At 37.5% G+C, this 52,838-nt stretch overlaps 2 protein-coding genes, 1 long non-coding RNA gene and 1 pseudogene across 3 annotated transcripts; all 4 read left to right on the top strand.

Moving 5' to 3' along the window:
* The first annotated feature begins 21,436 nt into the window (after nt 1-21,436).
* Nucleotides 21,437-25,560, top strand: LOC122137588 (ribosome biogenesis protein wdr12-like). Its single transcript, XM_042725221.1, has 7 exons — nt 21,437-21,489; nt 21,580-21,695; nt 21,829-21,983; nt 22,099-22,144; nt 22,287-22,369; nt 22,461-22,601; nt 25,414-25,560. The coding sequence occupies exons 1-7, from the start codon at nt 21,446-21,448 to the stop codon at nt 25,558-25,560; spliced, it is 732 nt and encodes a 243-aa protein (XP_042581155.1). The 5' UTR covers nt 21,437-21,445.
* A 17-nt stretch (nt 25,561-25,577) lies between these two features.
* Nucleotides 25,578-27,151, top strand: LOC122137638. The gene is made up of 3 exons (XR_006154985.1): nt 25,578-25,729; nt 25,815-25,887; nt 26,927-27,151. It is a non-coding gene; the product is annotated as an uncharacterized LOC122137638 (long non-coding RNA).
* Nucleotides 27,152-27,757: 606 nt separating this feature from the next.
* Nucleotides 27,758-39,449, top strand: LOC109045193 (excision repair cross-complementation group 3). Its single transcript, XM_042725489.1, is given in 17 exon segments — nt 27,758-27,956; nt 28,982-29,076; nt 29,078-29,212; nt 29,265-29,282; nt 29,284-29,502; nt 29,739-29,788; nt 29,894-30,029; nt 30,129-30,296; nt 30,452-30,656; nt 30,925-31,239; nt 32,537-32,721; nt 33,817-34,019; nt 35,127-35,223; nt 36,720-36,837; nt 36,969-37,087; nt 37,214-37,363; nt 38,084-39,449. Coding segments are annotated over 17 exon segments (2,379 nt in total). The 5' UTR covers nt 27,758-27,928; the 3' UTR covers nt 38,222-39,449.
* Nucleotides 39,450-42,451: 3,002 nt separating this feature from the next.
* LOC109089691 lies at nt 42,452-49,750 on the top strand (annotated as a pseudogene).
* The last annotated feature ends 3,088 nt before the right edge of the window (nt 49,751-52,838 follow it).

Raw genomic sequence — 52,838 nt, 5'->3', positions numbered from 1 at the left:
ATAATTTTTCTTTTGAAAGATTTTTATAAATGATTTAAATGCTCTTTACACGTTTCTACATACAATTATTTAAAAGTAATCCTAAAGCGCCATCTAGTGGTGGCCATGATTGGGTATTACACACTGCACGTTTGGTGTTGCTCTCTGAACCGGTCAGAATGAAGCGCGGCTAAATGGAGCGTGAGAACAGAATACACTGGGCATATGTCTACGTAACTCCAGGTTCACACACTCTGTCTGTAATGCGTATTTTTTTCCGAGCCAATGTTAAATGGATCAGAAGCGTTCAACACTGTCACACGCGTAAAAGATCGTGAACAGAAACAGAGTTAGCAATAGAAAGGTGCCGAAAAGAAATGAGTATCTAGTGCATGAGCTATAGAGAGTTGTGAGTGCACAGGACACCGTTTGCGCCGAGGAAACTTCTTTTAAGTGCGCGCACTGATCGGAAATCACCATGTATCTGAACACGCGTGTCTGGTTTTAAGCGTGCCCAACGCGGATATTCCGCGCATCGCTGCATTATTTAATGTGCATTTCGCATTAAAAATACTCGTCTCTCGCTGCTGCTTCTCTGACCGCATACACATACTGTATACCCCTGTGCAGACGGAGTTAGTGTGCACCTGTATAAGTAGTTCATAACAAATATATTTCAACCACCTGAGGCACCGCTACAATAGATCTCTATGTCCAATGCATTGCCAATCAACACATGCCTAAATAATTTCAGCACTCCTGACTAGAAGGAGTTTGTTCACTTCCAGCCTTCAAGGCCAATTATCAGAAGCACGCCTAAATTATAATGTAGACAGAAACAATGTATAGTATTTATTCAGAGTTGATTGTTGCTTGGAAATTGGTCACAAATGTGCTTGGAAAAAAAATCACCAGAATATCATTGTGACTATAATTTATTTTGCACTCGGTGACAAAGGATTTTTAATGATTTATTGAATATTAAGCATTTGTAAAATTATTTTTTGACTGCAGTACAGCTTAGTCTTCCATACGGTGAGCTGAACTGTTTTTACTGTTACCATCCATGAGATTGTGTAAATTCATATAATGTCATGTCACAGATGTCTGTCATAGGTCAGTATCAAATGAGTTTAAATTATTATTTGCAGCATAAAAAAAATCCATGTGTATAAATCCATTTTTTTTGTCCCTAAAACCTTGGCAGAAAAAAGATAATTCCTAAGAGATTTCTTAAGCTGTTAATGATGAAAAGAAAAAACAACAACGACACACAATTACTGATTTTCTTTTTTGTCTGATGATAAAGAGATGTTAACTCTCTCTCGGTCTCTCTCTGTCCTCTCTCTCGTCTCTGTCAGCGCAACCCCCCCCTCCCCCTCCCCTCCCCCATTCCCTTCACTCACACAGAGAGTAGTGGGCCTCAGAGTGAGATCAGATTTCTGACAGTTTTTTAATTTTATGTTATCCATACAGTGTTGTTAAGTCATGAAACTATGCATTTTTCTCCTCAGACTGATACGTTTCTCTGTATGAAAAATGGTTTTGAAGTGTTTGGAAGCTGCCACTTTAAGAAATATAAGACAATTATTTGTTTACTTTTTACGGTTATTGTCAATAATCACGACGGCAAAACCGTTCAAGCTATCCAAAATCCATTCGCACATTTAAGTTCCTCAATAGGTTTTTGGCATCATGTAGGACAAAGTTTGGTGTGTATACTGTAATTATCCTCTGAGCAGTATGCATTAATTCACAGCTATATTTTTCCAAAAATCCATATTCAAATCAATAAAACGGACTTCCCCTGTTCATCGTAGCGGATGACGGTGAATTAGAAAGTTGTCCGTCTGATAAGAATAATTTATGTACCGAGTTTGGTGGCTGTAGCGTAAAACCAACCCCCTCACTTTTGACACAAAGGTGCGCGCTATAGAGGCCTCCTCCAACGCCCTTTATCATGTGCTTTTTCCATTGTCTAGCTAGCATTAATACTGATATGTGTTTTAGTTTCATGTAATTCTGAGCATGTTATCTGCCTCAAATCCCCAGAAAGAATATTCAAGTTTGACACGTTGCCCTGGCAAACACTATATTACTGTCATTTCCATCAAATATGCCCCACAACACAGATTTACAATGGCCCGTGTTTTGTGTCATTATTTCTGATGCAGGGTTGAAGCAAACGTCTGAGTAAAAATAAGATGCTGAATGTCAAAGCATTTTGAAAATGACAACACTTGCATGCTGCCAGTTGGTGGCGCTATAACTTTGACTCCGAATAGTCACATCTATGTGACGTCGTTCATCATACAACGAACAAACCATGAATTTTGATCAACAATCAAGGAATGTATGTGGATGTTATTAGACATTTCCTGTTTCTCAATTTCTCGCCATAATTTCAAACGCCTCGCCAGCGGAACAAACCGTTCGAGTCATATCAAAAATATCTTCGCAATTTAGCAGACCCCAATGTCTTGAGATCAGGTTCACCGAGTTTTGTGGCAAACGGGTGGAGTTCCTCAGAGGAGTATATCAATTCCAGCAGCATGTGTTTTTCACAAAACGCTAAATAGCCAACTTCCTGTTTGGGCGGAGCTTATGACACTGCATTGCGAAAGTTGTTTGGTTTGATGAGATCTACATGTGTACTGAGTTTCATATGTATACCTCGCAAGTATGGATGGACTATATGGCCCTCGCACACATTCCAGGGGGCGCTGTATGAGCTTCCCTGTGCCACGCCCGTGTATCGTCTCTGCCCGACCCTAATGGCCGCAGATTCCAAGGTGTGTGCCAATTTTCAACGACTTTTTTAAGCATGTTAAGGGCCTCCAAAAAGCCCGCCGAACCCGCCGGAGGCATCCGTCGGCGCCCCTACCCTTGGAAAAAAATTAGAGGAATAAAAGAAAGAAAAAAAAAAAAAAATCCTAAGGAAACAATATGGCCCTCTTCGCCCTCCAGGCTTGTGAGCCCTAACAAAGTTAAATATGCATAATTGCATACAGCATACGTTTTTTAATATTTTAAAATTCAAATTATGTTTACAAAATAATCTTGTCACAAACACAATCCTTCAGTAAAATTGTACTTTTCAAAATAGCAGCATGACATGCTATTAAAGTAGAATAATGTTGTGCTATACTATACATTTGATAAAAACCATACATTACCATCATGATGCACTCTTTTCAAAGTCCCCCCCGACCCATAAAGTATTCATCCATATTGCACTATATTACACCATATGCAGTATAGTAGTACAGGCCTCTCACATGTTCTTCACGTGCACTTATATTCTCACATTTAGATTGAGAGATTTTATCTTAAGATTTATAAACAAAAAAAATCTGAGCAAATGCAGGCGAGCGAGACTTCACACCTGTTCGCTGAGCTGTAGGATTCCTTCAGCTTCTTTAAATGTGTAGTCAGTCTTCACGTTGAAGTGTAATTACACGAGTTGTACTCAAGGAATTAAATCTCACCTTTTTTGCCAGAATGAACCAAATTGTGATCGCGGTAACCCGGAATTTCACGGTGAACTATGAAAACAACCTCCATTAATACCTGTAGAACGAAAAAAAAAAAACCCCCCCCCGTGAAAAATGCCAACTTTTCAGTGTTAATATATTCTCCATCGTTCTACTCGGCCTCCATCACTTGAGTGCTTTGGTCGTCCCTCTTAAAACACAACGAGAAGCATTAGAATCTTTATTGAACTCTTGTTTCTTGTTTGCCCAATGCATTGCAAGGTAATGAACTGTCCGACTTATTTCTAGAAGTGGCTTACAATAGGAGAACTTCTTCTGGATATCTGTTATATTAGTAAATAGATGCTGCATGTGTACTTTTTTGTATTTTAAAGCCTGAGGCAGTTTGTTTTGTCTCAGTATTTTTCGTGACATCTGTGCAGGTCTATGGTGAAAGAACTGTAATGAGTCAGTGTTTTGGTCTTTTTGACTATACACATATCAACTGCCCCTACGACAGTAAAGACTTAAAGGTCTGTATAGATAGCGACACACAAGCACCAACTAATTCAATTCACCTATTACATGATCTAAAATGAATGCCGTAATAGGGGCCTCAAAGATGTGCATCGACTCAAGCCAATAGTGAACTTTGCTTGCAGCGCCCAGAACTGCTCTAACTAGGCATCTTTAGGCTAAGTGCAAGTATTTGAAAAAAGAGTAATTCGCATCATTTTTCAAGTAAAGAAACACAGTAAACCGGACTAGTGTAGAAAACTCCGGAACGCAACGGACGAACTATGGGCGGTTTAAAACACTGCAGCAACGACGTTCCCATCCACAAACAGTTAGCCTGCAAACACAGACAGGCTAAAAAAAAGATGGCCTTCTTATTTTCATGTTGTCCCACAAGTCCGCTTTTCTCCGTTTCCTCCTCATCACAAACAAGTTCGATTCTGTGAAACAGTTTAACCTCACCGTGTGGCTACATGATATTCCGCATGTAGCACCCTTCTTAATATCTACGATTCGCGTGATTTTTTAAATGTAACGAACTGTAATGTGCATATGGAGGTTTTGCTAGCCCAGCAGACTCACAACACGGCGCCGTTGGCGTCATTGGAAAAGGTGGCGTGGACTTCCGGAGTGACGCTGAGAAATACACATGTGACTCAAACGGTGTTGTTTTTCTTTTCCCCTCACGACGCTCTTTCTGATTGGTTCCATTCGCCTTCCTTCGATGATGATATTGGTGGATACTTCAGGTGAAACGTGGTGGAGAGATGTACTGTGCCAAGATAGAGAATGTGAATCTGTTTACGATATTTTTACGAACGATTCACTACGGATTCCAAATGTAGTACCTAAACAGTGTTAGAACAACCAACCATTTTTAAGTGGACTGAAAAGATGAATATTATTGCAACTTTAAACCAAAATATTAATATACATTATAAAACAAGCACAGAGCGGAAAATCTATTACATTAACAGGTCAGGAGCTGGGTTATTTAAGTGACAAGTTCTGTGAAACGCGGGTCCATTGAAAACACAGCATAAGATTCTCTAGTGTAGAAGAGATATTTCACTTGCGCACATTTCTTTGGTAGTACTGCGCACCACGCGCACACACTGGTCCGCCGGGTGCATCTCCGTGGAAGCGTACGTCCTTGCAGCGGGAAGGATTTCACTGCGGGGAGCGACGTGCAGTGAACAACTTTATTTAGAGCAAGAACAAAAACATCCAAATGTTGGGGGCTCTTGGAAACTGCCGCTGGCTATTGACGATTTTTTAAGGTAAGCATATTTGTTGATTATTGTTAAGGAGCGTGTGGGTTGTTGCAGTAAGTATTCGTAGCTTTGGGTTTACCTATTTTAAGTAGCCAAGGATAGTTAGCAGTGCTATCAGGACGAATACTCTTTTATCAGAACAGAAAGTGCGCGAGTTAACTTAAGTATTGTTGTGTATAGACGTGCTGAGTTTTTGTTGTAAAAAACTATGGGTAAACGTTACTAACTTAACGAAATTTTTAAGTGAGGTCAGTGAGTGTGGGCCAGCGTGGGGTCATGTGGCCTGCAGCCGCAGCACAGCCACGTTGTGTCTTTGGGGTGGCTTATGAGAGCTTTCACTGTTGTTCTTCGCCGTTAAGACGATTTTGTAACTTTATCAGTCGTAGACAAAGTCATTTTATTTCTTGACACAAAAATTTACCAGAGCGAGAATGCTGCAAGCGATTAAAGAAGAGCTCTTTACATGTCATTACGTTGCAAGGTCCACAGGGTCGGCTCATGTCGAGCACTGTATGATTTTAGGCGTCTCAAAATGGCCCAGATTGAGGGATTGTGTCACTACATTTTAATCATCAGCTTTTGTTGTTTGTGCAGGTCTTGATGAAAACAGAAACTCCAGCAGGTGGACAGCCTGTGGAAGGAGTGTTGAACACGCCAGAAAAGCCAACAAAAGTGTGAGTTGTACTTTTGTGAATGTAATTTTGTGCCCGTTTTCGTCTAAGTAATGTCCCTGATAAAAACCATTTTGTTTATGGTGGGGAAAACACACTTCACCTTTTACACTTTCATGGGGGAAATTGGAAATATCAGAAACTTAAAAAGCTCTTTTACATGACCAGATTGTTAAATCAATTTCTTAGTGAATTTTTTTTTTTTTTTTTTATTATTTTCTTGGACACAAATGTTTTTTAAATTTTTTTGAGTCAAAAACAACTCACCCTTTACCCTTTTGAAATGTGTGGAATCTAAATTTTTTTTTAAAAAAAAATTGGGAATCCTCCCGTGTCTACCAAATATTTCATTTCTTTTTTTCTATTTGTGCATTACTAACACCCCCATGTATGTTTTTTTTTTTTCAGTGTAAAACTGAAGCACTTTGGAATTTCAGGGAAAAACAGAAGCTCTTGCGGAAATAGCTGAATTGAAACTCAACACCTTTAGTGCTTTTTTTTTGGACCAAAGCCGTTTGACTGTCCTTCAGCTGTGTGTCTATGATGTATCTGTATTCTACTCATGCATGAGGCCCAAAAATTCGTCACTACCACTGGACCACGTTTTTTAATTATGTTTTTTAAATAAAAAATGTAAGATAAAATTTTAAAATAAAAAGCCCCTGATTTAAATTTTTTCTTTTGCCTTGTTCAGCGGGCCCGGATGGTGGAGGGGGGGAAAAGTCTGAAAAAGTTCTCAAAAAAGTTGTGGCCCAAAAGGGCTCTGAGCAGCTGGCCATTCGTCAAAAATGGAGGAGTATTAAAAGGGAAATGGTGGGGGAAAAAATAAGCACAGACCCGTCGGGTTGCTATATTTCATTCCCTATGGGGTCATTTAAAGATTTTGCTCTTTTAAAAAAACTACAAGCTGTGATGATATGACCTTTCGTCATGTTGCTGAAAAATTTATGGGCTTTTGTGCCTCATCGGCTTTTGTTTACTCGAAAGTCATTTGGTTGTGGAGAGTTATGGTTAAACAGGGGGTGGTAATTTTCAAAACTTTTGCTATCACCATAGTTTCTGCTGTTTTTCACTGGAGGAGTCCTTTTCTGAAAATCTTTTCGCCCCCCCGCAGGGGGAAACTGAACCTGAGCTGTGTGCACAGCCCTGCTGTGGCTGAGCCTGGGGGATCAGAAAGTGGAGGGGGTTATCACGGGGGTTTCCGCTCGAGATCAGTGCCATGTCTCTCGGTTTTTGGGCCCCAGTTGGTTTTTAGTCAAAAAAAAAAAAAAATTTTTTTTTTTTTTTTTTATAAACTCATGATTTTTCTTGCGGGCCCGTTTCTTTGAGGTACTAATCAGCATTCGTCCACCACTGAGACTTTTGAGCAATTTTCCTTACTTCAACACAGGTTTTACACATAAATTGAAAAAATTTTCTTTTCTATTTCCTTCATCTTTCCGGTCAAGCTAAAGTTCAGCCCAGAAAAGGTGGACCCGTCGTTCAAGCCATTTGTAAAAATGTTTTTTTGTATACTTGGATAGGGGCAGGAGTGTTTTAAAACACTGTTCACTCTCTCCTCTTCGCTCACCTGCAGCTCTGCTGGATGATCTTGGGTGGGGCCAATAAAATACATCATGGGTGCAGGGAATGGTGGGGTGGCACTTCCCAGGCTTGGCAAGATCATCAAGATAACCTGGGTACTGCAAAAGTGTCCCAAAAATTGGTTATACATGCTTGTAAGCATTTTATGAGGATGTCTAAATCAATCTGTTTGTTGGAAAAAAAAACAATTTTTACAAACAGCGGGGTTTTTAAAATCTCGGTTTAAAAAAACAAAAGAAATATGGCCCCCAAAATCAAAATTTCTTCACCTTCAATCATCCGGTGGAGATGATTTGCTTTAAAAACAGATTTGGGAAATTTTGCTCAACCTTGCTCACTAATGGATCTCTGCAGTAATGGGGGCCCTCAGAATGAAGTCAAACAGCTGATAAAAAAAATCACAATAATCCCATACTCTTCTAAAAGTCTTGTGAGAAAATATTTTTTTTTTTTTTTTTTATTTACTGGGTAACTTGACCAGAGTAAGTTTTCAGCAAAATTTTGGCTGAAACATTCCCATAAATTAAACGATAAATAATAATAAACAGAACAACGTGTAGGTTTTTTTTTTAAATACTTTTAATTTTGTAGGCCTCTTTGGAAGATTCAAAAACATGTAAATATTTAATGGAAGATTTCAAATGGAAATGTTGAACTTATTTTTCGTGTTTTAAAGTCTAGGCGACTCGCACAAATGGGCTCAATGGATTGTCTGATTCTTCTGCCAGAAGAGATTGAGGCAGAGGTTAAACTAGCTGCAGAAATCTCCATGGGAACAGGAGGTGTCCGAGGAGGACATTGCTTAACATTCATGCACCTGTGTGACCAGGTGTGTTGGAATCATAAAGAAATTAAAGTTTTAGTTCATATATTTCAGCTTTTTGGTGTACACACAGTCAGTTCCATTTTTAATTGGAAAGGCAGTTCATATCATTTAAGGAAACATATCACCTCTAGTGTATTTATGTATTTTTCCCCCCCCCCCCATTCATGTCTAGAGGTGATTGGAAATAACAGGAGTATCGCTCACAGCTGTATGATTATCTGAAGAATCGTATGATATGGCGATTGCACCCAATAACCCAGTCATGGTGCGGGAGATGGTAGGCCAAATCTCATTTTCACATGCAGGTTGATTGGAAATATTAGTCTGCTTGATTAAACGCCTCTATCATTGTCTAATGTTTCTTGTTATAAACTTGTCTTGTTTGTCTCATCAGGATCTCTGCTGAACTTGGCCAAGCACCCTGATCCACCGTTCAGATTCTCGGGCAGAGAAAGCTCTGTTCCGTGCTCTGAAAACCCGTCGGGATACACCCAAATACGGTCTCATCTATCAGCCTCTCTGGTGGGGCAAACCACAGCCAAGAACAAGGGTACATCTCCAGAATGCTGGCTGCTAAAACACCCTTGCCATCCTTTGTACGATGCCTGGTAGAAGATACAATTTGCAGAGAGGGGCGTGAAAACAGATAGTCCAAGCTGGAATTACGATTGCTCTACCTGGAGGAGAAGGGGTAAGTTGATATAGTATTCAATTTATTTTTGATAGTCACAAGCTTGATGATGACACTTCTGTCACATTCCTTAAAATACAGTTGGGGGTCATTAATCCACTATCTCTTCTGATCTTGTTTTGTTTGCTGTTTTATGCAGTTGTGTGTATTCAGCACTGCTTTTCTTAGGAAAGGTACAAAGCAAAGCAACACTGTGAGTGTCTGTATTTGCAGTCAGAATCGATACAGTCTTGATAATTAGTTTTGTGTCTATTTTCTGTCTTAGATCAGACTTTATTAGTGGTTCAGGCAAAGCTCGGCAGCGGCTGATAAATATCAACACACATAGGTGAGTGTATCTTTCGTCAATCCACATTGATGTTAGATCATACTGTCGCACAACACGTTTTGATATTTTATTTTGGACTAAAATGATGCTATTTGTTGACGTTCTGCCTGTAAGATCGGAACTGATACAGGAAGACTCGCATTGCAATTATTCCAATACCATCACAGCCAAACTTGAATTTTGGTCAGTCCTTAGATTTACATCGGTCCTTTGAACTTCCTTGCCATTGATGTTAATCGTATACGGACCCATCTGGTGACGTCCACACATTCCCCACCGTCTCAAAGAAGAGGACGAATCGAAGAGGTATAGGAGGGTGAAGGAGGAAGAGAAGCCGTTGGAGGCTAAAGCGAGAGAAGCTAAAGGGGAACCCCCCACAGAAGTAACCATCCCTACAGCAAAAAACGTGACCTAAATGCGTGTTTGCAGCAGCGCATGTTAAATGCAGCTAAACATTGCAATAAAATAGTAATTACAGGAGAAGCAGAGAAACAGAGGACACCAAAGAAGAAGAAAAAAAAGAGAAAAGAAACGCGGAGGAGGAATCACCAAGCCAGAAGATGAGGAGGAGACCGCAGTTCATCCCAGTAGAGGAGGTGAAGAGGGGTGGAAAGAGCAGTTCATCTCTGGTAGATGGTGCATGTAACAATATGCTGCTGTGGATAGCATTGCTTTAAGGCTGATCATCTGCCGTAGGGAACCAGGATTACATTGGAAGCACGCATTGATGTGTGATAAGTACATCTTGAAGCTTTAACATGTTCAATTTAGCTTTATAGACGCCAAAAAAAGAAAAAGAAGGCAAAGGAAACGAGCGGCTGAGGAGAGCCAGAGGAAATAGAAGCGGTGGTCAGTCCGTGCAGAGGCAGAGAGGGAGGACTCCTGAATTCCAAACGACGTATCATACGTTTTTTTATGTTATAAAACCGAAAACACATCTGTTTTCTTTTATACAGACAACAGAAAAAGAAGAAGAAAAAAGAAGAAAAAGGTTAAAGAGGAGGACGCACTAGATGGAAATGGACTCTTTTTCCAGGAAACTTTTGCGGTAGATAAACTGAAATTTTATAGTTGTTGGACATCGTATGATGGTTAACATCCCCTTTGGTGTGGCCCTGCCGCCAGCTCACCAATGAACAGTTTCAAGTGGACTTGCTGTTTATGCGCCTTTAAAACAATTCGAATTATAGGACCATTTTCCTCTCCATTATTGCTTAAATTGCAAAAGAGAAAGTCCATATTGATTTATATAATTTGATTGCTACATCCTGTGTGTTGAGTGTACTGGATCCTCCAGTTCAGGTAGGTCATTTATAAGTGAAGTTTTTAGAGTTGAAAGTGAGGATGGGATCACAGTATAAAATAAATATCTGTGAGGAGTATGGTTTGTGATGTAAAACTGGTTCATTTGTGTATCAGGATTATGAAATACTGTTATGTTTCTAGTATGTTGGCTCATTGAATGTCCTTTATGTGTGTTCTGACATGGTTAAATGCATGATACAAAGTGGAACATTGATTTGTGATGTTAGAAACAAGAGTGGTGCTTGAACGTCCAGTCAACGGTGCTGCTTTGCCCAAACCTGCAGCACTTGACCTGTTAATGGAAGTTAAAAGCTGTTAGATTTCAAATCCAAAGCTCTTGGTTCCAGATGATCTCAATCCCAAAAGAGGGAAATTAAATGCGTATTTACAAATGGAGCAGAGATGCAACTTTGGACCATGAGGAAATTGAGCCAATACTTAAGAGAGGAGTTACTTTCTTTTGTGTGTGTGTCTGTGTTTTACCATTACTCTATGGGTCCTCCTCTATCCTGTGCCAGTAGGGAATCAGGCCAAGTCAGAAAATGGCCTAAAATACAGCATAAATTTAGCCGACCCACGCAAATCCAATGTACTAGGGTTCTAATGAGCAGGAGACTAGAGCAGCTATTTTGAGTTATCTCTCTAACATGCGAGGAAGTGACGGAATCTGGATATCACTCCGCTCCATGAGCCAAGATAACAGTAAATCACAGGTCTTAAGGAGAAAGCAGTGTCGTTTTGTAATATGTGGAGAAAAGAAGGAATAACCTTTATTATCCGGTTTGCACTCAAGCAGAAATGCAAAAATGGTACACCACATTCGGTTTGTTTTTTTTTCACAAGCGAAACAATATCGAAATTTCTATTGGAAAATTTAAACTGGGGCATTTCGCTTCTGGTGGTATCCAGAGATCTACACGCGTTTAAATATATATTGGTTCCAGCAAAGAAATCCAAGATCAGTTGTTCTCAATATTTTTTTATCTCCCCAAAATTGCCCCTTATGGCCCACAAACAATAGTTAAACTTTTTTTTTTTATTTTGTTAGCTCATAAAACCTACAAAATGTTTTAAGAAACCTGGCAGAACAAGAAGTACAAACGAACTATTATTTTGGCTTAGAAATTGTACATTTGTTTATAAAAATGGACAGCGGACCCTGGATGAGAATACTGATGTATATAGTTTCTTGGAGTGAAGTTTAGTAGTTTTCTTTAGAAGTTCTTGATGTTATCAATGATAAATCATTAGGAAATGGGAGACTAAGGACATAGATGATTTGATTGTAGCAACTTAAATAGGTGCTACTATGTTGTCCAGACTGACACTTGGAGCCTTTATTTTGTTTAACTACGACAGATTTATCTACATCGATCCCAGAACTTCCTCAAGTAAATAAAACAGTATTCAGCATAATCATTTAAAAACAGATTCCATTCATCTTCAAGCTCACCGTTACTGGTGAGAGCAGCTCCTTAACCTGGTGAGACGGAGTTGCGGTGGTGGTAGAGTTCTAACGCAGCCAAACCTCTGCACTCGTTCTCTGGGCTCCGTAACCCCCTTGCCTGAGTAACGCCAGGTTCTCTCTGGTCCATTTTGGCTATTAACATGAGAAAAAAAGTTTTAGCAGGAACAGAGACAGAGTGATGTGAGTTAGCGTTGACTATTTAATTATGGATGGGAAGCCCATGTTTTGCCCAAAGCTCTGCTATTGAATAACTCGAGCTCAGGATGGTCGTTGCTTGCTCACGACACAACACGGTTTTTGGGGTTTGGAAACCCCCCCCATTTTTTTTTTGTGTTTGAGACGCTGTCGTTTCTAGAAAAGGCAGTAGGCTATTTGGGAAAATACCCTGCCTATGCAAGCAAAATATAAGACAAGGTTACAATACAAAACTTTAATTTCTCGAGTGCTGAGAAAATAAGTCCGTTGATAAATTCCACGCTCATTATATCTATGTGATTGTGTAGGTCAGGCTTCTTGGCCTTTGTCTACATGATTGCAATAGAATGAGACCTTTGGACCTGTAGCAATGACTCCTATCATGTAATAGATGGTTTATTTGCACCAACGATCAGTTCAACATGACTGAGGAAAGTGGTAAAGTCCCTCGAGCTCATATATCTTCTAACCGCAATAAGGTCTCTCAAAACATGATCTTGAATAAAATAATCCTTTTATTCTTAGTACTAAACCACAAAGTGTTGCTCGTTTGGATCAAACTATTCATGCATGTGGTTTCAACAGTATTAAAAGCAGGCCCTAAATGAATTCATAGCATTAGACCCAAAGGTTTTTTAAAATAACGTGAAAAATTAATTCAGGCAGCAAGTGTGGCGAACTTCATGTGTCATTGCAAAGAACAAGACCATTCCACGTCATGTTTAATGCGCAGCAGAAAAAAAATAAGATACAGAAATGCATATTGAAATGCTAATATTGCCACCATACACAGCAGAGTCCATCCTCATTCGTAAAAGGAAAAGTTTTGTGTTTCAAGGGCAAATGAATCTTGTATTAGTTTGTAGTGCCTCTAATAATTTTGAATGATTTTGGGGATTTGTGCAGGCAATAAATAAGAAACAGCTGTGTTTTTAGTGTGGCGCTGCTAAGCTACCCATGATTTGAGAGGGGATTCTTCCAACTCATGGGTGGTTTCCAATGTGTTCCCTCTAACAATCCTTCCCTTACCCACGAATCCAGACATTCATTTTATTACTATCCTAGTATGCAAAACATGCATATTAAACCCAAACACTCCAGAGACAGACAGCATCAGAGCTAAAGTGACCTGTTAAAGTTTAGTTATCCTCATAAAAGATTGGAAGGGAAATATTCTAGATTAAAAGTTAGTTCTACTTAACGATAGTTCTAGACAAAAGTCCACAATATACCATGACCAGCAAGTATTTGAAGGAATTTACCTTAAAAGTTTAAATAATATTTAAATGTCAAAATATTTGTTTTTTTTTGTTTAGAATGAGTTTTACAATGGTTTTTTACATGGCATATTTCCTCTGCAAATGTAACTGTTTTGTGCTTATTAGAAATTTCTAATAGTATTTTTAAATTAACCCTTTTACTAATAAAAGCAAAACAAAATTGTGAAAACAATTATTTTACTTCAATGGTAATGAATGCCAAAGAAGAGACCACTTAATGTGTGGGTGTGTGTGTGTGTGTTGTGTGTATGTATATATATTACGTATAGATATATATATATATCCACCCACACACAACATATCTTATATATTAGGGCTGTCAGTCGGATTAAAATCTTTAATCTAATTAATTTACAGGAGTGCTTGCATTTAATTAATCTAATTAATCACAAATACATTTCTTCGGTGAAAAATACCCCCCCAAATAATGATAAGCTTATATTGTGTTAAAATTATTGTAGGCTACACCGTTCTTACATAAAGGATGCAACATAAAAGAATATCATTTGAGAAACTATTTTTTGTTCATGCTAATGAACCGTTACGGGGTAACCAAAACAGCTTAGTTACCAACATTTTCAAAACTACCTTATTTTTGTATTTTTGGTTGTGCAAAAAGAAAGTCATTCCGGTTTGAAACAACATGATGAGTGAGTAGACTAAATGATGAACAGAATTAATTTCTTTATTTATTGATGGTTGTATTATATTTATTTTTTATTTGTTAAATAAATGAAGCAGGTCGGTGGTAACTCTCTTTAATGAGTCGTTGCGGTCAACCCTGCTGTGATTAATTCATGAATGAAGTAATACGGCTACTGTTTGAATAATTGATGCCCACGATTAGTTTAAAATGGATTCACTTCAGAAACTAAACACCACGGTATTTGCCCGAGGGGGCGCACAACAATTCTGCTGGGACTGATATAAGTACTATTGTCAATTGGAACCATTGAACAAAAAACGCACAATTATTACACGTCTTATTTCCTGAACTAGTTGTTTTAAAAAATCAATCTGCACATTGGCATTGCTGTTACCAAAGACAATATTTTCGTCCTCACAAACGACTACTTGTATAAAGGTGGTAATAATATAGAAACGACCACTATATACTATTGGTGAATATCAACGAAAAGTTAGGAAGAACTATCTAGTAGTGTTGTGGTCAATGACAACTAAAAAAAAATGAATTTATTAATACAGAAAAAGTACCCCGATGCATTGTTTTCTAACAAAACTGGTGAGTGATCTCAATATCTTCTCAGTCCTTTAGTATGACTTTCCAGCTGGGCACAATGCCGTCCTGATTGGATCTGAGCTCCTGTCAGTTCTCTCTACTCTATGTACCCACAGGACCAGAAGGAGAACGTCATGGGGACATTGCTGTTAAAGAAGAACACAAGCCGCTCTCACTTTGAGCTTTCACCATGTAGGATACTCAAGATTTGAACATCCTTAAAGGGATAGTTCACCCCAAAAATTGAAATTCCTGTATTACATTACGTGACACTCATGTAGTGACCAAACCCGCCAAGACCTCCGTTTCACAATCTTCCAGACCACAAATAAAGATATTTTTGATTGATCTGACAGCTTGTCCGACACCGCCAATAGACCACCAAGGGTCCTTGCATGAACAAGGTCCAGAAACGTACAAGGAGATCGGGTGAAATAATCCATGTGACATCAGAGGTTTCAACTTAAATTTTACAAAGCTACAAGATACTTTTTTGTGCACAAAACAAAACTAAAGACCTTTATTTCATTTTAATTTATCACAATGTTGGAGACATTGTGGGCCAGTTGGGGGTATGCTGTTCTGTGTCCTCTGCACCATGCAGCTACGTTTTTCTCCAATTGTTGGTGCTTTGATTTAAAATTGAATAACAAAGTATCTGTGCGTGGCGCGTCTGCCCCACAGAAGCAACATTCGCGGTTTGCATTCAGACACTTGTCCTGGTGGATGGAGGCTTTACGGGGTTTGAGAACGATATGAGGGTAATAAATGAAGACTCGAATTTTCAGTTTGGGAGGGGAACTATCCCTTTAAACAACTCATAGAATGTGAATTGTTTTGCAATTATGTAAAACGTTAAATAGATTAAATAAGGCACTATATATTTAACATTTTTAATTTCTGACAGTGTTCTCTTATTATTTATTGGCCTAATATTAATCAACTTTCCACCTTCAACAGGATGCAGGGACTACCTACTGCTCTCTGCAGGATGGTTTGGTCCACGCATCCCGCGCACCCCCAATCCATCCCCGTCCTGGTCCAGGGTTTCGGTCAGGTGGGCGATGTAAGTTTAGGTGGCCAGGACCAGACGTCCCAGTTTGGGAGAGTTTTGTGTCTTGGAGGGTACGGAGGTTGTAAGCAGCCGGCTGCAGGCTGTGGAAGGCTTGTCTTAATGGTTCCGAACACGACTTTCTATTTCTCTCTCGCTGCATTTCTCAGGGAGAGTTTTGGGGTCTTACATGCCCTGGATGGCGTTATCCGGTCCAGATCCTGACCTGAAAGCACACTAAAAAAGGAATGAAGGGAAAAATTCGTACTATGTGTTGTGAGCCTTTAGAGTTGGGGTCCCACGTATTATGAGGCCAAAACTGCAAATTATAAAAAAGGGTTACACTTTATTTTACAGTACATGTACTTACATCCCACCAGTATTACAGTGTAATTAATTACCCAATGAAAAAATACTGATAAAGTAACTAACATGAGTTAAGGTTAGGTTTTAGGGGTAGGTTCAGGTTAGTGACTAGTTATTGTAAGTGCTATCCAAAAAAAAGATCACATTTTAGGGACAATGTATTGTGTTCATGTGGGATTGTAAAACACTTTTGCTGCCTACTGTGGTGGAATATGGGTAGGGTAGGGGACAGGTTTAGTGGTATGGTTAAGTCAACAGTGTAATTACCAGATGTGTTTAACTTGAATTTATACAGCTTAATTATTGTGCATGCATTTTTAAAATAAAGTATTTAAGTATTTTAAGTGATTGTACACCCCCCCCCCCCCCCCACAAAGGATTAATGGAGTGTGTTTTACAAGAAAATGGCTATTTCAGTTTTTCTACTTAAAAAATTAATGTTTAATTCAATGTGTTTTTCTGTTTTATTTGTAATGTGTAATTGGTAATTGAAATTTACTAGCAATTTCTGAGTTGAAAAATAGTTTCCACACTGCTTTTTTAGTGTATAAAATTTTTATACATTTAAATGTACATACATATGGTCTTTAAATATACTTACTATAAAGTGGTTTGGAAAATCTTTTAAATGAGGTTTAAAAAGCGACACTAAATGAAAAAGCTGTCTATTCTGCCTTTTTGTCATTGTAATAGCTAAACTTTTTCTTATTATAAATTCTATTTAACAGGCAAAAAAATACTCAAAAGCGAAAAGTTAAAAATTGTAAATATTAATAGCTGTACACATGATTTTTTTTTAAAATGATTTTATTAGCATTAGATTTAGATTTATTATTTGTACATTTTTTTAGAAAACTTCTTCCTTCACTTACCCACTTCTTTGGCTCTCGTTGTGTTGCCGGTTTCGTGCATGGTTGTGTCCATCTGTGCATCCGCACACTCGATCCTCCCATCTCCCTCCTCTCCTGTGCCGCATCCTCTCCACGCGCTCGCTCTGCCCTTATGAGAACCACCAGCGAGACCACCCGAATACCAGAGTGTAAAATGACAGCATGGAGCGTTTCCTTCTAAATGCATGAAGGGGTTCGGCCCTCTCCTCCACCAAAAAGTGACCAATGTCCACCGCCCGCATCGGCTCCATCCCCTCCCTCCGCATTATCTGGTGAGGTACTGTGGGGGTCTTCAAGCGGCTACCTTATCTCTGCGCCCTGCTCCCACGGCGTGCTCACTGCCAAGGGAGCGGAACTCAGGAGAGTTTGCATGGCGTCCCCAGGCATGTCGGCAATAGCGGTGAGGGTCTTGGTGAAATGTAAGAGAGGCTCTCGCAGCTTGTGGACCCGACACGCAGACACAACCTTGACCCCTCGGCCTGCTGGGACGACAGTGACCTAAACATACAAGGTACTATGTCGGCTGTCAGCTTTGAATGGGTGTTGATCAGCAGACTGCTTGGGACATGTTCGTCAAGGATTATGGATGAACGAGATGTGATGTTTTTGTGTTTGAAAACATGAAATATTACCTGTTTCGTTGGGGAATCACTCTGATGTATACTACGGAAAAACAACAACACGGATCTCAGAAGGGACTTAGGGCTATATAAAAAAATATTTGATAAACACATATCTGCTCTTTAAAAAAATGCTACTGGCTGACTGAAAACATCACATAGTTAAAGAAAGGAAAACAGGAACAATAGATCAAAGTTCCTCTGTACTTGCACAATTTATTGAACTATGCATTCAGAATTTTATGTCTAGTGGACAGAAGTTTAAAAAAATTCTGTCTAGTCTAATATTCAAAATAACAGCTACTTCTAAAAAGGAATTTTTTTTCTTTTTTTTCCAATGTTCCAGAGGTTGCTCTCTTATTCGCTCAAGATATATATCCCACATTATTCTCACATATATACCCACACCACATTATATATATATATTATATATTGGTTGATGTTATTTTCTTCCTTAGAGAAACTTATAACAGAATTAAATATGAAAAATTTGGTTACAATGTATTAGAAACATGAGGGCATATCACAAAAACCCTGGCAGAGCATGACCGGGTCACCATTTCATCCCAAAACTTCAAACAAAATTAGGATTGTTCTATTTTGTGTGTAAAATTTTAGGACCATATATAAAACATATATACATCCTGGGCAAAAAAAAAAAAACAAAAAAAAGTTAAAAAGTTAGCAAGAATTAAGCAAATGCTCTTCCGTACTAATCCTCTTCCGTAAAATGCACTCTTAAATAGTCATTGTTGTCTGGAAAAACAAAAATGACGATTAAAACATGAGCTGCATGAATGCATCTCTCTACCAAACAGTGAAGCATGGAGGAAGATGTGTCATGATGGGGGGAGCCTTTTCCAACCTGCTGGGTACTGGAGGCAGCTGCTTTATTGTGAGACGTCAGTTAATGTTTGGAGTATAAGGGTATATTGCAAAATGGCTTGCTTCCCACGACTTTCCCTGAAAAATTGTTATCTAAAGAAGAATGATCAGACTTTTTTTTCACTGCAAAGACCAAACCGAGAATGACTAGTAATTAGTGGTTAAAATTGTAAACGGACAAAAATATTGTTAAGCAAAATATTTAGCTATTGTTTGGCTTGGCCCATTTTTCAAAAATATTTGTAATTACATTTATAATTAATTTATACTATGCAGTAATGTGTTTGTACCTGGTATTCCCTCATTATGGGGTCGCAAACATCTCCACAAGGTGATAGAAATCCTTTTTTTTTTTTTGGGTCCCTATGAGGCAATATGATTACAAAATCATACAGAAAGAAAATTTTTTGAAAAAAAAAAAAAAATGCTGAAAGTTTTCCTGTGTTGGGTAGGTTTAGAGTTAGGGGGATATTAAATAGTTTGTTCCGTAATAAAAACCATTATGTCTATGGATGTCCCCATAAAATTATGGAAACCAGTGCGGATGTGTGACAGGAAATTGTGACTTTATTTTCACAAATATATAACACTTTATTAGGCTACATATTTTATTAATTACATATTATTATATGAATACTGAGAAAGTAATAAAACTTAAAAAAAACTGTTTTTGGGACAGGATTGTATCTTACTTACTGTTTCATTGGAAAATATCTTAATGACCTTATAAGTCTGTTTTTATTTTCTTTGTAAAATGTAGCTTCTGCTTTGTTTCTTTATTTTGAGGTTAAAATGTGGATTTGGTAAATCGAGTCAGTACTATGTGAGACTGTCTCACGCAGACATTGTGATCTCTTTTCTAACTCTTAGGCAATTCTGACTATTACATGTGTTTTTTTTTTTCTTTTCGGGGAAAACGTTTTTTCTGAGCAGCAGGGGAGAGCAGCAAACTCAACTCAGACATAAACAGTTGCAAGCGCATTTGTCGGCCATCGATTGCTCTGTGATCGACTGTCATGTCCCCTTCATCCACACGCATTGGGAAACACATGGTGGCGAAGTGGCTCCATACAGAGTGCAGTTCGCCAGTAATCAGATGTGTTTTCCTTAATAGTTTACAGTCTAAACAATATAAAATGTCGCAGGTTACAGGCCCCGGTTCTTCACCGAAAATACAAAGTGAGTATAATGGTGTGCCTAATACAAACAACAGCTGAAACGTTTAGCTTAGCTAAATATGAGATATCCAGCTGATTTTGCTTAGTAGTATTCATAGTGTTTTTTCTATTGCAAATCGTTTCTTTATAAGCTGTGTGGCGTCCAAAATGATGTGGGTATTTACCCAGTTACTTAAGATATTGCAGATGTAGACTGTGTTTGTAGGAGATGTAAGATGTTCTCCTCATGCTCTTCTCTGTAGGTATCTGATAGATGATGTTTCCATTCTCCATCCCTGCTGCCTCGGAGGTGGTGGACCTCAGTGGTGTCATCAACAAAATGCTGGAAGCTAAGAATGGTCAGCTTGTTAACCATTCATTCTTTTTGGATCACTTGTTTTTCACCTTGTTATGTTGCAGCATATACTTGCCTACCATAACACTTACTAAAAAATCATTTTCAAAAACATTGTGCAACTTAGAATCTAATAATAAGATTCTCGCAATTGATTTAAGGATACAGAAACGTCTTAATTCTTGACTTTCTCATTTCCTCAATGAAGTGACCATTGTCACTAAACGTATAGGATGGGTTGGGGTTTTATTGAAGTTAGGATGTTTCTGTAATACAGCCCCAGATTCTGACTTTTGGCGCAGCAGTGCTTGATTATATTTTCCTTCTGTTTGTCATTTAATTAATTCACATCACTCATGTCTCTTTTACAGATGGACACAAACATGTTGAGTGTGATTTCCTGGTCGAGGTCAGTTTCTCCGCACCTCACTGGCCAATCACATGGAGACAGAGAACATCTCAACGGTAAGGCAAATGCTTTTAATGTAGTTCTCGCCAGCAACACATCATATGGACTGACTACAGACTCTGTTATGCATATTATGCACACAACAATTACACGCTTCAATCAAATTGCTTGACAGTAACATATTGTTTCAGTCAGACTATTTAAGACTGAATTTAAAGAATTAGTTAAACCAGAAAATTAAAATGCTGTCATCATTTACTCACCCCCCCTTGTTGTTCAAATCTGTAAGACTTCTGTTTATCTTTGGAACTCAAATTAAAATTTAGATTTAATATTGTCTCTAAACATTTTTACTAAATATTTATATTTCCGCAAATGACAAAATGTTTCTTTCAACTGTCTCTCTCATCAAAAATCCTAAAATAATAAAATAATAAGCAGGACTTCTGTTTTCCAGTGTTGTTAATAAGAAAATAAATATTTATTTAAAAAATCAAATAAGCCATAATAGAATGATATCTGTCTGATAATGTGACACTGAAGACTTAAGTAATCGCTGCCATAACAGGAATAAATTACATTTGAAAATGTATTACAGCTAAAAAAAAAAAAAAAAAAAAAAAGAATAAGATTTCGTAGATTCAAATGGGAAAAAAAAAGACTCTGTAAAAGTTAATCCATATGAAGTGGTGTAATTGTTTAACTCTTTTCAAGCTGTGTTTAATGGTTATACTGCTTAATCTGTTCAACATGCAAAATATATTTGCAGTTTGGTGTAAATGCTGATGTGTTTTGTGTGTGTGTGTTTACAGGAAAGAAGTGGTGGAAATAGAGGTTATGTAGTAGAGAAGTTTCACAGCCCCGCAGCCAGAGGAGTGTATCATGCATGATGACTGGATCAGATCCGTGGAGGCAGATTCTGAATGGTGCGATTCAATGCAAAGTCAACATTAATTTGCTTGGACTGTTTTATGGCTGATATATAAAATCTCTGCTTTCCTCTGCCCGAATCCCAGGATCCTCACAGGCTCTTTTGATAAGACTGCACGGATTTGGTCTATGGAAGGGAAGGCAGTGATGACTGTGGCTGGACACACTGATGTTGTGAAGGATGTAGCCTGGGTGAAGAGAGGTAGAATCTTTTCAGTATGAGAGGCCTAATGAAATGTGTATGAATCTGATGAGTGTAATCTGAGAGCTAATGATGCATGAGGTTTCTGATTTTGTCAGTTCTTTTTTCTGTTTGATGGTTCTGTGGCTTCTAGATGGTCTGAGCTCTCTGCTCCTGACCGCATCTCTGGATCAAACAATCATGTTGTGGGAGTGGAATTCCGAACGGAACAAAGTGAAGGCTCGACACTGTTGCCGTGGACACGCAGGAAGTGTAGACACAGTTGCTGTCGACCCCACCAGGACAAAGGTTTGTGTGTTTGCTACTCTTTCTGTCTGTCTTTTCTAATGTTAACCAAAACACCATCATACATTTAGTGTGCTAGACATACTGGATGTATGTCTCATTTTTGTTTTCTTTTCAGTTTTGCAGTGGCTCATGGGACAAAATGCTTAAGATATGGTCAGCAGGTATGTTTTCTTTAGAACATTCAACGAGATGTTTAATTCAGAAAGACAAGATGAACATTCACCTTCAACAAAGAAAGCAATTAAATGATGTCAAGTAATTCTTTAAGAAAAAAAGCTGACTTGTAATTATTGTTGTCATCAGTGCCAACAGAGGAAGAGGATGAGATCGAGGAACCCAACAGGCCACGCAAAAAACAGAAAACAGAGCAGATGGGGCTCACGCGGGTTGGTATCTATGCATGTTCTTGACACAAGGACTCTTTTTATTAATTGACACTCTGCAGTTTTATAAATTCTTGTTGTTATTCTGCTCTAGACTCCCCTCATGACTTTCTCTGGTCATAATGAGGCAGTGTCCTCTGTGCTCTGGATGGACGCTGAGGAGCTGTGCAGTGCATCATGGGATCACACCATCCGTCTATGGGATGCAGAGACTGGTGGACAGAAGAATACAATAGTGAGTGACACCAGTTCATCATAGAGCTTAGATTCTCTGCTTAGATATTTCCCGCCACCGTCCTCGGGCCGGGTCGGGTCGGGCCCTTGATAAAACACATCACGTGTCATGCACAGCGTCTCGTCCACTCGCATTCGCAGTCTCGCACGCGTGACGCATCACATCTGCTGTGCGTGCATTACTATTCAGTAGCTTAAGTGCAACATGGAGCTTGAAGAAGCAAAGAAAAAAATTAAAACAGGAGAATTAACTTTGAGCAAGTTTGGAGGAAACATTTTAAACTAGTCGTGGGGAGTGACAACATATGTGTTGGCTTTGTCTCGTGCATTAAATGCGGCACGCTGCTCGCCTATGACAGCAAAAAAAAAAAAAAAAAAAAACGGTCTCAGGCCCATCATTTTCTGTGTGTCATCATTGTTCACGGTTTTATTTTTTTTTATTTTTTATTTTTTACGTTTCTTCATTCGGAATTTCAGAACCATTTACGATCCATTCAGTTATTTCTGAATAAACAAACAACGCAGTTTACATGCTTCTTCCTTGTTGTATTATTCATTAAGATAAAAATTAATAAATGCACGCACAATTATGAACTTGATAAATGTTACAGATATGTTTTACTATGCACAAACAAATGCCTTTCAACTTACATGTGCAAAATTCAGAATTAAATGAATGTGCTGCAATTTGTACAAAAAGAGTCTGTAGTAGCCTGCGTATTTTAGCCATTAAATAAGCACATTTAGTTTCAAGTTTTGTTATGAAGAAAGATTTTCTTTAAAGTGAATTGCGTTTAGTATAATTTGTATCTTAATTTTAATAATTTTTTTCATCAACCAATTGCCTGGATTTAATACATAAAAAGCAAATATAGCAGACAATATAATAATGACATGGAGGCGCCAGCGCGCTGCGGTCACACTTACACCATTTGAAACTCACCGAATTTACAAATGCACATCTTGCTTGTTGCTCACACACATATTATGTTGAAATAACAATATGTTGAAGTAACATTATTAATAATAATTAATCTTTAAGAATATTGATTGAGTGCTGAATGTTTGTGCTTGTTCAATTTAATAAAATTAAAACTTTAATTATGATAATTAAAATAATTGAATATTTAATATTGAGTGTGGCCAATTTTTGCTCATTTATTAATAGTATTTATATAATATATGTATATATAACTGCGCAGCTCCCCCCTGTAGCCTAAATGATCTAGCACAGCAGCACCTGCATTAAAAAAAACATCTGGTGCCGCCCCTGGTTTTAACGGCCCACATATTAAAAATGGTCGGCTTTATATCGGGCTCGGGCTCATAATTACAGTGAACGTGTCGGGCCGGACCGGGCTCTGACACAACGTGCTCGGGCTCGGGTAGGGTCGGGCTTGATTTGTTGGGCCCGATCTAAGCCCTAGTAAATCACAGAAATATAGTAATAGATCTATTATATAAATTTTTTATGTTATTTATTTATTTATTTATTTATTTCAAGAACATATTATAACATTTTTCATGTCTCTAGTGTCTGCATTGTGTCACAGATGTGGACAGGAAAGCATAATAAAATGTTATCTATTAACTATTTATAAATAATATTAATAATAACAATAATTTATTTGTTTTTGTTTCTAAATAGTTTATAAATAACATATTAAAGGTTACATGTGTTTTTTAAATTATTTATAAATATTCTTATTTACTTTTTACTTATAACGTAGTCTTTTTTACTTTTATTTATAAATAATAATTTGATTAATAATAATAATACAACTAATTATTATAAGAATTTTTGTAATAAAATTGTGATGGGTGGGGGTATGGACAAGTGAAGTGTGTAGTTTTTGCACCACTAGTGTCACCAAGCATAAAATAATGACTGTTTTCAGACTTGTTTCTGAAATTTGACAGACAAATGGAAAGTTCCTTAAAGGGATACTCCACCCCAAAATGAATAGTTTGTCATTATTCACTTACAAACAAAAATTACAAAACCATTAAAAAATCAATTCGTCAACAGTCACAAGCATGCACTGTTTTCTTTCAAATCAAGGGAGGCCTGTGACTGCCAAGTAAATACTTGTCAATCTCCATAAAAAGTATTAAAATCTCAAACAAAATACAAAAACACCCATAAAAAGCGCAATCTGTGTTATATGAAGCGTGTGTGTGTATGCTCTTCTATATCACTCTACGCCACAAGGATGCGCTGTTTTATTTCAAATCAAAGCTAAATACACGTAGAAACAGTGCATCCTTGTGGCGCGGATGACACAGAAGAGCATACGGTGATATGGAGAGACACAGAGGAGACTGTTGACAAAGGATTTTTGAATAAAGTTGTTATTTTTGTTTTCTTCGCTTACGCTTAAAAAAAAGTGTTCCCGTCGCTTCATATAACCCCGATTGCACATCTGATGGCAGATGGAGAATTCCGATGACGACTTTCATACCTTTTATGAACCTTGACACTGTTATTTACTTGGCAGTCTATGGGACAGTCTCAAGCCTCCAGATTTTCATCCAAAATATCTTAAATTGTGTTCCTAAAGACAAATGGAGCTTTTACGGGTTTGGAACGACATGGGGGTAAGTGATTAATGACAAACTTTAATAGTTAACCTAAATTGTACACCATTGGTTTAGCCACTGTTGATCTGTTGGGCTGATCACAGTGTTTTCTGCTTACTATAAGTCTCTGCATATTAAGTTGGGTCAGGAGAATGTACTTTAAGAAATGAAAAATATACACACATTACCTTTAAGGACTGTTGGGTTTACAGACTGATGTTCTTGCATTGCAGACGGGGAGTAAGGTTTTCAGCTGTATCTCATACTCTCCACTGTGTCGCCGTCTGGCCTCGGGCAGCACTGACAGACATGTTCTTCTGTACCACACAACAAAAAAAGACTACCATAAAACACACAAAATAATGACCTTTCCATACTAAGCTATTGTCATTGCTCATATCTTTCGTTTTGTCCAGACGGCTATCTAGTTCTCCTGTCTCTAACGTCCCATAATGGTTGGGTGACGGCAGTCAGGTGGTCTCCATCTCACGAGCATCAGCTGGTGTCAGGATCTCTAGATAATGTGGTCAAACTGTGGGACACAAGGAGGTGTGCGACTTACAGATACATTACAACCCAACACCATCCCGTTCCCACATGTCTGTCCCTAACAGTCCTGGTTTCTTCTTTACAGCTGTAAAGCTCCACTGTATGATCTTGCTGCCCATGAAGACAAAGTAATGTGCGTTGACTGGACAGAGAATGGGGTATGACAAACCATTAAAATATTTGTCTGTTTTACTAGCACTGTTAAATACGCCGAGAAATCAAATGGGTTGTTCACATCAAAATGAATATTCTGTGCGACAGACATTTTAATTGTAGACAAACTTTGATGTTGGCTTGGAAGTTTGAAATACTTCCAAAAAATTTAATAACACACTGATTCAACACACTGCTAGCATGTTTTAAGTTGTAAGTAGCATGTTGTATAGCATGATTTAGCAGGCTGCTATAATGTTTCTAGCATGATTTTACACTGCTAACATGTTTTAGCACATTGCTAGTATGGCATTTTCTAGCATGATTTAATATACTGATACATGTTTTAACATGAGTTAACATTTTAAACAAATTTATTTTTGAATGAAAGGCTGGTAATGCTTCTATTTAGACTGACACAACCATTCACATTTTCTTCAGTGTGATGTATTTTTTTATTTTATTTTTATAGAGACATCACACTACGATAAAATGTGCTCTAGAATGCCAATGTCTCGTCTCCTTAAGATATTAATAACGCTGGCAATTTCTATAGCCACAATAAAATTATTTGTTGGTTTGCACACCTAAAAATTGTTTATGGTAAAATGCCCAGAATATGTTATTTTGAAAATGTTTAATTAGCCATAGTACAAGGCAGTGGTTCTCAACCAGGGTCCTCAACAAATTCCCAGAAAATTGTTTACGATTTATTTTTTAACATGATCTTAATTAAATTTTAATAACACTAAATATTGAAGTGACATCATATTTTTGAGTTTATTTGTTTTTATTACAACCAGAGGTACTTGTAAGCTTTTAAATGTTGTCTTGGATAAAGAGGATAAAAAAGGTTGAGAACCACTAGTGTCTCTAAGGATTTGTCCTGTACCTACTTCCTGTTTCAATAGAAAATCCATCAACAACACGGTAAAGAAAACTGTATGTTGAACCATTTCATGGAGTCTTTAACAATGAGTAAACTTGAAGGATATTTCTGTGGATTTATCACGATTTCTTTTCTTTGTCTGCTTTCGCCTCTAGCTGATTTTGAGTGGAGGAGCAGATAACAAACTCTACACATACAGATACTCGGCATGTGTCTCGGATGCAGGAGCGTAGAACAGTCTTCTCTGGTGCCTGTTGTCATTTTACTTTGGAAACGTCGTGGGAACATAAGCAACATCAACTTTTACTTTATAGACCAGCTACAAACATACAACAAAGCCTTACGAGAGACAAACACATAGTTCATGAACAAATTTCTGTGCAAAATCACGTGTAAAGCTATTCTTATGTGCATTGTCACATTCAGTTCATTGGAGTGCTTTACATATGAATGAAGGGTTTCAAGGATCATTTGCTCTAATTTGATGAGCTTCTGTTCAGTGAATTAAACCTAATTGTCTCATCCAACCTCATTCGATGTGACCGTTTACATAACGTGTTTAAGTAATCAGTAAGTTCTGCTCATGTTTTATGAGTAAGGCACATAGTCATCGTATGTTTTTGTTCACAGTGATATTACAGCGTCCTGAAAAACCAGTCATGTGTCAGTTTTACTCTGTTGCCTTTTCATAACAAAATCTTAAAAGTTAAAATTGTTAAATTGTTGGTTAGTTGTGTGATTAATTGTGAAGTGTTCTTTAGTTTTAATAATTTTGAATTCGAAAGGATGTATTTTGATTGTTCTTTCACACGTAACATCCTGTCTTTAATTATTATACTGTTCCAGATAATGTTGATCTCGGGACTGTATTGAAGTGAAATAAATTCTAAATTACAGTTCAAATGGAGAAAGTGTTTTTAGCTAATTACGCCAGGTCGAAATTTCATCTGTTAGTGTGCAGTCAGTGATCGTCCAGCCGGCAGGTGGCGGTAGAGTTCTGAGTGGGTTTACGGTTCTCAACCGGTTTAATCCGTTGAAGAAGAGCGTGCTGGACATGGCCGCTGCAGCAGTACTAATCAATGCTGTATTTTTATATTAAGATGTGTTAAACCACCACTGAATTCATAAAAAGAGAGTGTTTTTTTAAGGCTGACACCATGGGGAAGAAAGATAAGAGTGATCGAGGTAAGATGGATGCCATGCTTTAGAAATAAACACGATTTAATCAAAGTTTGATGTTCCATGATGTTATCCAAGTTAGCATGTTTAACTAATGCAGCAGAAACCATTACAAAGGCACGATGGATTAAAGATAACCATGAGCTTATTTCTGTTCAAAAGTAATATCATATAAACACTGTGGTATACAATCTAAACAGACTCCTAAATCAGGAGTAGCTCAGCTTGTGAAAATGAAATATCATTACTTACAGTATATTGCACTTGTAATATATTAAAAGGAGTATTGTGTGTATATATACACAAATAAAGAACATACTTGCAGATAATCTAGTTGTAATGAAATAAAATGGCGCTTAGGGGTGCTTAAAGAAAGTACACCTTCAAGAATGTTGTTTTAAGTACACTTTGCATAAATATATTTTGATAATCTTTTGTCATGCTTTGAAGAAGTACACTTATTTTGACGTGTTTAGTACAACATACTAAAACACATGTGAAGTACTCGATTACAACGTTTTTGATATTACATTTAAAGTTATTTTAAATGTACTAAATTGTACTATAATTGCAAATGTGTAATTAAAATTGAATTCAAATTTATGACATACAAAGTTTAACCAGAAATAGCATTTTAGTTTACTATAAATGCTTGTCAGTAAACACACCATAAAATTTTAATAATATTTCAATGACAGTACTGGTAATTATGAAATTACATAGAAATACTTGAGTGGATCAAAAAATCATTAATAAGTTCAGTTAACCTCACTTAATAAATTAATTGTCAAAAAACATTACATTCACAGCCACACTTAAGACTATTCTTAAGTATATTATTTACATTATAGACACTTAGTGTAAAAACTATGTTAAAGTGTAGATCCAAATATTGTTTCTAAATGCTGTTAAATGAAACTATTGCGAAAAACACCTGAGCAGCAAGGTCTTTAGATTCTTTCTTTGGAACTATAACCAGATCTTCTAAAATCGCTTAAGTGTTTTTTTTTTATTTTCTTTTTTTACTTTAGATAAAAAGTCCAAGAAACGTTATTATGAGCAGGAAGAGGATGATGAAGAGGTGATGGGCGGTGAGTCTCAGGAGGCAGTTCCAGCAGCTGCTGGAAAAGCAGGTGGATGAATCCAGCACTAAACTGGATGAGTACGGAGCCAAAGACTACAGACTACAGATGCTTCTCAAGAATGACCACACTTCCCGGCCCCTGTGGTGGTAAGGCTAAAGATCCTTGATTTATTCGGCAGTTACAACAGAAGCTACGACTATCCCATTATGTATGTGTTTGACTGTTATAGGCTCCTGATGGTCACATCTTTCCTAGAGGCTTTCTCTCCAGTGTATAAATACGCTCAGGACTTCCTGGTGGCCATATCAGAGCCGGTGTGCAGACCTACCCATGTGCACGAGTACAAGCTGACGGCTTATTCTCTATACGCCGCCGTGAGCGTCGGCCTGCAGACCTCTGACATCATAGAGTACCTGCAGAAACTCAGCAAGACCTCTGTGCCAGACGGCATAGTGCAGTTTATTAAGGTGTGTGTGTGCTGGAAGTGAAGTCTGTGTGAACCATGATTGTGGGAACCACTCCATACTCTTAAACCAATGCACTTGCACATACACACTCACACTGTGTGTATTACAACTCTTTGTTGAATTGCATGTTTCTCATTTGCAAGTCGCCTTATTTTTGTTGTTTGTTTTTTTGTTTGTTTTTTTTTTTACATTTATTATATATAAAAGCCACTCTTTTACTCTCTGTTCTCTTGCAGTTGTGCACAGTGAGCTACGGTAAAGTCAAACTGGTCCTGAAACACAACAGGTCAGTTCGTTCTACATAGATTCCTCTTTCTTTACTTCTTACTAAAGAAAGGTTAAATAATTAGTTATGTATGAGCATTTGTGTGTTTGTGTGTGTTGAGAACAGGTACTTTGTGGAGAGTGCGTTCCCTGATGTCATTCAGAGGCTCTTACAGGACCCTGTGATTCGGGACTGTCGTCTTCGCTCTGCTGAGGGTGAGGAGACCGAGCTCATCACTGAGACCATCTCTAGCAAATCTGCAGTAAGTGTGAGCACAAAACATGTTGTCTAGGTGGAAACATTAAGACACTTACAGTGGAGCTAAACTAAGGCTCATTTCTGGTACCATCGTCCTGTCCAGATCTCAAAGACTCAGCAGGACAATGGTGGTCCATCCACCTCCCAGCCAGAAGACGGGCAGCGCACAGGAAATCAGGTGCCAGAGGACATCTTCAGTTACTACGAGCAGATGGACCAAGAGGAGGAGGAGGAGGAAGAGACACAAACAGTGTCTTTTGAGATCCGTCAGGTATGTGAATGAGAATGTTACTTCATTGTGAGTTTCAGGTTAATTTACCTTAACTGTTCCTTTGACAGGGTTGGTTTAGTTTAAATTGTTATTAAGTGAAGATTTCATGCACTGTAATCCAACTCTTTCTTCATATTTGTGCTGGGACTTGTTAGGAAATGATAGAGGAGCTTCAGAAACGTTGCATTCAGCTGGAATATCCTCTCCTGGCTGAATATGATTTCCGTAACGACACGGTGAACCCAGACATCAACATGGACCTGAAGCCCACTGCTGTGCTGAGACCATATCAGGAAAAGAGTCTGAGGAAGATGTTTGGGAACGGCAGAGCTCGATCTGGAGTCATCGTCCTGCCTTGTGGTAATTAATCAGTTTGCTTCTTCCCAGAAGCATTCGATGCCTAGTCTTGGACTGTAGGGTGTTGTGCATCCTTTAAACAGACAAGGCTTTGGAAAATGTCATTATAAAATGTAGTAATGATATTTGGGAAATTAAATTATATAAAATGAATCATTTCATACTATTTTCCATCAACTTGGGTTTAGAAGCTCTTTGAATGTTATTATTGAGATAAACTGAAAAGAATCTACATTGAAGTCTTTTGTTATTCTACTGATGTGTCCCACAGGTGCTGGAAAGTCACTGGTGGGCGTCACTGCTGCCTGCACAGTGCGTAAGCGCTGTCTGGTGTTGGGAAACTCCTCTGTGTCAGTGGAACAGTGGAAGGCTCAGTTTAAGATGTGGTCCACCATTGATGACTCCCAGATCTGCCGTTTCACTTCAGATGCAAAAGACAAGCCCATCGGCTGCTCGGTGGCCATTAGTACTTATTCTATGCTGGGCCACACCACCAAACGCTCATGGGAGGCTGAGAGGGTCATGGAGTGGATGAAAAGTCAGGAGTGGGGGCTCATTATACTAGATGAGGTGCACACAATCCCAGGTAGGTTTAGTGTGTGAACATCACACACCATAATTGCAACTTGATAAAACATCAAGCGAGAAATCGTGTCGTCAAATTTTTTTTTGGGCCACTTGGATTCTTTTTTCCTTGTTTCACACTAGTTAGCTCCACCCACCGTGTAATTACAAGACAGATGGGACGTTTCCTTACTGTGGTCTTGAAGGGATATTCCACCTAAAAATGAACTTTTTTCAGCAGTTTATTTTCAAAACCTCTTCAAAACCACAAAAATCACAAAAACATTATAAAGTTAATCTATATGAAAATATATATATATTGGGATGAATATATACTTGGTTTTATCCATGGGTATTTTCTGAAGAGGCCAAAATCACTTTCTATTAGGGCTGGGTTTTGACACAAATTTCACGATTCGATTTCATTCTCACTCACAAGCTTGCAATTCAGTTTGATTAAAAATTAAATACATTTAATATATAAAAACTACATTACATGCAAAATATACCAAACAAAAAAAAAAATCACAAAAAAAAGTTTAAAATGTACTTGAGAGTCAGTTGGTACAACATTAATATTGAATGTTAAAATTGACTGATTTGTTAAATTACACTTAATGAAGTTTTTGAACTAATAAAGTTACAATTACTTAATAATATTTCTACTTCAATTCATTTTTTTTTATATAAACTTAATGGATTTATTCCAAAATATGAACTGAGGCACTACAGCGATCTGTCACTCCGCATTAAACAGCAACAAAACGCCATTTATTGTTTGAATACTGCAATACAATGGACAGAATTTGAAATCTGAGACTTTTTTTCATATTAAAAGTACCAAAGCACAATGCTAATTGTGATGTATTGGATGGGACGTGCCCTTCAACGTTCCGTCCTTTAACTGAAAACTAGACTGATTGATTCTTGGGATTTAAGAATCGATTAATATCGAGAGAGATCGATATTTTTTACCCAGCCCTACTTTATATGATGAAAAGATTTAGTTTAGGCTTTTATTCAGATTTGAGCAAACATGCATCTATAATGCACATCAAACATGGTAAACAGAAGCAGAACCAATGAGGTTGTTTTTCACATCAAGTTCAGATGTTTGTTTTCCGTAGTTTTTAGCTGTTTAAATCAGAAAATTGTGAAGAAGCAAAATTACAATTATAGTAGGAATATCTTCTAAATGGGTGGAATTTTGTCTCTTAGCTTAGCATTTCACTTTTATTGAGAACCGAGAAATTATTTAAACACAAATAACATTAGTGAAAATGATACAGATTCCTGACTGTTTTGTGTTCATATTGCAGCAAAGATGTTCCGTCGTGTTCTGACGATAGTCCAGGCTCACTGTAAACTGGGTCTCACTGCCACACTAGTGAGAGAGGATGATAAAATTGTCGATCTGAACTTCCTGATTGGGCCGAAGCTCTATGAGGCGAACTGGATGGAACTACAGAACAGTGGTTACATTGCTAAAGTCCAGTGTGCTGAGGTGAGGGTCTTACTGAAACAATTATGTAACAGGAAAGAAATCGAACATTCCTCCCCAAAGTACAAAAAAGACAACAAACGACTTTTCATGTGCATATATCATAATGTGAACTTAGGTTGATGTCTGAACCTTCTCAGGGGGTAAACAAGGAGCATGAAATTGTGAAACATTGTGTTGGGAGGCTTTGGAGCCTGGCGTACAAAGAAAATACAGTACAGTTATTCAGTATTACCTCTAAGTTTTTGATCTTACTAAACAAAAGCGGACCATTTAGCCACATGAGCAGAAAAGCAAATGTGCTGACTCATGGATTGTTCACTTTACGCTGAACAGCATCTTCTCAAAAAGGCTCTATAAATATTTTTAAAAACTCCAATGCAAAGCATTTAAAAAAAGTTTTGGTAAACTTTTTAACATTTTTTTTTTTTTTTTTTTTACTTAAAATCTGTTGCAGTCAAGTCAGTCAGTAAGTCAAATATATAAATTAGATTACGCTATAAATTTAATGTATACAGGGTTTTTACATGGAACACTTAAAAAAAAAAAAAAAGATTTCATGTCCTGAAAAAAGTGGAAATTAAGAAATCATAAAAGGTCATGGAAGTTCTATTTTCAGTGTATTTATTTTTCACAGTTACTATTTTTTATTCAACTGAAATAAATCTATACAGTTTTAGATGTAAATAAGAGTATCTGATTATTCTAAAGGAAAAAAAATAATTTTATAACCTATTAACCTATTTTTCTTAAATGTATACATGCATATGTACACTCACGTTATGTAAACAAATCTTTTATTCTGGATGCGATTAATCCTTTGATAGCACTAGTTTATTTCCTTTTAGTGTATATAAAAATCTGTAGATAAGGTTTACATGTTTATAATAATTTTCATATGCGTTTTAAGCTGTTTTAATTAAATAGAAGCTTCATAGATTAATGATCATGAGAGTTTGTTGGATAAACCTTTTGAGGAGCTAATCCATGTACCTAATCAAGCTAACTGGAGGGGTGAAGTAATCCAATGGGTTTTGTAGAAAATGCAGAGAGCTTTAAGTTTAGTGTACATTTCCCTCTCACTCTCTGTGCGTCTAGGTATGGTGTCCCATGTCTCCTGAGTTTTATCGTGAATATGTGGCCATAAAGACGAAGAAGAGAATTCTGCTTTACACCATGAATCCTAACAAGTTCCGCGCATGTCAGTTCCTGATCCGCTTCCATGAGCGGAGAAACGACAAGATCATCGTCTTTGCCGACAACGTCTTCGCTCTGAAAGAATATGCCATCCGCCTGAACAAGTAATCCTTCTCATTCAAACACATATGCATACACCAGTGCTTTGTTGTAAAGCTCAATAGTCATATCCCACTTTTTCAGTGGCCTCTAGGTAAGCATGGAATATTTTTTTAGTTAAAAGGTTTTTGTCAATCAGAAAAAAGACAGCTTGATTTATGCACGAATGAACTGCTTGTTAGATGCTTTCAAACATAAAACCTTGGGTTAATTACTGTTAAATTGGCATTAATTGCATTACATCTGCTGTTCACACAAGCAGCAGTTTTTCTTATTGATGGAACTCTCTTGGGTAGTGCAGTTTTTCAGTTAATAGAACATGAGTTTTAAAAGCTTGATTTGAAATCACCTCAGAGGTCATGCTATGTCCGTCTTGAAAAGTTTAAGCAATGTTGCTAAATGCAATTTCTTTATGCAGAAAAATATTTTTTTTCTGGGCATTTTAGGGTCTTTTCAGGACCGTATTTTATTATTATTTTTTTTTAATTTTTTCATTTTAATGCTACTCAAAAGCATGTTAAGTGTTCAGAAACGTGCAGTATCAACAAAGTCATAAACTTACTAAAAGCTGGTAATGAGCAGCCTACACAAAAGAGCTCAACACACCGCATGAGCTCAAATGATCCACAAAAACGTGTGTAAACCTGTGTGTGTGTGTCCGGGTGTTCTAGAGTGCAATTCTATGAGACTGGCCCTGGCGCAACCTGTAATCAGCTTTACTTTGCTGTTAATCACCTTTAACTTTGCCAAATGAATAGGCTTTTCCTTGTCAAGTGTGGAAAGTTTTTTTGAAAGGCTATACTCTGAATCTCATACTGTATGGCGACACTGTAGGACTTTGAGCGTTTGTGAGGTGAAGTTTGCAAACTTTCAGTGGTTTCTTTATATTTTTATTTATAGAATTTGATCATTTTTATATATAATAACACACAATGGGATTCTGCTAAAAATATCCTTCGAGGTCTGTAATTACATTATATTTTAGCAAATATGTAAGTGTGTGAACTCCCTTTTATGAAATGTTTTCTTCAACATGCTCAAGATGATATATAGGATTTTTGGTATACATGTACATATGTACACATACATTCTCTTTTGTTCTTTCTCGTCAGACCGTATATTTATGGACCCACATCTCAAGGAGAGCGCATGCAGATCCTTCAGAACTTTAAACACAATCCCAAAATCAATACCATCTTCATCTCCAAGGTAAATGCTCACTTCCCTGTGAAAATGTAGATTAGTATTTTTAATTTTTAACTTTTAATTTCTGAGGTGTTATTCTTAGCCTCTTTTACACAAATGCAACCTATGTCAAGAAATAATTCTTTTCATTTTAAGTAGCATTTAATTGAATCTCAACACTACTTTTACACAGTCAGAAGTTGGTGTGTTGCTGTAAATGCAAAGTTAATAGAGTTCAGCAGAGGTAATGTACACTGATGTGATCCTTTAATTCCCTTCAGAACTTGACGTTCCAACTATATTTCAAAAAAACAAGTACAGTTCTGCATTTTAGGTACTTTAGAAATACTAATAACATTCAAGATTCTAAAATACCTTAAAAAAAGACAAAAATCCACCATAAACTAACTCGTTTAACAAAACAAACACTCTGCTTGCTGTTTAAAACATCATAAAACTATGTATCTTTCAAATTCTAGCAGACTAAACAATATGTTTCTGAATGTTGTCAAGATTAAACCCTTGTGTCCACAAATCATGGTAAAGTAAATAAAGCAGTAAATATCCATTATTTCGATGATGCCAGTGCTGGAGAGATTACACACTTTAGTTTTAATTTATATGGAACAATGCATTACTCATTTTACATGGGCCTTTCGTTTTTAGAAAAATATGAAATTTTACATCCAACAATGGTTCAAAACATTCATGTCTAATATGTATGATTGTCTAATTGAGACCCTGATTTCAGGAATGCTGGGTTGCTGGCTTGACTTCACATGGCATAACTTTACATTTTACCTTAATGCAAATGTTTGGAAATGATTTGATGGGAAACATGATGCACGTGTGCTGATATGATTGTCCTCAAAAGTCAGGCTATTCAAATAAGATAAGAGCAGCTTTATAGGAAACGGCTGCAGGTAGGGGTGAGAAAAGATGGTATGTAATAGAGACGGTGCATATGTTTTTTTAAGTAATAATGCAATTACGGATGTCTAAAAAAGCCTTTGAAAACCAAAAACTACAACTACAAAGAATACCATATTTATTGATTTGCTTTTTAAATAGGTTCATTTGCATCTTTTTATCTTCATGAAATGCCTTTGCCTTATTCTGCTATAAAATATTAGCTGAAACAGCATTCCGTCCTGTATACAACATCAAGAAAATTTGTTTTAAACTACATAAAAAAAAAAAAAATTAAAGCATGTTTAAAAAAAAAAGTTAACTCCAGGAAATTAACAGTGTATATTATTATGTTACTAAACTAACTGAATGGCTTCAGATTGTAGTTTACAGTGTGTTAGATGTTGAAATGCAACACAGCCATGTCTGTCTTACGTTTTTGTCCCTAGTTTTCTCATATTTGTTCCGTTTGTCTGATTTTACATTAAAGATTTAGGCATTTTGACTTTTACACACCTATTTTGCTGGTTTGCTTGTTGATTACTGGAGCATTGGAATGGTTGTCTTCTTCCATTCTTATTCCATCTTCTCTTGTTTTCTTCTTCTGTCAGGTTGGAGATACTTCATTTGACCTGCCAGAGGCAAACGTGCTAATCCAGATCTCGTCTCATGGCGGTTCTCGTCGACAGGAAGCTCAGAGACTGGGCAGAGTGCTGCGAGCCAAGAAAGGTAACCAGCTATTGGAAGTCAACTTGACTCTAGCAACCCTTGAAGGAATTGCAATTGAATATTTTTGGAAACATTTTTTTAATTATCAGATTATCAGACAAAATTGACCTGTCATGTCTTTTTTTGCACAGGTATGGTTGCGGAAGAATACAATGCTTACTTTTACTCGCTCGTCTCTCAGGACACACAGGAAATGGCTTATTCCACCAAGAGACAGCGCTTCCTGGTGGACCAGGGATACAGTTTCAAGGTTTCAAGATCATATTTGAACTGCAAACACCTGAATTTGATTATGCTGAATGGAAATGTGGCCAAACTGGATAGTAATAATAATGAGTCCCATTCGGTCACATCTCATTCTTTTCATGTTTTTTAGGTGATCACAAAATTGGCTGGGATGGAGGAGGAAGACTTGATGTTTGCCTCTCGTGAGGAACAGCAGCAGCTCTTGCAGAAAGTTCTGGCAGCATCAGATCTTGACGCAGAAGAGGAAGTGGTGATAGGAGAGGTGGGAGGGAAGCCACAGGTATCTCCACTCGTTTTTGTTCCTCTCTGCCGCCTCATTTGTTTGCTGGGTGTGAGGTGCTGTTTTGATCTTGATCTTTACCACAGAAATGACAAACACTGCTCTCAGTTCGGATTTAAAAGAATCCTCACCCAAAAAATTAAACATTTGTCATTTACTTTTTCTTCTGTGGAACATTAAAGCAGATATTTAGCAATGTGTTCATGCTGCGCTGATTGATTGATGATTGCGATGGTCATTATAGAAATGAGATGTTGCGTCTGTGTTCTTTAATGTGCACCTTGTCAGTAAATCACCCAGAGAATTTTCCCCTCCCATCTGCGTTTTTTATGGAATTGCACTCTAATGCTAATTTGCTAATTTTATGCTTCAATGTCTTCAAAGTTTTTGTTCTTAACAGCCTCATTCCATTTCGTATATTATCTATAAAAAACAACTTTATTCAATATTTCTCCTTTTTTATCCTACAAAGGAGAAAAAGCCAGAAGCTTTAGACTGACTAAGTGAGAAAATCAAATGTTCAGGTCAACTGAGAACAGGCCAAGCACTATAAGTTCTTGATCCATATGGCCTAGCATCTTTTCTGCTTATGGTTTATAGCATTTACATACATTCAAGCATTCTATGATTGGGTTAAATCTGTATTTGCATCAAGAGGATTTGTGTTAACCTGCTTAACGAGTCACTAAAGATTGTGTTTGTTTGTTTTTTCACTTATAGTTTTCTCGCCGTACGGGAACTATGAGCTCCATGTCTGGTGCAGACGATACCGTCTACATGGAATACCAGACGTCCCGCAGTGGCAAGTCTTTAGCTGGCAAGAATGTCCATCCTCTGTTTAAACGCTTCCGCAAATGAACACATTCACGGCACGGCTGATGTATTCACAGCATCTGGAGAGACCAGGCCACTTCCAAGGACGCCCAGCATCATAATAAAAGACACATCACGGCTGCTTGTCTCAGACAGACCAATTTAAAGACTGTGAGAAAGAAGCAAAACTGCTGTAATTTCAGAAAGATTAAAAAAAATCTAATATGTATAGTATTACATACAGGATGTTTGTAATTATAAGAATTTCTTTGAATTTGATGTGAGAAACTGAATGGAAACTGAAGGAAGAAGTTTGTACAGAATGCAAAAGCCAAAACAGAGCCTGTTTTTGAAAATTACTTGTAAACTTTTAGCAAATAAAATGTACTTTGGTATCTAAGAAGATTTTATTAGTGCATTTTTATTATCTTATTGTCGATGAATGGTATTTATTAATCTTGGTTAATTTTCATTTATTAAAATATTATTGTTAGTTCGTAATGCATTAAGTAACATTAATGTATACAGTTAGTGAGAGTGGTGTGCATTATTTATTTTTTAATTCAACAGTCCAGAATCAATTAAACTTTTTTTAGGTTTTTGTTCATAAAAATGCTCTTGTGTGGAACTATTTTCTTACCAAATCCAAAGAAGTAGTAATGGAGTAATTGGAGAGAGAGAGTGTTTGTGAATGACCTGAGTCTGTGCTGCTCTCTGCAGAGTTTGGCAGCAGCAGCATCTCTTATAGCGAAGCTGCAAGTTTAACTGCTTAAAAAACAAAGTATTTCAGTAATCGTACTACTATAGTTCACCCAAATGTGGACAATCTGTTCAAGTTGTTCCAAACCTGTATGAGTTTTTCTTCTGTGAAACATAAAAGAAGATACTTTGAAAAATGTTGGTAACCAAGCAGTTGCTGGACTGGTAAAAGAATACTATTAAAGTCAATGGCGACCAGAAACTACTGAAAATATCTTCTTTTATGCTCCAAATGAGCAACTCATACAGGTTTGGAATAACTAAAGGGTGACTAAATTACACAATACTTTTTATTTTATTAGAATTCCATGTAATGTAACATTTTTCCTAATGTGACTAGCAAGCCAATTAACCATGCTTGCGTAACTTGAACTTTTAAGAATAAGTTTTACTAAATAGTGAAGGGGCTCCTTTTACAGTTCAATAATTTTTTTGAAGGCAAAGTTGATCTTTTTTTTTTCAATAATTTTGGGTGGATTATCCCTTTAACAAAAATAAAGATATAAGGTGGAAATAAAGTCTTTGTTGTTTGTCTCACTGTACATCTACTGAATGCAATGTTTTGTTTTCACAATGAACTTGGTTGATCTCTTGTGCCTGCAAATCTAATCCTCTTCTCACAATGGTCCAGCCACTAGGAGAAATCCGGAATCCCTATTCATCTTAATACCTGAGTTTGTAACCTCATTATGGATGGAAATTAAAAGAACAAACCTCACATTCTTCAGTGTACAAACTAATGAAAGGCAGAGCTGGATTTTAAGTTCATGTATTTATTTAATCAAAAATATAGTAAGAATTTTCAACATCATTACTCTCATTACAGTCTTCAATGGCACACGATTCTTAATAAATTATTCAAAAATGCTGATTTGGTGCTCTAATAATGGCTCTTATTATTATATAATACATAATGGCTGTATTATTATCATTATCATTAATATTATCAATTGAATATTAATATTTATTAATATTATAAATGTGTGTACTGTAATATACTGTGTATATAACCATAAATGTGTGTACGTGTGTGTGTGTGTGTGTGTTTATAAATATATTTTGTAAATTTAAAAAAAGCATTTTTATAAGCATAAGATATTTCTTTCAAGTAATAAAATAATTTTATTACAAACTTTTGACTACTGTATATTTATATATTTAACAAAATCATTACAATAAAAAGCATGTAGTGGAAAGAAAATTCCTTTAAAATTATCTTGTTTGCATTATTTCATTTAATTTGCAGCAGCTATGTCAATGTAGAGAACATAATTTTGTATTTTGTACATGGAATTTCAAGAGTCAGTGCAGGATCCTGACGTCCGTGCTGAGTACACTTCTCTTGGCTCTCGTTTGAGCACACGGCTGATGATTGAGTTAAAGGGTTACTCCACCGCAAATTGAAAATTTAGTCATTAATCACTTAACCCCATGTCGTTCCAAACCATGGGGGTAAGTGATTAATGAAAAAAATTTCATTTTGGGATGGAGTATCCCTTTAAGCTGCCATGTGCTCTCTTGACTTGTGTTTGTTGCTGTTTGTCATGTGCTCTTCTGTTGGTCTCATGTCTTGGTTCTGCCCTTTGTCACCTTATTATTAGTTCATTTGCTTTACCAGCTCTACTTCATTGCATTTCCTTCCCTGTTACTAGTGATTAGTCTCTCTGCATCTTGTGCCAGATTGTTGTTGTGCCCACTGAACCGCTTTACCCGAGTCCTTTCTGCTCTTTGCACGTGCACCAAACAATAAAATCAGCTACATGATAAACAATGTATGGAGATTAAAGGATTAGAGGATTGTGATTATTAATATGATTATAGTTAAATGTGGTGAGAAGCCTAATGCACCTGCGATTGCCAAACACTGGTATAAGAACACAAAGGCAATCTCCATCTCTGAGTCTTCTGAGATGGTAGTGTTTGGGGGTTTTTCCCGTTTAAATATCTAGATCTGCTTGGCTCGGAGACAGCAGTTTTGATGCCAAGAAAACATGTGAATTCTCTAGAAAGGATAATCAGTGGGCTTTTCTTCTGTGTCTTTGCATGTGTAGTTAAAGTGATCAACAGTTTAATGAAGGATAAAGAAAGATTTAAATAGAGGCAGGCAATGGAACACAAAAGTTTTTTTTCTGAAGCTGAAATTGAATCAGTGATTCGTATTTAATTCTTAGGATGAGAATCTGGCAGAAACCTCCTGAGCTTGATTTTCTCTTGTTATTAAAAAAGAGGGTCTAAATACAAGAGTACAAGTTGTTCAAAGGAGATGAATCCCCCCTTTTTCCAGGACTTCAAAAACAAGTGTTTTTGTGTGAAGTTTTCCAATTGTGTCCTACCCAGAGCTGAGCAATGCTCAGACGAGATTTGCATTCGTATAAAATAGAGGTCCTTACCTCATGTGCCCCCAAACTACACACTTGATTCAAAGCGCCTGATGGGACACTCAGAAAAAGGGGCAGTATAGGGCTAAAAGGTACTATGCACTAATAGGGCTAAAAGGTACATCTTTGTACCTTATTTGCCCCTATTAGTGCATATTAGTACTTTAAAAGTAACATATAGCCTACCTTTTGAGTACATGAACTCAAAAAATACATTTGCACTCATTTGTCCAAATAACAAACACACGCAGGAATACGAAATCCGAATCTTATTTTTACAGGGCCCACCACCAGAGGGGGACAAGTCCCCCCAATATTTAGAAGTAGCCTATAGCCAAACCGTCCTCAGTATTAACTGATATATCTTGTATTATGAATCCTATGTCATAATATCTGCTGCCATGCATTACGCACCGCTTTGTTTGTTGTTAGGATGACAAGAACACTCTTAAAAATAAAGCTGCTTCAAAAGGTTCTCCACAGAGATTCCATTTAGAAGATAAATTTTGGTTCCACAAAAAAACATTCAGTCAAAGGTTCTTTAAAGAACCATCTTTTTCTTACCATTTTATAATCTGAAGAACCTTCTTTCGCCGCAAAGAACCTTTTGTGAAAAAGAAAGGTTCTTCAGATGTTAAAGATTCTTTTTGGAACCATTTAGATAAAAAGGTTCTTCTATAGCATCGTGAAGCACCTTTATTTTTAAGAGTGAAAGTTTTAAAATTCGCATTTTAACAGTTCTTGTCAATGTCAAAATGAATGAGATGGCCAATCAAATCAAAGAAGGCGGGCTAGACAAAACGTATGATAAATAGCCTATTTCATTTTTGCCATCATGATATAATTATTAAGCTAAAAGACCGTCATTGGCTACAATATCCATTATAAACTTTTTTCTCCATAATTTCGGCATTACATCCATTTTACATCAATGTTATGCATTTCAAGAGACTTAAAATAATTACTTTTTTATAATTGTGACTGTAATAGAATTTTATGTAATCCCCATTTTATTTTGCAACAAAAGAAAATCCTTCACTTCAGCTTTTCATCGACGTCCACTGCCTCGTGGGGGATGCGTGAGGACCTCTTGTTCCTGCCAGGGCCAAACTCCAGCGTCCAATCCCTTTCGCTGATCCCACACCTCTCCCGTGGACCTTTAAAAAGCCGCTGCGCACCACGCATCAGTGCGCATTCGCTCCAGTCTGCGAACACCTCCACTTCTACAAGACACTCCTGATTTCAACTTGGTGGCACGCTATACAGTCTTTGAGATGTCTCTTCAAAGCAATATTCTGCACCTGGCCCGCAAGAGTCTGCTGCAGGACTCATGCAAGCAGTTTCTCCTCCAAACCCACGGGCTGCACAAGTCCGTGGCGAAGGGCTCTCTGGAGATCGCGGCGCACAGTCAGGAGGATCTGAAGGAGGGGAACATGGTGCGCCCCGTCGCTGAGGAGCAGAAGGTGGCGAGAGTGAAGACCCTCCATGAGATGCCCGGACCCAGCACCATGGCGAACCTCATTGAGTTTTTCTACCGGGATGGATTCAGCCCGCATCCACGAGATCCAGGTGAGTCGGCAGCGGTCAAATGGGACCACCGTTACGCGTTACTTTTTCTTTCTGTGTTTGCATTTCAATGGTGTTTCTTCAAGTGCACAGTTTACACCTTCAATAAAACGTTCAGCGGAAAAAAGACCCACGACGCCATCATGTAGACTCATCCATATGGTTTCATTTAACAAAAAAGCCACATATTTCAATTTTATCTAAACTTTACTTTCGGTAAACTTTTTATTTTACGAGTTGGCAGAAATACGTGCCAGAAATGGCCAGTGACAGTTGTTGCACAAGCGTTAAATAAACTTTAACATTTACTTTAACGTAAATAAAGATTTATTTGTTTGGAACACTGTCAAGACTCGGCTACGTAATGTGCAGTGCGGACACGTGAGGTGTTGGATTACTTATGGGGTTGCATAAACCCGGCGAGTGCAGTCTCCACCCATCGCGAAGGACAGTCACAAACCTTATTTTATCCCAGGCGCAGTCTACACGAAGGATCAAATTCGAATTATATAGCATGCAGTTCAAACACCTCAAGAATGGCCAGCTATAAAGATTGACAGCTGATTTGCGCCACTAAGATATGAATGCACAGGAATGCAATTCCTGATTTACAGTGCAGTGTGCGGGGGTTGTGTTCTAAAATGAGGAGGAAGTCCTCAAAGGTTTTTTTTTTTTTAAGTCAAATGTAAATTCATGTCCCATGCAGTCACAACATTGCTTATGCTATCAGAGAAAGAAAAAAAATAATAATTTAATATTTTTGCATTAACAATGTAACCAATATTCCATTTATTAAAGCCAAGTATGAATCTCATGAAGTTAGTGTTTTTACATTTATTCCAAAATAATAGCTAACTCAAGGCATTAACAATATATTTTATTTGTGAACTTATGTTTAGCTATTCATTTTAATAGTTAACGTTTAACTAGGCTACTTTTACATTTTTTGAGTCATAGGGTCATCAAAGCTTGGTAAATTCACAGACATGGAGTCTTTAATTTTACCAAGCTGATTACTCACTAAAATCTCCCACAGAGATCATGTTTTCATGTCATTTTAAGTATTATTTTGACGTAACAAAAGTGGTTAGGCTATATCTGAGTGTATGAGTCGTTTCCTGACTTTCACCTGTGCCCTGATCTACTGAGTAATAGAAACTGAGAGGGGGAGAAGGTTAATACAACTGATAATACAATTTGTTGTTTTAACAGTCTGTGTTAAAAATGTAGAAAAACAATATTCTAAAATGAACTCTTCACTAATGGACAATGTTTCTTCAGAAAAACGGGTGATTTATAAACTTTTTAATGTTGTTTTACATTAATCACCAAAAGGACAAAACACAAATGTTTCAGCTCAAGACCTTCTTCAGGGTGTTTAGAAGGCCTGATTTAACCCCTATTATTTTGTTGTGTTCATATAAATTAATTTGTTTTTAAATTATATTTTTGACTTGAATAAAACTAGCTTAGATGTTAAAACGTAGATGTTAACATTTTTATGTATATGGTATGTATATACAAGATGTTTCCTCTGAGGAGGCAATGGAGACAGTCTCCTCAAAATACTGGATAAGAAAAAAAAAATAGTAGTACAAAAATCATACAAACGGCAGTATTACAAAATAAACACTAAAAAGAAGACTTTTTTTCATGGTCTCATATAGGTACATAGCTGCATTTATACTAGACAAATATTTAATCAGTTATGAAAAAATATGCACAATCAGTTGTAATTAATGATGGAATTATGTGTTATATTTGGAATAATGATGAAAACCCTTGTTTGTATCTTGATTTTCTTTCAAATTGCAGGTCAGGAAATTCCTCTTCATGTCATTCCAATTCAAAATCCTGTGGAACATGGCCAGTTGAATTCAAATTCTAATGCACTGAAACAGAGCCCAAAACGCCACAGTACTTATCTAAAATGGCCAGTGGTGACTGGCATTGGTTTACAGGTATATATTAGGGATCAGTTACAGTTATGTTGTGCAACAAAGTCGTCTTAGGACTGTGAAAGATTAGAAATGTTTTCTGGCTGAGGAGACACAGAGGTGCCTTTGTGTTGTCTTATTTAGTATGAATAGCACTTACGACTTGAGAAGGGGGATGAAAGTGGGCAAACTCACAATGAGGGACATCCATACTGGTAATTGTCTTCCTATGCATACTGAGCAGTTGGCTAAGAGCCATACGGTCTTTAGGGAGACATAGATATTGTCAGTAAATTTCAATAAAGCATTTACAGTTTGAAGGAAACATCTAAACAAATGACTTAGATGAATGAATTAGCCAAAAACAAAGAAAAAAAAAAGAAATCCATAAAAAGTTAATTATATTTATATGGTTCAAATGCATTTCTGAAATCCACATTGATCAGCTTTACAAATCTTTTTGTAGTTGGAGCATTCTCAGAAGTATGGGAAGATCTTCAAATCTCGATTTGGACCTCAGCTGGTGGTGTCCATCGCTGACAGAGACATGGTGGCACAGGTTCTCAGGACTGAAGGTGAGACTCCTCAGAGAGGTAACATGGAGTCCTGGAAGGAGTACAGAGATTTGAGAGGAAGATCTACTGGACTCATCTCAGCGTAAGTACATACTGATGGGCTTTCTTGGGGGGTGCTGTAGTCTAATGGATAAAATCGAAGATGGTAACTTGGTTTGTCTCTTGTGAACCTGCAATATTCCAATATATCTTTAAATTTTCCTCTATCTGATAACAAATATATGATGTTATATGATCTCCAGCGAGGGTGATGAATGGCTGAAGATGCGCAGTGTTCTGCGGCAGCTGGTTATGCGGCCCAGAGATGTGGCTGTTTTCTCCCCTGACGTCAACGCTGTGGTGGCCGACCTGGTGGAGAGAGTGAAGACACTGCGTAGCCAGCAGGACGACAAACAGACTGTCCATAACATCAATGACCTGTTCTTCAAATATGCCATGGAAGGTGAGCCTGAGGGCAGAGTGTGCGTTATTGTGGTTAACTGGAAAGGAATAGGAGGGCTTTGTATAAATGAAATTTGATCCAGGTATTTAGGGAGTCTGAGTCTGGGTAACAGATGTTCCACAGACAGATAAGGAATTTTTGTGGAGATTTGTTTAATGTAAGTGTTGTTTTGTCACCTTTTTACGTACTTGTATAGCACTTTATACAAAACAGTACACATACAGATTTTCATTTTAGTTTAATAACACCGTCAATGCTGCAAAGTTCACCAGTGATGAAACAACTGCAATTTTAGCTACAAAAGCAGCTCTGTAGAAGATAATAGAGTCTATAATCAGCTCAATTCAGATTAGTGTTGATTGCTGCAAAAGTTAATCAATGATGACACAACATGAATTTAAGCTAACTCTATAGAAGACAATAGTGCCATTAATCAGCTCAATTCAGTTCAATATTGATTTAATTTAATTTAATGAGTTTCAGTAAATTCAGTTCTTTTATTATCTGTTTTTTGTTCTGTCGCTGACATTCTGTTGCACTGTGGAAGCTTGTCACGAAAACAAATTCCTTGTATGTGATTCTGTCAGTGTCGCAAAGTTTAATGACTTCATAACTGATATTAAATATATAATTAACTTTTTTTAGCGTTTAAGTAGCTCTACATAAAAGTGACATTAATTAGCTCAGCTCAGTTTAAGTTTTTTGCGTTTTCACAAATACAGTATAGTTAGATCTGTAGTATTTTTTGAATATTAATGATCTTTTAATTGTCATTTGCTGATGTCAAAAAACGGCCTGCTAAATTCTTAGATGCACATATAGTTGAAAGTATAATTTCTGATAAACCCTCTGTAGTGTGATTATTTGTGGATCTCACTTTACTCTTAATAGAACAGTGGATTAAAGATTCAGATAAGATTTAGATTAGCACATGAAAACCTTAGCAAATAATTGCTATTATCTGTGGGAGATTCAATATGGTAAATCCATACATGTGAATCAATATGTTATGAAAAACACAATTTTAAACTCTTTCCTAGGTGTTGCAACCATTTTGTATGAAACTCGCCTGGGCTGCTTGGAAAACGAAATTCCCAAGATGAGTCAGGAGTACATTGCTGCACTGCACCTCATGTTCAGCTCTTTCAAGACCACCATGTACGCCGGGGCCATTCCCAAATGGCTGCGGCCCATCATTCCCAAACCCTGGGAGGAATTTTGCAGCTCATGGGACGGCCTCTTCAAATTCAGTAAGAGCAGAGGGAACTGTGGTGGGGTTCAGTGTCATTGTGCGAAAGTTGGTCTTCTTCACCTGCTACAGTTTTTTTTTGTTAAAAGTTTGTGTAAATGTGTGTTTTAGGCCAGATCCATGTGGACAAGAGGCTTTCAGAGATCAAAAAGAATATGAAGAAAGGCGAAGAGATTAAAGGAGGGTTGCTGACTCACATGCTGGTCACCAGAGAGATGAATCTGGAAGAGATCTATGCAAACATGACAGAAATGCTTCTGGCTGGTGTGGATACGGTAAGGACTGGTCCAATAGCTGCTGGGAAGTCATTGCTTCATGACTCGTAATTTGGCACAAATTCAATGGTAGACACTTAGTAACCCAAATTAATCTTGCTTTTACTGAAGTTATGCTGCAGTCTCTCCAAGCAGTGAATGCGTGTATGGTGATTTAAAAAGCAGAACACATTGTGTATTGAGACAGCTGGAGAAATGCTTGCATCTAATGGTGATGATAAATTAACCTCCTCATCAGGAAAGCATCTCAGGCGACTTTTTCTCTTCCTGTGAACTCTTTTCAAATGGTCAAATCGTAACGGGTGTCTGAGGTCTCCATGAAAAACTCTTGTGTTCACCTGACCTAACGCTGACCTCTCTCCATACATCTCACCCACAATAAACAAGACCTGCCAAGACTCTCCCATTTCACTGATGTGTCAGTTGGCATCCTCTTCTCTTTGATCTTTCCCTCTCTTTTTCTTTCAGCCGTATGATCACATTAGCCATCGTGAGCCAAAGCCGGTCATATAATCTTTCCCTCTCCGCCTGTCTGTCTCTCTGTCTTGCTTTCCCTTTACCTCTATGAGGCAAGGTGCCTGTTTTGGGTTCTTGCTCCAAAAAGGAATTAGTCACCCAAAAAGGTGAACATTGTGATCACTGGAGCTGAAGCACATGACATTAGCCGCTTTAGGCCCAGATTTATCTGAGATAAAAGTAATGATAAATGGAGAGAAGCATGGCAGGTGGTTCATTACAGGATGAAGAGGAGGAGAGAGGTGGCCTAAAAAGTGGGGGAGTGAATGATGTTGGCTGGGCAATCTTTGAAAGGAGGCTGAAAAATATTTTATGATATTTCTTAACTATATCATGTATTATTCCCTATATTTTTAAATTTTGCACCAAGCAGAGGAATTAGTGTAGATCATGTTACTAATCTCTAATAAGTAATCAAATGTTCTCCTCTCTGCCCCTCTACAGACCTCTTTCACACTGTCATGGAGCACATACCTTCTGGGAAGACATCCCAAAATACAGCAGGACATTTTTGAGGAAGTCGACAGAGTGCTGGGTGGGCGTGTCCCAACCGGAGAGGATATTGCTCATTTGCCCCTTATTAGAGCGGCTTGTTAAAGAGACTCTCAGGTAAGCCCTTTCCACCACTCATTATTTATTGCCAAGCTTATTGAGCTGAGGACAGAAATACAGTGATCATTCAAAAATCAAACAGTATAAACACTTCCCTCCGTCTCTCTAACGCATGCAGGCTTTTCCCTGTTCTGCCTGGAAATGGACGCGTTTACACAGGAGGATCTGATCGTCGGAGGTTATTTCATCCCTAAAGGGGTAAGAACATAAATCATATGGCTGTATGTGTATGCAAAAGCACATTTTTATATGCTTGTCTCATAAACACACGTCAAAACCTGCCCGAGTAGAAGCATTGTTTCGTGCCTTTCTTTCCTGCAGCTCTAGATTTAATTACCTTGACCTGGATATACGTAGATAAAGTGTGCTAGTTAAAAAGAAGACACTTTAAAAGAAAACAATTGTTACGCAAAAAGGGAATAACTTCAATCAGTGGTTCACAACCCACTAGGAGGCCTCAGGAACTTTCAAGGGGGGCATTTTATTTTTTGGAGAATTTTTTTAATCTATTTTGATGACAAAATAATTTATATTAATATGATTTAATAATTAAAATTATAATGATAAAAACACAAAAACTATCAATAACTATTAAATCAATAACTTATAACTAAACATAGTAGCTATTGTTTTTATTGAAAAATCTCCCAACTTCCTGTATTTACAGACTCAGCTGGCTCTGTGTCATTACTCCACCTCTATGGATGAAGAGAACTTCCCCCGTCCCGGAGAGTTCCGTCCAGATCGTTGGATTCGCAAGGATGCCTCTGACCGTGTCGATAACTTCGGCTCCATTCCGTTTGGCTACGGCATCCGCAGCTGCATCGGGAGGAGAATAGCCGAGCTGGAGATGCATCTGGCTCTAACACAGGTGCTTGTTTATATATGTGTCTCAAAATTCAAAAGATCCACACCATAGTGGTGCTAAGCAGATTGTTGCAATAAAGACAGATATTACTTGAATGTGAATTCCCTTGTCTAATGGTGTACTGATGTTCTTCTCCATCACAGCTCCTGCAGAAGTTCCACATTGAGGTGTCTCCCCAGACCGCTGATGATTGCATGCTAAGACTCATGGCCTGCTCTGTCCGGGATCACCCATCAACCTTAGATTTGTGGACCGAGAGTAATCTGCTATTACACTGTGTGTGAATTTAAACCATAATCCATACTGTGCTTCTTGGAGTCCAAAGACTTTTAGTGTTTTTGTGTATTATAGTGCCTCCTCCAGCTTTTATCCAGCGAAGAATGTTGCTTTTATTTATGTGAAGGCCTCTGAGCTCTTGCGTGAAAGCCAATCAGAGGACCAAATATTTTAAAAAAATGTTTAGAACAGGCACTATTCTATTAATTATAATTATATAGTCCAATTAATACGAATTACTTCCAAGATTTGCTTAATTTACATCACACTATCTGTAATTTTCTCTTTGTAGCTTTTTCATTTTGCTCAGCCTTAATAATTAACATAAAATATTGGTCAAGAAGACCTTGTATATAGATGTTTTACTATTAAATTAGCTTTAGCACTAAGCTCATTATTTATTTAAACATGGTAGGCTTCTGTAAGCTTAATGACTTTTAGCTTACAAGCAGAAAATTCCTAAAGCAAACATAAAGTAAATCCTATTACAACTACAAAGCTACTTTAGAAGACTGTGCTAAAATCCTGTCCTGTGGACACTAATATTAAAGGGTTACTCCATTCCAAAATGAAAATTTTGTCATTAATCACTTACCCTGTCGTTCTAAACCCGTAAATGCTTAGTTCGTCTTTGGAACACAATTTAGGATATTTTTGGATGAAAACCGGGAGGCCTGTGACTGTCCCATAGACTGCCAAGTAATAACAGTGCCAATGGTCCATAAAAGGTATGAAAGTCGTCTTCAGAATGCTCCATCTGCCATCAGACGTTCAATCTGGGTTATATGAAGCGACGGGAACACTTTTTGTAAGCGAAGAAAACAAAAATAACAACTTTATTCAACAATTCCTTGCACAACAGTCTCCTCTGTGTCTCTCCATGTCACCGTATGCTGCATATGCTCTTCTGTATCAGCCGCGCCACAAGGATGCGCTGTTTTCTTTCAAATCAAAGCTAAATACATGTAGAAACAGCGCATCCTTGTGGCGTGGATGACACAGAAGAGCATACGGTGATATGGAGAGACACAGAGGAGACTGTTCACAATGGAATTGTTGAATAAAGTCGTTATTTTTGTTTTTTGTAAATTGTTCCCGTTGCTTCATATAACCCAGATTGCACTTCTGATGGCAGATGGAGTATTCTGAAGACGACTTTCATACCTTTTATGGGACCTTGACACTTTTATTTACTTGGCAGTCTATGGGACAGTCACAGCCCTCCCGGTTTTCATCCAAAATATCTTAAATTGGTATTCCGAAGACGAATGGAGCTTTTTACGGGTGTTGAACGACATGGAGGTGAGTGATTAATTACAAAATTTTCATTTTGGGGTGGAGTATCCCTTTAAGATAAATACCGTGTAAGGAAAACACCTCAAATCACACGCAATCTCCGTCTTGATTTCAGTGTGGCTATTATTATCTAATTTGTTATTCAAGAAACGAGGATTTTGTGTTGGCTACTCTTTAATGGAAAACATTTTAATGCGAAATGCAAACTTGTGTCTCTCTTTTTTTAGTGCGCTAGCCTTATAGGCAACAGATGGATAATGGGAGAAGCTGGTGGAAATGAACTATTTTTTGGATAAAATGATGTTTGTTTTTGACTAGGTTGTGAACTTAATGCATTGTATGAAATTTTGTAAGTGTGGAAATGCCTAAGTTACTGAATTTTGTAACGAATAAACTACACTTTGAAGACCTGCTGTGTGGGTTGTCCATTTGTTGTTTGTTCTGTTTAAACATTATTTAAAACACCAAACACACACACACAAAAAAATATAATAGTCTGTCACACTTACCTGAACCATGTGAAAAATGAATGAAAAATTGCCTCTCAGACCCTTTGCAATAAAATTCCATATGCAACATTGACTCAGTAACGACTTTTGCCCTCATAATTGTGATTATAAAATTTCACGTCCATAAACTTTGAAAGACTGATGACACATGACTTCAGAAATAAAGTAAATGTAAATGCATTTATCCATCTCTATGTAGTCCTTACTTTATCCACCAGATGGCATGATGGTTTGATGAATAGGAAAATGAAGGAAGGCAAATAATTAACATATATTCTAAAAGAGTCAGTTATTAATGCCCTCTTTGCTATGTTGCCATTAGCGGGGATTGATAAAATTATCTAAATAACCAAGCGAATTAACCCAAGCGTGAGGTACATTTGCGCACCACAGCAGACGTGCCTGTAAATCGAATTTGGAGTTATTTAACTAGAGCTCCATGTTCTGATTGGTGAAGAGGAAGCGGACTACCCCCCCCATTCTCTGATTGGCTAGAACTTGACGCTGCGAGTCTCTGGCCCATCCGAGGAATTAAATAGATGACAGTCGGCAGATGGCGCTGTGGAGTCACGTGAGTGTGTTTGAGCCAAAGGACAGCGGTGCTGTTCTAAAGTAGTGTTTGCGTGTGTTTTTAAGTGTACTTAATATCTAACATCTTTGGCTAAATGTGTCGTATTCTCTTTTGGATTCGTTTTCTGACTAGACCTTCGAATGCTTGTGCATTGCTCTCGTCTTAGTTCGTGAATCGTAATATTCTTCTCTCAGTCTAATTGACAGCATTTGATCTTCGTCAGGTCGAGCGCGTTGATCTAATGTAAACAAACACAGTTTCGTAGCCTTCGTCCACAAACTCTCCTGGAATCATCACCGTCAGCGGCTTTCACCAACCTGTCAAGTGTGTTGGAGTCAGAGGGAGATGATTTGGCCGTGTAGTCAGGCCTTGGACTGAAGTTGAAACCGTTTGAGTCTGTCAAGAGTGTCCCCCCCCCAGATTCGTCGCGAGGCCTCATATCTGTGGATGAGGAAGTGACATACAGGACCGAGCTCACCCAGGTGATCAAATACTTTTATTTTTATTCGCTTTATTAGATGACTACATGATAAAGGCATTTTAATCATATAAGACTGTAAAAAAATCTCTCTGTTAGCTGTTAAAGCACAAAATGGCTCGTTAGCATCTTGGCGCTTTGCTAATTTTGGCCTCGAGAGCTAAAGCGGCTAACATGCGGGTTTATAACGTATGATTTAGGGCCGTAATTATACTTAACATTGTGTCTTGGTTGCAGACGAGACAAAATTGAATAATAACTTAATGCCATTGTGACCCTTAGTACAATATTAGTATGTAATCGCATTTGGTTTACTTTGACCTGCTATAGTTTTGAAGGTGCTAGCAAGCTAATC

Source organism: Cyprinus carpio, chromosome B6, assembly GCF_018340385.1.
Source record: "Cyprinus carpio isolate SPL01 chromosome B6, ASM1834038v1, whole genome shotgun sequence".
NCBI classification, from domain to species: Eukaryota; Metazoa; Chordata; class Actinopteri; order Cypriniformes; family Cyprinidae; genus Cyprinus; species Cyprinus carpio.
This window is presented reverse-complemented; position numbering and strand designations above follow the sequence as displayed.

Excerpts from the sequence above, each read along its gene's own strand:
- LOC122137588 (XM_042725221.1), top strand. The coding sequence starts at position 21,446 with ATGCATGATGACTGGATCAGATCCGTGGAGGCAGATTCTGAATG. Across the intron at positions 21,490-21,579 it reads GTGGAGGCAGATTCTGAATG|GATCCTCACAGGCTCTTTTG; the intron begins GTGCGATTCAAT and ends CCCGAATCCCAG. Across the intron at positions 22,370-22,460 it reads AGCAGATGGGGCTCACGCGG|ACTCCCCTCATGACTTTCTC; the intron begins GTTGGTATCTAT and ends ATTCTGCTCTAG.